General features: G+C 47.0%; 1 protein-coding gene and 1 long non-coding RNA gene across 2 annotated transcripts; one reads left to right on the forward strand and one right to left on the reverse strand.

The window, feature by feature from the left end:
- Positions 1-1,269: 1,269 nt before the first annotated feature.
- LOC118089000 (uncharacterized) lies at positions 1,270-25,719 on the reverse strand. The gene is made up of 4 exons (XR_009557964.1): positions 25,360-25,719; positions 15,135-15,274; positions 13,611-14,091; positions 1,270-1,871 (listed from the first exon to the last, which is right to left on the reverse strand). It is a non-coding gene; the product is annotated as an uncharacterized LOC118089000 (long non-coding RNA).
- Positions 25,720-25,885: 166 nt separating this feature from the next.
- Positions 25,886-35,415, forward strand: SOX18 (SRY-box transcription factor 18). The gene is made up of 2 exons (XM_035122067.2): positions 25,886-26,682; positions 29,634-35,415. The coding sequence occupies exons 1-2, from the start codon at positions 26,181-26,183 to the stop codon at positions 30,509-30,511; spliced, it is 1,380 nt and encodes a 459-aa protein (XP_034977958.1). The 5' UTR covers positions 25,886-26,180; the 3' UTR covers positions 30,512-35,415.
- The last annotated feature ends 36,283 nt before the right edge of the window (positions 35,416-71,698 follow it).

Raw genomic sequence — 71,698 nt, forward strand, 5'->3', positions numbered from 1 at the left:
GAAAAAAGAGAGCCTTGTTTCTCTTTAAGCCGGAAAGACACACTCTATCAAAATGGCCCTGACACACATCCTGCCCCTTGGACGAGTGTTATTTTTAAAGAGGCGACAGACCTGGCGTGATGGCCTCCTCATTGCTCTGTCCATCTTCCAGCCACATTCTCAGACCAGAAACTCCTCAACCGTGTTCCCCAACCTGGTGCCCTCATAAGAAGAGCTTGCTGGCCCATCCAGAGTGTGGCGTTGCCCTTCTTCCCAAGGATGCTGGATTAATCGGACCGGACTGAAAAATGGAGCCAGTGGGGCTCTGTCTTCTGATATATATCACACCCTGTTGCTTAATTTTAACCAAAAAAATTGCAACCATTTATTATTTTGTGATATATATTTCTTCAATACAGTACAGTACTGTTTTCATGTTTCAGGTCTTTATGTTGCTTATGCTCCTTGGAGACGGCCATGTTTATTGCAACATGTGTTTTTATTGGGTTGCAGCTCCACTGAGCACGACCTGTTGGATTGATTTTGTTTGCTGTTGTATTCCACGCACCCACAATATGCCTTACCTTTTCGGCCCGGAATGGGATCCCTCCAAGGCAACTGTCAATCCAAAGAAATGGCTAATCATAAAATAATAGCAGACTGAATTTTGAAAAGCCACAATGGAACATCTGCAGAAAGTGGGGGGGAAAGGGGGTCAACCTGAACGCAGAGCACTAATGCACAGTGAAATTACAAGGTTTTCAGTTGTTGCCAAAGGCCACAGGGAGCTGAGAGGTGGAAAAATTCAGTTTTGTTGGCGTTTTAACAAGAAACTCCCGGATCATAGAATCATGAAGGTGATCACTAGGATAATCTAGTCTAGCTCCCTGCAATGCAGGAATATTTTGCCCAACATGGGACTTGAACCCACAACCCTGAGTCTTGAACCACTGTGCGAACCAAACCACAGCTGTCCTTCAACGTTCACACTGCTGTTCTTCAGGGCATGCCTGTATTAGAGGAAATCATGCATTAGAATGCACCTGTTTGTGAAAATAACATGCAGCAATGCATTACGTTAGGGCAGGCATAGGCAAACTCGGCCCTCCAGATGTTTTGGGACTACAACTCCCATCATCCCTGACCACTGGTCCTGTTAGCTAGGGACGATGGGAGGGCCGAGTTTGCCTGCGCCTGCGTTAGGGGGAAATTGCTTGCAGAAATGTGAGTTTTCTGTCAAAACGGCACACAAGATGGTCGGAGAAATTCACACTACGATGCTGATGAATTTTCATGAGTTTATTTATTTAAAGAATCATATGCCCATGACTGTGAAATTGTGGAGAACGAAAAATGAGAAACCTACATTGGAGAGAGCCAGCGTGGTGTAGTGGTTAAGAGCGGTGGACTCGTAATCTGGTGAACCGGGGTTCGTGTCTCCGCTCCTCCACATGCAGCTGCTGGGTGACCTTGGGCTAGTCACACTTCTCTGAAGTCTCTCAGCCCCACTCACCTCACAGAGTGTTTGTTGTGGGGGAGGAAGGGAAAGGAGAATGTTGGCCGCTTTGAGACTCCTTCAGGTAGTGATAAAGCGGGATATCAAATCCAAACTCCTCTTCTTCTTCTATTGGCAGTTCCGTCCATCCATAATGGAGGGAGCGGCCAACCAAATCCCGAAACAGACGCAGAGGTTCCAAAGCCTAGAGAAGACCCTCTTCCATGTTCTCGCCAATTCTATCTCAGGTGAGGCTGCGGAAGATGGAGTAGCAACTTCCCTGAAGCATCAACTCAAACCAGTAGGTGTATCTGAGAGGAAGCAGACCTTGAGATAAGTGCGGCACACTGCTTTTTTCCCTTTAAGCCAGCATGGGGTGCTCTAGTTGTCCTGAGACCTAGGGAAAGAGACACGCAAAATTCACCTATGATTTCATTCTGCCGTTCCCTCCCCCCCCCCCAAAAAAATCTTCCATCCTTCTTCCACATCCCACATTGCATCAGGCTCTCCAGGTGACATCAAAATAAACTCTGAATACCGTACACAACATTACATTTGCTCACATTTATCCCTTGTTAAATTTGCCCCTCACCCCAGTAGCCATCAGGGCCAGGAATCAGGGATGATGGGAGCTGGAGTCCAGCAACAGCTGGGGGGGCCCGGAGGTTTCCTACCCTTGTGTTAGCAAATGAATGTCTTGGGACAAGGGTCTGGGGAGAACCACAGTGTCACCCTAAACCAGGCATCCCCAAACTGCGGCCCTCCAGATGTTTTTGCCTACAACTCCCATGATCCCTAGCTAACAGGACCAGTAGCCAGGGAAGATGGGAATTGTAGTACAAAACATCTGGAGGGCCGAAGTTTGGGGATGCCTGCCCTAAACTCCATTAATAAGGGATGTGGTTGATTTTTTAAAATGCAATATTAATAAATGTACATAGTCTACATACTGTTACTACTACTATAATGACTAATAATAATAATAATAATAATACAGTAATACTTTTGGTCCAATCTTAGCCATCCTTAGAGCAGACCTATTGAAATGAATGGGACTTCCTGTTCAGCCGAGTGTCTTTTATCTTGGACCCCAGTGGTCTGAAGCAATGGGTCAGTACATTTGGTTGCTAACCAGAAGGTTGGTGGTTCGAGCCCACCCAGGACAGATGTGGGGAGGATTCCGGCATTGCAGGGGGTTGGACTAGATGACCCTCAAGGTGCCTTCCAGCTCTACAATCCTGTGTTTCTATGACTCTCAGTGTGACAAAAGGTGGGTGATGATTCACTACGGCGAGGCAGATTTCCTTCGATGGAAACACCGCAGCTGGTGGGATATAGATTGAAGGGTATCAGAATAAAATATGCTTCTATAAAAGCCCTCATTGTGGCAAATTCCTTGCAATTCAGGGGGTTGGGTGACCCTTGGGGCCCCATCCAACTCTACAGCTCTATGATTCCATAGCCTCTGATCTATCCTGTATCATGAGCATCAACTCCCTACGACGTTAGAGAGAGCATTATTCATCTGCAGAGGGGTTCAGCTAAACTTAAACCTACAGAACATTGTGCTTTTTTGTTTGGTGGGAAGATTCCCCCCACCCCGCTCCCATATGAAGGAGGTTATTGCATTTCAATGGATTTTCCTCCCTAAAGCAAACATCGAAAGAACAAACTGACAAAATATAAACTCGTCCTTCCAGTTTAATATTTCTAATTAATGACTCTGCTGTTCCTGAAAAAGAGAAGCAATATGATCCGGACATACAAAACGTCAGAAAAATCCTTGGTTCCATCACATCCTTATGAGTCAGACAAAACTTAGGAGAAGACAGGGTTGCGGGGAGGCAAAATTAAAGAATTAAGCCCCCTCACCCCAAAAAATGAGTTTGATGAAAGGGATGTAAGAGCCAGCCATCGTGGAATGAAGGTTTTCAGACTGCAGCCATCTGCAGTGAACCAGTGAGGTAATGGTCTGTTATAAGTTATAACACATCAAGGACCTCAAGCACTGGGGAGGAACAGAAAACCTTTCCCAGATGGAGGCATCCCAGATTATTTAGATCACACACATCTGAACAGAGGGGAGAGCTCTCCCATTCTTTCCCCCTGCAATCCTGGCTCCATTCAAACAGTGCTCCAGGCAGATGGATGTCCTCCCTTTTGGCATTATTATTTTTTTGGTCAGGCCGTTGTATTTCCAAGAAAACCAATGACATGGGCACTTCTTCTTTTTTTAATGCATCCATGCATTTTGTGTATTTCATCCAAGTTGCCTGACTCTTTGTTCCATACCCAGTGGTTTGCTTGCTTTTAGCAAAATTTAGAAGGGTTTCTACCTTGGTGGGTTTTGCAAAGAGAGGTTGCAGCAGGAAGAGCGATGGTGACTTTGAGAACAGCAGAAGCAGCTGGGAAGGGAGAAGAGGAGTTTGGGGGATATGTTTTTTAAAAAAATATTTTATAAGTTCTGTCTCCTTGTTTCTCAATTTGATCCCTTTACATGGTTTTGTGTGCTTTGTGGCATTTTATGCATTGTGTCTTGCTGTTATTTTTATTGATGATAGTTTATTAATATTTTATTGTAATTGATGTGTTAACTGTTTAATTATTATTTGCTGATATTTAATCTTACTGGTTACTATTATATTGTAATGGATTATTGAATATTGCTTTATTTGATGAGAGTTATTTACTTAAAAATTATTGTGACTTTCTTGTATTGGATCAGATTGCTATTATGTGTATGATCTTCGCTGTCTATTTTGTTGTCTCTTCAGCTTGTATACGGCCTTGTGCATAGTAAGACAGAAAGGCGGTACACAAATTAAAAGTGAAATGAAATGAAATAATGAAGGTTTACAGTGGCCGTTGGCAGGAACAGTGGTGTAGCATGGGGGCTGTGGCCCCAGGCACATTTTTTTGAGGGGGCTCTATCAGGCACCCCAACAACAGACTCCCTCTTTGAGTTCGGAGCCATGCGGAGGGTAGCCATGTCTTTGGGGCCTGGCTCTGGTGCCCCCAAGGGAGCTGCGGAAGCAGCTTCCTAATGCGATGGACCAGCGCTCCCAGTCAGCCACAGCTAAACTCTCACCCCTCTCCTCTGCTGGGCTCCAGTCCATGAGGCTCTGAGTGTGCTCTTGAAGCAGTGCCCCCCCCCCCAAAAAATACATTATTTTCACTGGTACACGCATTCCTATATGTGATTTAATCATCGTTGCACACATTCCTTGGCTGGAGAACTGTGCTGCAAACTGAAGAGAAGTGCGCATGTCAAAGGAAGGCTGTGTTTCAGGCCACAGATTGTTTCAGAAAGTGCAGATTGCATAGATTCACCTTTCAATGTGAACCGAAGCAAATTGCTTCCACACCCCTTGGTCCCAGCAATAAGAATAGGACAAAGAATGGGTGTGGGGAGGGGAAGAGAGGGTGTGGGAGAGCCCTGTTGCAGGATTACAAGGGTAGAATCATAGAACTGTAGAGTTGAAAGAGGAACGCGGGTGGCGCTGTGGTCTAAACCACTGAGCCTCTTGGGCTTGCTGATCGAAAGGTTGGCAGTTCGAATCTGCACGACGGGGCGAGCTCCTGTTGCATTATCTCAGCTTCTGTAGTTCGAAATCACACCAGCGCAAGTAGATAAATAGGTGCTGTGGCGGCGGGAAGGTAAACGGCTTTTCCATGTGCTCTGGCATTCGTCATGGTATTCCGGTGCGCCAGAAGTGGTTTAGTCCTGCTGGCCACATGACCCAGAAAGCTGTCTGTGGCCAAATGCATACCTTCCAACACAACATGGCCCAAATCCAAGACTCCATCTTCTGGGTCTGAAAACCTGCCTGAGTTGTGTGACCCACATGAGATTGTGCACCCGGAAAAGGTATGGTGCCCAAAAACACACATTGTGGGACACCATGTGAGATCACAGACTGAGATCTCGGCAGGAAATTGCGCAAAAGCAAGGTGTCCCAAATGGCCACCATATTATTGTGTGAAAAAACAAGATGTGCCAGTTTTTCCTGGGGCAGTTGAAGGGTATGAAAAGGCAGTCGCTTGATTGCTTCCTGGAGCAGACTAACATCCCGTGCTACAACTGTTGAAAGAATTGCATTGGCTGACAATTAGCTACCAAGCTAAGTTCAAGGAGCTTGCATCAAGGTACAAAACCCTATTCAGCCTGGGACCAGGCTACCTGAAAGATCATATCACCCCTTATATACTCAGCGGATCACTGTGCTCTGCAAAAGAGGGTCCCGTCTTATTAGGAAACCTGTTCCACATGGCATAGGAGTAGGTCCTTCAGGGTGGGGGCACCTACTGTTTAAATTCCTCCCAATACCCAGGAGACTGGTGCCATCTCTACTGCCTTTTTGGTACCTGTCACAGAACTTGCTTTTTCAACAAGCCTTTCCAGTGGAAATCCTTTTTGCATTCTGCATCTGTATTGGATTTGAAGTTGCTTTCTTACATGCGGAATTGCTTTCAACTGTTTTTGTGCATGGAGTTGCTTTTATTGTGGATGTTTTCACTGCGGAATCGCTTCAAGATATTTTATGGGAAGTGATTCATAAACAGAATGGAATCAAGTGCCACTGTTATGCTAGCCCCTCCATGGCCCTGACTTGGGCTGCCCAATTTTGAATTTCTGCAGTTTCCAGCAACTGGTACTTAGAAGCATTACTGTCTCCAACCATGGAGGCAGAGCATGGCTATCAATGGCTACAAGTCATTATGGACTTTTCCTCCAAGAATTTGTCCAATCCTCTTTGAAAGCCACCGAAGTTGCTGGCCATCACTGCCTCATGTGGGAGTGAGTTCCACAGTTTAACGATGCCCTGAATGAGTGTTCACAAGTTCTATTGCTACGATAGAGTGAGAAAAGCATTGCTCTACCCACTTTTATAAGCTTCTATCGTGTCTCCTCCTCCTCCTCCCTATTCTCAAGGAAGAATCGGTGGTTCTAACTTTTGGAGTTCCAATATTCTAGAAGGCCAAGGACAAGGAGTTGAAGATTGCCTGCATGCTTTCAACAAGGGATGCAAAGAGGTACATTGGAGGCTGCCCACGTTTTGAACACACAGAAGCAGCCAGAGCCTTTGTGGATCAATTCCTGCAGGGCAAAGCTCTCCCAGACCCCCTGGCAACATCTCTGCCTCAGGTTTCCATCTCAAAGGACTTGGTTTCCGCTGGAGGAAGCTTGAAGAGTCATAAAGCGGTGAGGTCAGTGTTAAAATGTCCTGACATTGTGTACGTTTCCTGAATGACCCTCTGACAATGCCGGCCATGAGAGACCCCTCTGCTGCTGCTGCCAGGAAGAGAGCAGAGCACTTCATGGGACAGACTCGGCGGAGGACAAAGGTTACGCTGATGCCACCAAAAATTGTCTACAGAGAGGCTTTGCATCTGGCAAAGAGGTCTAGTGCATCTGGCCCTTTAGCAGAAGTAAGGAAAGCATCCATTGGAAACCAGGGGAAATTAAAACATGGCACTGAAAGGATAACCATGTCAGCAGCAGTGGGGCATGCCTGCACAGAACATCCTGATCTAAGGTGCCACTACCGGGAAGTCCCTGCATCCAGTGGCATGAGAAGTTATTTCTGCAAATAAGCCAGGGATAAAAGGTTTGGTAAAGGTAAAGGTACCCATGACTATCAGGTCCAGTCGCGGACGACTCTGGGGTTGCGGCACTCATCTCGCTTTACTGGCCGAGGGAGCCGGCGTTTGTCCGCAGGCAGCTTCCGGGTCATGTGGCCAGCATGACTAAGCCACTTCTGGCAAACCAGAGCAGCGCACAGAAACGCTGTTTACCTTCCCGCCAAAGCGGTATCTATTTACCTACAGTGGTACCTCAGGCTACAAACGCTTCAGGTTACAAATGCTTCAGGTTACAAACTCTGCTAACCCAGAAATAGTACCTCAGGTTAAGAACTTTGCTTCATGATGAGAACAGAAATCGTGCTCCGGTGGCGCGGCGGCGGCAGCAGGAGGCCCCATTAGCTAAAGTGGTGCTTCAGGTTAAGAACAGTTTCAGGTTAAGAACGGACCTCCGGAATGAATTATATTCTTAACCAGAGGTACCACTGTACTTGCACTTTGATGTTCTTTCGAACTGCTAGGTTGGCAGGAGCTGGGACTGAGCAATGGGAGCTCACCCCATCGCGGGGATTCGAACTGCCGACCTTCTGATCGGCAAGCCCTAGCATCTCCTCTCTGCTGTGCTTCCAGCCAGCCACCCTTCCCTCTCCTCCTGAGCTCCAGCAAACATTCACTTAGCAAGGAAATGCTCTTGAACTTAGAGCTATAATCAAGACAATAAATTGCGTACTGAAGCCAGCTGCTTTCCTCAGCATGGCCAGTTGAGGAGTCCTGTTCATGCCTTTGGCACGCAGGCTGCATTGCGTTGAGGTAATTCCTTAATGCTGAAACCAACAACAACAACCCAAAAGGAAAACATGCTTCTGGGCATCTGGAAATGGTTGCTGGGAGTGTAACACTCTCCTCTGGAAATGATGTGTTGTCACTGCTGTAAATCCTCTCGAGCCTTGCAATAAACAGCAAGAAAACAGGCTGGTTGAAAAGCAGGCTGATGCACACATCCAGGGCTGCCTAATACCTCCCACAGTCACGTAGAAGTGACTCCGTCCAAACCACACACACACCAAACACCCTGGGTCTATTTTTCAAAGAGGTGGTAAATCTGTGTCTGGACTGTACCATTCCAGAATGTGCAGGGGGGGGTGAGGGAGAGGAACAACATGGCCAACAGGTCCTCCATGCAAAAAGATCCCTTCACATGGAAAGCTAGCTTGGGAGAAGGGCTTGAGCCTAGCCTTTGCTTGAGATGCCAGGCATTTCCAGGCTGTCACTATTTTTGAGTTGGATTCAACTGCAAAACTGGCAAATCCAGGATGTGCAACTAAAGTTTATTTTGAGGTCTTGTGCAAAAAAATCAACTCCCACCCCTCCTAGACTTTTTGCAATAAGGAAAGTGATGGGGAAAGGCACATGAGATAACATGTGCTTGGTGCAACATCACCTAATCTTCCCACAAACAAATCAGGATGAGCATTCAATAGAGAACCGGTGCTGTCTAATATCCCCACAAACTTTTTGCAGACAAATCAGGATGAACACTCAATAAGCATGTTGTCTGGGAATCGGGATGCAAGATGCCATCGTTTTCCATTCTGCCCTGCCATATGCAGTACTGTTTCCTTCCACTGCAGTTCGCTTTCTTTACTTTATTTCACAGGATCTATATACATCATAATCATCGATAACTCCTGAACAGTTTCCTTCCTCCCTAACTTTCACTTGTTTACCTCCAAGCTTCTTCCCATGTCCCATCTTCCCTTAGTTTATGTTCTGGTTGTTGAAAAAGGGATGAAAGACTTTCTGTCTCCATCTCCCAATCACATTCCATGCAATAGCTGCATCCCAGGTACAAGGAGACCCAGGAAATGAAATCTTCCTAGTTCTACTGACATTTGTTGGTAGCACTGGGGAAATTGTATTTCCCAGGGCTCCTTGAGCCTGCCGTAGGGGAGTTGGGAAATAGAGTTTACTTTCTGATAAACTCATTTGAACATCCCAGAGCTCAGCCCAGTGAGAAGTTCTCCTGAGCATGCGCTATCAAAGGAAATGCACAGATGCCACAAAGTCCTACTTAAACTACAAGCAATCCTTCATACGAAACCATCTGGTCCTATTTATCATTTTATTTTCAATGACACATAAAGCTTTCCTCTAAAACATGACCTCAAATAGCTCACAATCATTATTTTTGAAACTCATTTATAAAACAACCACCCAGAAAAAAATGGAAGCAAAGTTGCTTATTGGGGGCTCTGTTGCCCTTGTGCTTAAAATATCTTGAACCTTGAGGCCAGAGCAGCCATCTGGCTGGAATGAAGGCTGCCTGGCAGAGGCTGTGTTGTTCTTTATTTCCTTTCTTGCTTGCTTCTTTTCCTTCCTTTCATTCTGTCCGAGAGCCACAGCCCATGGCTTGTGCGCCATTTTCATAAGCTACACAGAAGGCCGCACAACACACAACCCCAGAAAATGTAAACATTAATGCAGTGTCTGGGGCATTTTCAGGGATAGTCGATCAGTTAGTGAGAGAAGGAAGAGATATGTTTATGTTTTTACCCACCCAGAAATCCCCCTCCATGACACTTCTCTGCAAGCCGTTCCTCATCCCAGGCTTACTTCAAGCCTTAGAGCCTGGATCCGCTACATAGAGAGTCTGTGTGGTGGTGTGCTTAAAGTGCCGGACTAGAACCTTTGGTAGGATTGCCCACATGTTCGGATTATCCTGGACGTACCTGGAATACTGCAGTCGGAAGCAGTGTCCGGGCAGAAAGAAGGGGAAATGTCCAGGAAAATCCGGGTGTATGGCAGCCCATGTCGGCAGTGCCATTTTTGCCGTTTTCCAGTGTTTGGAATATGGCAACCCTACCTTAGGAGACCAGGGTTCAAATCCCCCATTTGGTCATGTAGGTCACTAATAGGGCGTGGATAAAACAGAGAGGAAGGGGGCTATGCATGTCACCTGGAGCTCCTTGAAGGAAAGGTGAGACATCCTAGAATCATTGAGTTGTAGAGTTGGAAGGACTCCCTCGGGTCGTCTAGTCCAACCCCCTGCAATGCAGGAATCTCAGCTAAAGCATCCATAACAAATGGCCAGCCAACCTCTGCTGGAAGGAGAGTCCGTCACCTCCGAATGGAGACCGTTCCACTGTCAAACAGCTCTTACTGTCAGAAAGTTTTTCTGTATGTTTTAGTCGGAATCTCTTTTCTTGTATCTATTAATCAGTGTGGTTAATAAAAACAATATTATTTAGACTCTTTTTTTTAAAGGGCCATTCTATATAGTTCATTGCAGGCAGTTCTGCTATGTTTCTCTTTCCAACTTCTTTCTAATCCAAAGAGGCCACAACTGAGCGGAATGACTAACCGGGATCAAAAATAATAATTTATTAGATGTTATTATTTTGCCGTTTCTCAGCCGCCTTGGGAAACAATCTGGAGCTCAGGAGAGATGGAGGAGAAGGGGGCAAGTGTGTGTGTGTGTTTTTGTGTTACAGGTAGGTAGCCGCGTGGGTCTGATGTAGTTGAAACAAAAAATAAAAAAAATTCCTTCCAGTAGCACCTTAGAGACCAACTAAGTTTGTCATAGGTATGAGCTTTCGTGTGTGTGTGTGTATATGTGTGTGTGTGTGTGTGTGTGTGTGTGTGTGTGTGTGTGTGTGAGTGAGAGAGAGAGAGAGAGAGAGAGAGAGAGAGAGAGAGAGAGAGAGAGAGAGAGAGCATACCGCACCATAAAGCATTTTGTGTTTCAAAGAGCGCTAAGCCATGGAGTCTACCTCCTGGGCAGCCGCACTTCCTCTCGCCAAGGCGTGGCCCTGGCTCTCAGAGACACAAGAGTCTATAAAGAGAAACACGGTGTGCGCTCATGGAGTGTTTGTTGGAGGGGGGGTGCAAGAAAGAAAGGCGAAGTGGGATCGGCAACTCCAATAAAAACCTGTGTGTATTATGCAGATTGAGACAGGGAGAGCAAGCAGGCCTCTGGGCGGCCGTCCAGCTTGCCAGACGCCAGCTCTGCTGAGGAGGGTGATGGGAGAGGTCACCCAGATGGCTTTTACAGCGATCTTATCTCTGCCCAGGGATATCCAACATTTCCTCCCTCTGTGCAACGCTGCAAATACAAAGGGTGAGAAGCTCGAGGTCGGAGGCAGCCGGCCCGCTTCCCTGCCCCCCCCCAACGCTTCCATGTGTCCCGTCCTCCTCCACCGCCGCCAGCTTTCGCCGCCCGTCTGCCTTTGCTCGCTCTCGCCCACCTGCCCGTCAGGCCTGTCTTTGTTCACTGGCTTCCCTTTGTCCAAAGCGGACTCCCAGTGTGTGTGGACAGGATCGAGCTCGGCTTGTGTGTCTAGACATTGGGGGTTGGAGTGGAGCGTAGCGGAGCTGTTTTCAGTCCCCAGTGAAAGTTAAAGAGGTTGGCCCGCTGAGCTAATTGTTAAGACACGGGCTGTGTGTTTATATCACGCCCCGAGCTCACTGTCCGAGAAACTTGGAGCGCTTTCGCTCTCTCTCGGGGCGGAAGGCTGCATCGGACGAGGGCGGAGGCCGGTTCGGGTGCCATTCACGTAGCCAGCCCCATTGGGCTAAACAATCAGTGACCTTTTGACCTGCGGCTATTTCGGCTCATTTGGGTGGGCCTGAGATAGTCGCTTAGGGTGGTCAAAGGCCTGAAAATGCTCAAGTTTGCACAAATGCGAGTTTATGTGGCGCAAACACATCACAATTTCATTGAGATCCAGCGCTCAGCGCTTTCACGCCGAGGGAGCCTGCTTTTGGTCTCAGACAGCTTTTCCAGGTCATGTGGCCACTGGGCAGCATGACTAAACCACTTCTGCTGCATGGGCAACCCAGCCAGATTGGCGGAATACAAATAATAAAATTATTATTATTATAAACCGAGGGTATGCACCAGGAAAGGGGAAACGACTTCGGAAATGATGTTGCACCAGGACCCGATGGAAGACAAAGATTCGTAGAACTGTAAAGTTGGAAGGGATCTCAAGGGTCCTCTAGCCCAACCCCCTGCAAACCAGGAATTTTAGCTAAAGCATCCATGGCAGATGTCCATCCAACCTCTGCTTTAAAACCTCCAAGGAAGGATAGTCCACAACCTCCCGAGGGAGACCATCCTACTGGTCTTACTGTCAGAAAGTTCTTCCTGAAGTTTATTTGGAATCTCCTTTCTTGTAAACCAAAACATTGGTTTGAGTCCTACCCTCCAGAGCAGGAGAAAACAAGCTTGTTCCCTCTTCCATGTGACAGCCCTTCAGATATTTGAAGATGGCTATCATATTTTCCCCTGCCCCACTTCCTGTTGTGTACCCTCCAACACTTGGGTCAAATGGAACTGATGTCTTTTCACACCATATAAGCTTGAATTCCCAAACACAAGCATTTTCTGACCTTCGACAGTTGAGCCTGTTTATATTACATATAAACCTGGCGCAAAAAAAAAAAAAGTGTTAAGGTCTCCACCTTGCCTGCATTCAACTTGCACGTTCCAAGCAGCAGCCTTCAAGCAGGCATGGTTGACAGTGTGCCCATTGAATGCCCGTAAGATGCAGTCCCACTGTATGCATGAGAAGCTATCATTAACAGCCTTCAGTTTCTGGAACAGACCCCACCAAAATGGCCAGATTCAAGATCTGACCCTCGAAATTCATTCACTTTAACCAGAACCTGGGAAACCACTCCAAACCCCCAGTGAACCAGAATCCAGCAGCAGCCCTGCAATTGTAGATCTGCGCAATGATAGAAGTCTACATATTGGAGATTTAGGCACTCTGTCATGGTCCGGTCGGCGGGCGTCAGGACCAGAGGCAAGATGGTGGTGAAGAAGCAGGGTCGAGGAGCAAGGCAGAGGCGAAGGTCCACGGGGCACGAAGCAAGGTGAAGGCGAAGCAAGGGTCCAAGGAGCAAGGCGAAGGGTCCAGGAACAAGAAGCAAGGCGAAGGTCCACGGGGCAAGAGCAAGGCGAAGCAAGGGTCCAAGGAGCAAGGAGCAAGGCGGAGGATCCAGGAACAAGAAGCAAGGTGGCAGCAAGGCAAGGGTCCAAGGAGCAGGAGGCCAGATGCAACCAGGCAGGGATAGCGTTGCTGTGGCAAAGAGCTGAAGGGAAATGCTGGGCTTTTATCCCTCCCAGCTCCTGCCACCAGGTGCAGTGAGATCTCAAGTGGCCTCACCTGGGTGACTACTCCTTGCCTCTCCAGCACAAGCTGATGTCTTCACCTGTGTGGCCACGCCTTGCTTCCCCAGCACAAGCTGAGGCAGGCCCCAGTCCTGCAAGGCACTACAGGCCCCAGAGCCTGACTCCTGCCCATACTCCTGACACACTCAATGGAAATAAAGGGAAGAAAACTGGGGACCAATGTGGTACATTATATAATATTAATAATAATTATTATTTATTATTTATACCCCGCCCATCTGGCCGGGGCCCCCCTGCCACTCTGGGCAGCTTCCAACAAACATTAAAATACATCGAATATCACAGATTAAAAACTTCCCTAAACAGGGCTGCCTTTAGGTATTTTCTAAATGTCAGGTAGTTGTTTATCTCTCTGACCTCTCATGGAAGGGTGTTCCACAGGGCGGGTGCCACTACCGAGAAGGCCCTCTGCCTGGTTCCCTGTAGCTTTGCTTCTCGCAGTGAGGGAACCGCCAAAAGGCCCTCGGCGCTGGACCTCAGTGTCCCGGCAGAACAATGGGGGTGGAGACACTTCTTCAGGTATACTGGACTGAGGCCGTTTAGGGCTTTAAGGGTCAACACCAACACTTTGAATTGTGCTCGGAAACGTACTGGGAGCCAATGTAGGTCTTTCAAGACCGGTGTTATGTGGTCTCGGCGGCCGCTCCCAGTCACCAGTCTAGCCGCCGCATTCTGGATTAGTTGTAGTTTCCTGGTCACCTTCAAAGATAGCCCCACGTAGAGCTCATTGCAGTAATCCAAGCGTGAGATAACCAGAGCATGCACCACTCTAGCGAGGCAGTCCGCAGGCAGGTAGGGTCTCAGCCTGCGTACCAGATGGAGCTGATAGACGGCTGCCCTGTACACAGAATTAATGTACTGGTTGGCAAAAAGATGGGAAACTTGCAACCCTCAAAACTTTGTCAGACTCCAGCTTCCATCATCCCCAGCCAGCATAGGCAAGGCCCAAACATAAAATCCCAACTCAGCCACAAAGCTGACATAGTGGCTTTAGGTCAGTCATTATGTCTTAGCCAATATGGTGCCATGTTGGCTGGGGATGATGGGAGTTGTAGTCTGACAGCATCTGGAGAACACCACATGGACTACTCCTATCTTAGTCCAAACTACCCCACAGGGTTGTTGTGCTAGGATAAAATTGGGGATGCAGGGAGAACATTATTTGCTGCTCTGAAAATGCAAGATGTATATGCAATTAACAAAAACTAAAGTAGAGCAGAGATATCTTTGGATCTGAATTTATGCATCACATTCCCAGTGACTGGCAACTGTCCCATCTTCATGTGGTTTGCAACATTCCTCTCTGTGACTCAGATTATTATTTTTGGGGGGAGGGATCTGCCAGATATCTGTGACATTCAGTGGACAGAGCATGATTCAGTCTGCTTTTTTACACTCACTCGTGTTCTGGAGCTGTCTAAGGCATCTCCTTGCTGAAATAGGAGAGGCCCCATCAGTACTGGCATTCGGCCGGCTCTCAAAAATGCTATTTAGACAAGCATTCCCCTGTTCTTTGGACTTGAACCTCCTGTTTTAATTGCTGTTTTAATTGTTGCACTGCATTAATGGGCTTGTTCTATTGTTTATTTTAACATTTCGATTAAATGGTTTTATTGGGTATTTTAATTATATGCATTTCTGGTAACTGCTTTTATTTTCTTAATTAATTATTCTTAATATACTGCAAATAAGCAGTATAGTATGAATAATAATAAGAACAACGACAACAATTTTGCCTTATGTTCAGTATTATGATATAACTCTATAGCCATGTTCTGTGTAAGGTTTATTTTTATGTAAACGGCTTAGAAATGCTAATGATTAAGGGGTATATAAATTCTTTAAATTAATTAAATAAATAAATAAATAGCAGTCTCTTACCGTGGTTCTCTGTGGCAGTCCCAGAGTCTGTGGTCTGCTATTCCTGTCCCAGACCTTGACATCGGCCTCATAGTGTCTCTCTGCAGTCACCTAATCGGTTACCTTCCATGCTCCCATCAAGGCACTGTCTTTTGAGGGGTCTGGCAAAGAGCAAAGTGAAACATAGAAGCTGACCATATGGTAGCATCTCCATGAGAAAAATTCAGCATGGTAGAATGATAAGGTAAAGTCGCTACACATTGAGCTTTTCGCTATTTAAATATGGTGTGATCCTGAGTTTCCTTCATTCCTTCTCCCCATCTTGGAAAGTAACCTGATTTACTTATCCCCTTTCCCTTCACCAGCAGGTCCCAACAACTTAAAATTCAGAATTAAAAACCATTGGAACAGTTTGCAGTCGCAGGAATAGGATGGGCTCTGAAAATACACATCTCAGGGACCAAAGGCCAGAAAAAATAAGTGCATCGTCAGCATTTGCTGAAAACTGTACCATAATGAAGCCAGATGCTCCTCTGTGGGGAGGAAGTTCCACAAAGCTAGCTGCTGGATAGCTCAGTCTGGTAGAGCGTGAGACTCTTAATCTCAGGGCTACAGGTTCAAGCCCCGCCTTGGGCAAAATATTCCTGCATTGCAGGGGGCTGGGCTAAAAGACGCTCGTGGTCCCTTCCAACTCTACAGTTTTATGATTCTAAGAACTTAGGTACTTCCAGAGAAAATATCCTCTCTGGGGCAACCACTACCTGAACTTGGTGAAACCACGAAGAGGGTCCCCAGAAAGATCTGTAGGGAAGGAGTCAGTCTTTCAGGTCTTTCAGTCTTTCACTGAGAGCCAGTGTGGTGTAGTGGTTAAGATGTTTTGGGACTACAACTCCCATCATCCCTGACCACTGGTCCTATTAGCTAGGGATGATGGGAGGGCCGAGTTTGCCTGCGCCTGCGTTAGGGGGAAATTGCTTGCAGAAATGTGAGTTTTCTGTCAAAACTGCACACAAGATGGTAGGAGAAATTCACACTACGATGCTGATGAATTTTCATGAGTTTGTTTATTTATTTATTTAAAGAATCATATGCCCATGACTGTGGAATTGTGGAGAACGAAAAATGAGAAACCTACATTGGAGAGAGCCAGTGTGGTGTAGTGGTTAAGAGCGGTAGACTCGTAATCTGGTGAACTGGGTTCGCTTCCCCACTCCTCCACATGCAGCTGCTGGGTGACCTTGGGCTAGTCACACTTCTTTGAAGTCTCGCAGCCCCACTCACCTCACAGAGTGTTTGTTGTGGGAGAGGAAGGGAAAGGAGATTGTTAGCCGCTTTGAGACTCCTTCGGGTACTGATAAAGCGGGATATCAAATCCAAACTCTTCCTCTTCTTCTTCTTCTTCTTTGGGATTTTCTTTGGCTAGACCAGGGGTAGTCAACCTTTTTATACCTACCGCCCAATAATGCATCGTTCTTGATGGTAAAATTTCCTTACCGCCCACCAGTGCTCGATGGAAGGAGGATTCGGCTTGTGCCGTAGAACCCCCTACCGCCCACCTAGAATCCTGAAACGCCCACTAGTGGGTGGTAGGGACCAGGTTTGACAACCCCTGGGCTAGACCTACCCAAGTGGGCATAGTTGTCTTCCATCGTCCTTTTGGGGCAGAATTTTTCTGCCTATCCACATCGGCAACCGTTTTTTTTATTGCTTTCCACATCTCACAAAGAAAAGCGCAGCTACAACTTTTACTGGAGCAGCACAACTGCATAAGTTCATGATGATCAATGTGTGGCACTCCCACCCCCAGAGTGAACCCGGGGGGGGGTCTTTTCCTGTCCCATTTTCTAAATTTGCAAAAAGACATCCTGCTTTTATCGGCATAGACCTTCAGCTGCGATTAAACGAGTGGAATGAGACAGATATAAACATTCCCATGAAATGGCCTTTGCATGCCGCCATGCCTCATCTGCAAGGTTTCCCTCTCAAATCTACATCTTTCTATATTTATACCACCTTGTCCTTTGGTCAGCAAAAAACACTTCCATGGCGTGGAAAGGAAATAAGGAGCCGATAGGAGATTAGAGCTCTCTGCTCTTCAGGGATGAATCGCCACCTAGAGGCACGAAAATTGACTACCAGTTCTTGGAGACCTGACTCAACGCTGACGGATGACTTCTAGTGTTTTTCCCTACATTGTTGTTTAGTCATTCAGTTGTGTCCAACTCTTCGTGACCCTATGGACCAGAGCACGCCAGGCACTCCTGTCTTCCACTGCCTCCCGCAGTTTGGTCAGACTCATGTTGGTAGCTTCGAGAACACTGTCCAACCATCTCGTCCTTTGTCGTCCCCTTCTCCTAGTGCCCTCCATCTTTCCCAACATCAGGGTCTTTTCCAGGGAGTCTTCTCACGAGGTGGCCAAAGTATTGGAGCCTCAGCTTCAGGATCTGTCCTTCCAGTGAGCACTCAGGGCTGATTTCCTTCAGAATGGATAGGTTTGATCTTCTTGCAGTCTATGGGACTCTCAAGAGTCTCCTCCAGCACCATAATTCAAAAGCATCCATTCATTGGAGATCAGCCTTCTTTATGGTCCAGCTCTCACTTCCATACATCACTACTGGGAAAACCATAGCTTTAACTATACGGACCTTTGTCGGCATACAGAGAATGAATGAATCAGCAAATTAATAGTTACAGGTAGGTAGCCATTGTTGGTCTGCTGTAGTCGAAACAAAATTTTAAAAAGGAGGAAGACCTTTCATTGCCTACAGACAGCCACCCAATCTTAAACAACTCCTCACCCACAATAATACAACAACCAGACTTAAAATGGACACTGGTACCAGAGCCTGCAATAAACCCAGATGCCAACTTTGCTGCCACATACACCTGGACAACACCATTACTGGCCCCAACAACATCAAACATACCATCTTCTAACATTGTTTATGCCATCAAATGCCAACAGTGCCCTTCAGCTCTCTATATTGGACAAACAGGCCAAACCCTACGCCAAAGGATAAATGGACATAAATCTGACATCAGGAATCACAAGACAGAGAAACCAGTAGGAGAACACTTCAATCTTCCAGGACATTCTATACAAGATCTCAAAGTAGCTGTCATATTACAAAAGAATTTCAGAATTGGACTGGAAAGAGAAGTTGCTTAATTGCAAATTATTACTAAACTTAAAACCATGGAGAGACCTGGTCTGAATAAAGACATTGAATTCTTATCTCATTATACATGATAAAGCCATCTCACCCCTTGCTTTTTCCTGTAAGACCAATTGCAGTCGTTAACAGTCATTAACAGTCGTCAACAGGTTTACCACACCTATCAGCCAATCACCCATTCCCACCCCCCTTCTGAGTAATACCCCTCCCCCTCCCTCTCACTTTATATAAGTGTCTGGTGACTTCTGTTTCAGTGTATCTGAAGAAGTGTGCATGCACACGAAAACTCATACCAATAACAAACTTAGTTGGTCTCTAAGGTGCTACTGGAAGGAAGCGAATTAATATTTATTGTGCCTACAATTTATTAAGCTGCATTCTATACAGTGCTGTGGCTTACAATCAGAAATACACTGTGCAAAAGGAAACAGAGATGAGGAGGGGAGAGGAAAACAAGTAAACACACACACAAACCCAAGCACACATCTAAATGCAATCATTTTAATTATTGTAGCCCTGTGCCTATTTTTGCTGCAAAAGATGCCCATCTGAAATGGCATCTTTTGCTCTCCTGCTCTCCCTTCTTGAGCCAAAATTGAGCTGCACAGAGGCTTGTTCTCTTTAAAGCAGGACAGCTTTGACCCACCCAGCTCAGAACTGCCTACAATGACTGGCAGCTGCTGTCTGGGGTTTCAGACAGGACATTTCCAGCCCTACCTGGAAATGCTGGAGATTGAACCTGCGACCTTCTGCATGCAAAGCAGATGCTCTGCCACTCAACCACAAGAGGCCCCTTTTCCAACAGTGACACTTGAAGTCATAGAAACAGGCACAGGGCCTTCTCAGTGGTGGCACCCATCAGATTTCAGGGAAATAAACAACTATCTGATTTTTAGAAGACATTTGAAGGCAACCCTGTTTGGGGAAGTTTTTAATGTTTGATGTTTTATTCTGTTTTTAATCTGTTGGGAGTCACCCAGAGTTGCTGGGGAAACCTAGCCAGATGGGTGGGGTATAAATATATTACTACTACTACTACTACTACTAGGGACCTAGGTGGCACTGTGGTTAAACCACTGAGCCTAGGGCTTGCTGATCAGAAGGTCGGCGGTTCGAATCCCTGCGACGGGGTGAGCTCCCGTTGCTTGGTCCCAGCTCCTGCCAACCTAGCAGTTTGAAAGCACGTCAAAGTGCAAGTAGATAAATAGGAACCGCTACAGCGGGAAGGTAAACGCCGTTTCCATGTGCTGCTCTGGTTCTCCAGAAGCAGCTTTGTCATGCTGGCCTCATGACCTGGAAGCTATACGCCGGCTCCCTCGGCCAATAATGCGAGGTGAGCGCGCAACCCCAGAGTCGGTCATGACTGGACCTAATGGTCAGGGGTCCCTTTACCTTTACTACTACTACTACTACTGAATGATAGAATTGTAAGGTTTGGAAGGTTCCCGAGGGTCATCTAATCCAACCCCTCCCCCACAATGCAGGAATTACAGCTAAAGAATCCATGACAGATGGACATCCAACCTCTGCTTTAGAAGGTCCTTTTAAGCAGCAGTACTAAGGACTAAACCACCAACCTCGTTTATGCAAACGTGCATACATCTCCCTACCGTCCAGATAGGATCTGAAGCAGGAGAGAGAGAGAGAGCGCATCGTGTGCGCACTAACCAACATTTAGAACTCCCAAGACAGCAGAGAAATGCAGCTCAAAGCGCCCGCTGTTTTCGTCTGGAGGAAGAGTAAACCAGAGAGAAGGACTATTGTTTTGTTTAGGGTTAAATGCAGATCGGATTTTCCAAAATCAGTTCCAGACATAACACACACTCGCGCTCCCCAAACCATAGCGTGCAATCTCTCACCGCCAGTCTCTTGCACAACCCAGTTGCCCCCATTCCAGCCAATGCAAAGTTTCAGATTTCAAGCTGGGATCTGGGGTGTGTTTGCAGACATTGGTGTGTGGGGGGGAGCTATTTTTTTGAAGGAACTGGAGAAGAGAACCTTTGCTTGCGAAAGGCATCCTTTGGCTGCCTCTCCGAAGGGAAACTCCGAGGCAATGCAGATTTAACCCGTTCCCTTGCAGTCTGGAGGTGAACCGCAGCAATGGCTGCAATAACACCCCGCTCTTCAAAGATCCCAGATGCGTTTGCTTCGACACCACTCCCTTGCTATCAGCTAGGGTGGCCTCCGAGTACACACTCAAAAACATCCCTTGCTGAACTGCCATACATTGTTATAATGGCAACTACTTGCCACACCTGATTAGTTTCATGCTCTTTTGGGTAGACCTGTTTATCTGATCAGGCCATTTCCACAGGGCAAAAGAGATCTGAAATTTGCAAGTCTTTAAGAACCCAAGCAGTGACAGGCTAGATCAGATCAGCCCAGCCTTCGGCATCCTGTTTTGAAGAGTTGGGAACCTGCAACTAGAGCATGAAAGCGGCAACAAAAACTCCCGTTCTTTGCTCCCCTGGAGCCGCAGTTCAGAGTTTTGCTGCTTCTGAAATTGGGGCTCTATTTAGCTAGAATTTATTTAGCTCCATGACTTTGGCTCCCTTTAAAAGCCATCTAAATTCTGTAAAACCATATCACAATCTATGCTACACACTCTTATCACAGGGAGCACCCCTACCCCGCCCAAAGCTGATTATTTTTTTTCTGCCTTTTGCAAGAGCAATTGTGTTTGGAAAGTTTAAGCAGCAGCACATTACTTGATTTTTCAACTACATCAGGGGATTTTGTTTCGCTTTTAATCCTAGGCAGGTAGGAAGGGGGGATTGTGAGGAGGGACACACTGAATCTTTGATCCATAAGGACTAGAATCACAGAACCATAAAACTATAGAGTTGGAAAGGATCACAAGGGTCATCTAGTCCAGCCCCCGGCAATGCAGGGATTTTTTTGCCCAGTGTAGGGCTTGAATCCACAACTGTGAGATTAAGAGTCTCTAGCTCTACCGACTAAGCTACCAGAAGCTTTTAAAAAAATAAAATAAAGCTTTGTAGTTTGAATTCTGTGCACTTCCTGCCTTCCAATGGAAACACAACACAGCTTGGCCCCATGGCTGTGGGTACCCATGGCTGTGGGTGCCATGCAATGTGCATGGCCCTAGCACCATAATCTGTGGGTGCCTGGCTCCTTCATGGGGAATTTTGTGGGTGCTCAGGCACCCAGTCCCCAGAGAGTTGGCACCTTTGGTCAGAGAAAACGTGGTGGATTGAGGAGGCAGCAAGAGCTATTGGACTACACAAATGGCATCTCTCCTGTCATTTGGCAGTGAGGGAAAGGCATTCCGCACATGCCCACATGCGCATTGTTATGATCAAGGCTGCAACCTTTAATTGATTGCTTGGTTAAGCAGTTTTCAGATTTATTTCTGAAATAATAATAATAATAATAATAATAATTTATTATTTATACCCCGCCCATCTGGCTGGGTTTCCCCAGCCACTCTGGGCGGCTTCCAACAGAAAAATAAAACACAATAATCTATTAAACATTAAAAGCCTCCCTGAACAGGGCTGCCTTCAGATGTCTTCTAAAAGTATGGTAGTTGTTTTCCTCTTTGACATCTGTTGGGAGGGCGTTCCACAGGGCAGGCGCCACCACCGAGAAGGCCCTCTGCCTAGTTCCCTGAAACTTGGCTTCTTGCAATGAGGAAACCACCAGAAGGCCCTCCGTGCTGGACCTCAGTGTCCGGGCAGAATGATGGAGACGCTCCTTCAGGTATACTGGACCGAGGCCATTTAGGGCTTTAAAGGTCAGCACCAACACTTTGAATTGTGCTCGGAAACGTACTGGGAGCCAATGAAACTGAAAACTGCTTAACCATTTTCAACTGAAAATCCATTCCCCCCAAAGCAGGAAGCATGGTTTTGTTTCGTTTCATTTAAAAAAGATTCTTTTTAATGTAAACTTTCAAAAATTGCAGGTGGCAAGCACTTTTGCAGAAAAGGCATCATTCCCCCCCCCTCACTCTGACACAGGGGGTGATGCCTCTACCGAAGGCAGCTCCAGCTGCAACATAAACCTGGGCCATTTAAAACCAAGAACAGCGACACCTTTTTCTGTCAATGCAATTTTAGGCAAATGTATCCAGTCGATTAAGCAACTGGCTTTAATTTCTTTATCTGGGCCCAGAGCCCTGATCAAACATGGCTGCATGATGGGATCATGACACTTTGCTGTTTATAGTCGTGTCCGACTCTTCATGACCCCATGGCCCAGAGCACACCAGACACTCCTGTCTTGCACTGCCTCCCGTAGTTTGGTCAAACTCATGTTGGTAGCTTTGAGAACACTGTCCAACCATCTCGTCCTCTGTTGTCCCCTTCTCCTTGTGCCTTCCATCTTTCCCAACATCAGGGTCTTTTCCAGGGAGTCTTCTCTTCTCATGAGGTGGCCAAAGTATTGGCGCCTCAGCTTCAGGATCTGTCCTTCCAGTGAGCACTCAGGGCTGATTTCCTTAAGAATGGATAGGTTTGAACTTCTTGCAGTCCATGGGACTCTCAAGAGTCTCCTCCAGCACCATAATTCAAAAGCATCAATTCTTCGGCGATCAGCCTTCTTTATGGTCCAGCTCTCACTTCCATACATCACTACTGGGAAAACCATAGCTTTAACTATACGGACCTTTGTAGGCAAGGTGATGTCTCTGCTTTTCAATATGCTGTCTAGGTTTTTCATTGCTTTTCTCCCAAGAAGCAGGCGTCTTTTAATTTCGTGACTGCTATCACCATCTGCAGTGATCAAGGAGCCCAAGAAAGTAAAATCTCTCACTGCCTCCATTTCTTCCCTTTCTATTTGCCAGGAGGTGATGGGACCAGTGGCCATGATCTTGGTTTTTTTGATGTTGAGCTTCAGGCCATATTTTGCGCTCTCCTCTTTCACCCTCATTAAAAGGTTCTTTAATTCCTCCTCGCTTTCTGCCATCAAGGTTGTGTCATCTGCATATCTGAGGTTGTTGATATTTCTTCTGGCAATCTTAATTCCAGTTTGGGATTCATCTAGTCCAGCCTTTCGCATGATGAATTCTGCATATAAGTTAAATAAGCAGGGAGACAATATACAACCTTGTCGTACTCCTTTCCCAATTTTGAACCAATCAGTTGTTCCATATCCAGTTCTAACTGTAGCTTCTTGTCCCACATACAGATTTCTCAAGAGACAGATGAGGTGATCAGGCACTCCCATTTCTTTAAGAACTTGCCATAGTTTGCTGTGGTCGACACAGTCAAAGGCTTTTGCATAGTCAATGAAGCAGAAGTAGACGTTTTTCTGGAACTCTCTAGCTTTCTCCATGATCCAGCGCATGTTTGCAATTTGGTCTCTGGTTCCTCTGCCCCTTCGAAATCCAGCTTGCACTTCTGGGAGTTCTTGGTCCACATACTGCCTAAGCCTGACACTTTAGCTTCTTCCTTTTCGATCTCTGGGTGTCAGCAGCCATCCTGCACTCCCTTCTTGCAGCCACAACCTGATGCACGTTTATTCCAAAGTGGGTCCTGTGTAATCCAGTGGGACTTGCTCCCAGGCAAGCGTGCATTCCAAGGGTTCCCATACAGATGAGCGCAAGTGCCACCAGCACCCCCCAAGATCAACGGGGCTTTTGGCCCTGACCTCAAGTGGAGGCAGGCAGCTTCCTGCAGCACACTTCAACTGATAAGGATATCCTGGCTTCTTTTTCTCTGTCCTGAAACAGCAATCAATTTCCAGAACAAGGTGCCCAGAGGTCCCCAGAAGTCTGGAAAAGGGCCATAGCTCTGTGGCAGAACACCGGCTGGGCTGGCAGGAGGTCCCATGTCCAGACACACACACACCCTGTCATCCCGGTTTCTGATTTGATCCCAGAAAGTCCCACTTTGCCTTAGGATGTCCCTATTTTCATTGGAGAAATGTTGGAGGCTATGGAGTTATCCGACCCCTGAGCCGCCCGAAGGCAATTTTGTACAGGGAAGGGCTTGCACATCTCTGAGCATTCCTGCAATCTGGTGTAAACTGAGGTCGGAATCATTTGACTGAAAGGCGGGATATAAATCAACAAATTCAATAAATAAATAAATAAATAATGTGGGGGGTTGGGGGTATTGGGTTGTTTTTATTTTGATAATAGATTTTGTGGTTTTATATTTTGATTTTGCTAGGTGAACCACCCTGAGATCTTTGGGTATAGGGTGGTATATAAATTCAATCAATCAATCAATAAACCAATCAATTCCAGGTAGAGCGTCACCCAACAGCTCCGGAAATTGACAGCACAGTCCTGAGCATCTCCAGGAAAGGGAAGGGGGAGCAGCCCCCTCCCAAAAAGATTGTGAGATTCCCAGTTTTCATTTTTTTAAAAAGTGTTTTTAGCATTTGTAGTACCCGAGACACCAGATAGATTGTTTGGGTACTATTCTTCTCACTTTGGGGCGTGGGCCTAAACTAGCTTGCTGTCTTCTCTTCCCGTTTTATTTTGACACCTATGAACACAATCATAAACCAAGTCCCACTCTGACTTAGTAGGCGCATTAAGACCCATTTATCCCCTTGTAAAGGTGCACTGAATTGTAGCTTAAGCGTCCTTGCATGTACAATACAATGACTATCCATCAGCACTTAACGCGATTCGCTTTACAGCCGAGGTTTGGAACATCAGGCCACACCCCCTCCCGAGGCCACACCTCCCACCAGCCCCACCCCCTCCTAAGCCAGCATTCGCCCTTGATCTGTGACACTGCCTCTCCCTTGTCTGGATGGAGGGGTGTGTCTGTGTACAAACGAGCCTACCATACACAGGTAACATTTATATTCGTGGACACACCCACTTTTGCCTCTGGCTCCGCCCACCACTCGCATGTGGCCCCCTCCAGAAGGAAATGCGGCCCTCGGGCCGGAAAGAAAAGATTCTGCAGCCCTGCTTTCCAACCTAGCGGACGTGCCCCGAAGAGCTTACAATCTAACTTTCCTTCCAGCAAGGAACCCCGTATGCGCGCACTGAATCCCCCTGAAAAGACAGCACTTTTCAAACCATTTCCAGACCCCCCCTTTCAAAGAGGGGTCTCGGCTCCTCCACCTCCTTCCCCCCCACCTACCTGCACTGAGAATCACCCCCACCCAAGCGAGTCTTCCTTCCCGCAAAGGGACCTCTCCCGACGCTCTCTTGCAGCGTTTCCCTCGACCACGAGCACCTAGGAGCTAATTTTATTTGTCTGTGGCTTTTCTTCTTTTCCAAAGGGTGTGTGTCCAGAAAGGGATTATACACGAAAAAAGAGGGGGGAGGGAGATGTTAGGAAATCAAAACAAGGCTAAACAAACCACCACCCCCTCTCTCCACCCCCCGGCCAGCGGCACCCAAAAAAATCCCTGTCGCCCACTTCGCGGGGGGACATTTGCGTCTGGCTAGCTCGGAGGCGGCGCTGCTGCGCGCTTGAGGTTTGCGCAAACGGAATTGCCTCCCCGCGACTTAATCCGACAGGAGAGAGAGGAAAAGGGGGGGAGCAATATCCCCGATTTCCTTTGCCGGGAGGGGTGAGCGCAGAATGAAACTGCGCGTCCATCGCCCTCCTCCGTCGGGGGTGTTCCTCCTAGAGGGCCCGTCTAACCCCTCCTCCTTTCCCGTGCCCTCCCTCGGATGGGGAGCGCAGCCTTTATAATGTGGCCCCTCCGACGGGAGCATCCTTTCCAGCGCGTGCTTCTTGTCCTCCTTTTTTTGGAGGGGGCGAACCAAGCCAGCCCTTAGCTCGGGCCGAATCCTGCCTTCTTCTCTGGTTCCTTTGCGCATTTCGACCCGGTGATTCCTTTGCTCGCGTTTTCTTCTTTCCTTGGAGAAGGGAACCCGATTCTCTTCTTGTTGTCTTGTTTTTTTTCTCTTTTTCTGCTCGCCTTGTGATCCCAAAAGGTCCGTCTAGCTGGAATGAATATATCTGAGCCTAGTTTCTGTAGAGAGGAGATACCCCAAGCCAGAGGCGACTTTTCATGGGGAGCCGTCGCGGGAGCAGCAGCTGCGCCACCGCCGCCTCCGCCTCCGCCGCCTCCACCTCCTCCCGCTGCTGCTGCCTCTGATCCCGGGCGCGCCTTCGCGCAGCACAGCCGGGCCGCGGAGCCCGCCGTCTCCAGCCGGACCCCCAGCCCGGAGCCGGCCTTCGGATTTCGCCCAGGCGCAGCGGCGCCCATCGGGGGAGGCGACCCCGGCGGCGCGCTCTTGGGCACCTCGGCTGCGTCGAGCCGTTCTCCCAGCCCCGACGCCGGCTATGGCTACGGCGCCGTCTCGGGCCGTCCGTCCGACGGCAAGAGCGCCGAGGATTCCCGCATCCGGCGCCCCATGAACGCCTTCATGGTGTGGGCCAAGGACGAGAGGAAGCGGCTGGCCCAGCAGAATCCGGACCTGCACAACGCGGTGCTGAGCAAGATGCTGGGTAAGCGGTGTGTGTGTGTGTGAGTGCTGTGGGACTCATTGCCACCAGATGTGGGGATGATGATGACCACCAGGAGCTAAGGTGGCTTTGAACAGGTTCATAGGGAAGCGAAAACCTTTTCAAGCATGGGCTAGCCGGGATTTGTTTTAGCGGGGCAGGCTTTATGTTAGGGGGGGACGGGACAGAACCTCAGTTAGTTAAGTATTTTTGTTGATTTTTATTGATTTAGGGGGGCAGCCTTCCCCCCTTAGTCACGCCCATGCTTGAAATACTTCTCCCTCCCTCTGAGAGCACACCTGGGGTTTGCAGAAATGGGGGCCCTCCAGAAAAGACCCTGTGGAGACCAAGTATGTTCAGTAGCAATGGGATGCTGAGGGTTTTGTGGTGGGGGAGGGGTTAACAACGAGTGGGATCTAATACTTATCCCATGTATTAGCTATACCTGAGAAATGGAGCTTGCATGTTCCAAGGCAGTTTACCTCGGAGTAAGATTGGAGGCTGGGGGGCAAACAGGAACGGAGGTGGCCGCTGCCTTTTTGTTCTGCTGGCGGGCTCTGTGGGGGCATCTGTCTGAACAGTGCAGTTCTTACAAGGGTCGGGAAGGAGTTTGGGAGAGGGGAGAGAAGCAGCCATGAGGAAGGAAGCTCTCTCTCTCTTTAAATTTATTTTGAGGCAGCTCCTCTCTCTTATAGAGCAACCTTTCTCATCAGCCCCTCTCTGCAGGTCATTCGCAGTACAATCCTGCACATGTATACCCAGAAGTAAATTGCAGTGTGGCTCGTTCCCAGATAAAGGGGTATAGGATTGTGACTTTAATCCAGATAATTTACCCGTCCGTTGCACCTACAGCAGGGGAGCTCTAGGGCAGATCACTTCTCTCTTGCACTATTACTGCACACACTTGCAAATGTTTCTCACAAAGCTGAGAAAGCAGACAAAGAAAGTCATTTTTAAATCAAATGATTTTTTTAATTCAAATGTGCATTCCGGCCAAGCGTGCGGATTTAAAACTGAACTGCAGGGAAACGCATTGGGTGTTATTCTACGAAATGTTGCTCTTCGTCCCCTCTTCTCCTGAAAGGATACAGTTCAAAGACTAGAAGAACATTTTCCCCCTTGCACCCACCTTTTACTAATTTCACTTCTTCGGGATAAAAAGATCCGCAGTCAGTGAGTAATAAGAGACCCTGAAAGATGAACACATTTATAAGCTTTTCGGCTTCTGCCGCTTCATGTGATGATGCAGGGCATTTCATCTTCAATTGGGAGGTGTGTATGGGGAGGGATGCAGGGACACACACATAAACAGGGGGTGGGAGGAAGATTGCACATAGAAGGGACCCCAAGACCCCGAGATACAGAAGGTAACTGTTGGTCTATCACATTTCTGTCACAAACCCAAATTTATACAACATAGGAAGCTGCCATATCCTGAATCATTGGTCCATCTAGCTCAGTACTGTCTACACTGACTGGCAGCAGCTTTCTCTCCAGGACTTTTTTTTTGGGGGGGGAGGGGTCTCTCCCAGCCCTATCTGGAAATGCCAGGGATTGAACCTGGGGCATTCTGCATGCAAGGCAGATGCTCTATCATTGAGCTATGCCCCCCCTTATTGCAAGGTAAGAGTAAACTGATTCATTCACAACAACAAACCACAAGCTTCTTGTGCTAATTTTATTGAAGGATAGGCTATTAGGAGGAATAGAGAGTGCAGCATTAATGTGTCAGCATGCATTTGTTTGACTTGGTTGAAATAAAATATCTAGAGGGACGCAAAAGTGCTGTAGGGTTCGTTGAGGGAAGAGTTTGTGACATCACAAGCACTGGGCAATCAGCACTATGCGCTGCAGCTTCTATTGCAGAAACCCAGAACTGGTTTCTTCTGAGCTCAGCCCCAGGCAGGGAGTTCTGCATCTGTATTGAGTGCAGTACAAAGCTAAACAGCAGTCACTACATCTGCAGTAAAACCATGGTCAAATAAAATGTGGGGATTAGATCTTAGACTTCCCTTTGCAATTGACCGCTAGCCCATCCATTTCTTCCTTCCTAATCTTCCTAGCCTCCAGGGCATAGAGACCCACCTTATAAGTCTTTATGCACCCTTACTTTTTTGTAGTGTGAATCTTGATTAAGTCCAAATTCAGTAGTATCAAATTTGCAACAAATAGAATAGAAAGGGGTTAAGTAACTTGTTCCATTTGTGCAAGGATGTATGCTTTTACAATGGAACTTCCTCCCTCAAATTTGTTTTGGGGGTTCTCCCAATCCACTGGGGCAGATTTGGAGAGGACACAGGATGTGTGCTGAGGGGACAAGATAGGGGAGTTCTGTTGCACAAGCAGAAATCCTCGCACTAACAGAGTAAGCACATTGGATACCGCCCAGACAAAATGCCATTTCCCCTTGTCCTTGGAAGCTGTCAAGGAAAAAAGAACTCATTAGTTCTCTTATTCCCCTACCCTTTCCTGAGCACCTATCTAGAAACGAGAGACACAGGCTCCTAAATAAGAATTTCATATATATACCTTAGCTACCCACCCCCTTGCAAAGTGTCCAGGGTCCTCTATCCATACATGCCATGTATGGATGTTAATTACTATGGGACGGAATGTGGGAGAGAGCCATTTTTAAACTGAAAGCCTATTGTTCAGCAATGTGGATATCACATTTGCATTTCAGAGTAGACAAGAGAAATACAAAAACCACTTGCAAGGAAGCTGATTGGACCTGTATGTTTTAAAAACAACAACAGCATCCTACTTCCCAACATGAGATACGTTAATGAAAGTACTGCCTATTGCTTAACGGCCTTTGTATGCTGCAATTATTACGTGAGCAATAGTTTGGGCTTCTGAAGCAGGTGAAGGACTTGATCTGCTGGAGCCCTTAATTCTGCCCCGTTTCTGCTGTACCTTCACGCCTGTGTTTTTCCTTTTCGGACCCCCTCCAGGCCAGTCGTGGAAAGCGCTCAGCGCCAGCGACAAGCGCCCCTTTGTGGAAGAGGCAGAGAGACTGAGGATTCAGCACCTGCAGGACCACCCTAACTACAAGTACCGCCCCAGGAGGAAGAAGCAAGCCAAGAAAATCAAGAGGATGGAGCCCAACATCCTCCTGCACAATCTCTCCCAGCCTTGTGGCGACGGCTTTGCCATGAACCACCGGGCTGGCGGCGCCATCGGGCACCCGGGCCATGCCCAGCCTCCTCCGCTCAACCACTTCAGAGAACTCCGCTCGGTGAGCTCTGATATGGAGAACTACGGCTTGCCGACCCCTGAGATGTCCCCTCTGGACGTCTTGGAGCAGACAGAGCCTGCCTTTTTCCCTCCGCACATGCAGGACGACTGCAGCGTGATGTCCTTCCGAGGCTACCACCACCACCCTCCTCCTCCTCCACCTCCCCAGATGGAGTTTACCCCGGAGAAAAACCTGGGGAGGAACATGCCCATGGGCTACCCACAGAACCCACCTCACCTGGCTGATGCCATGAGGACTCCCCACCCACCTGGTATGTACTACAACCAAATATGCGCCGGAGCCGCCAACGGGCTTTCAGCCCACCTGGGCCAGCTCTCCCCGCCGCCCGAATCTCACCACCTAGACGGCGTGGAGCACTTGAACCCCAACGAGCTCTGGACAGAAGTGGACCGCAACGAGTTTGACCAGTATTTGAATATGAGCAGGACTCGTCCCGATCCTTCGGGGTTTGCCTACCATGTCTCTGTGTCCAAAGTGACTCCTCGAAACCTCTCCTGCGAGGAGAGCAGCTTGATATCGGCCTTGTCCGATGCCAGTAGCGCTGTCTATTACAGCACCTGTATCACTGGGTAGGAGTGTGCCTATGTGTTCAGCAAGGGGAGAGAGGTTCAAGGCTGAGCCCGGTTTAACCATCATTTCCCTTCCCCCAGGGAACCCTGGGAACATGGAAGGGGGAACCATGGGATCTTGTACCTGAATTCCGTCTCCTAACCACAATTCCCAGGATCCTTTGAGCGAAGCTGTGCCAGTTAAACCGGTATGAATTTGACGGAAGCTCAAAACCTACATGTAACCCTTAGGAAAGGCATGATGCGCAGGTGCTAACCTCTTTTTTTTTGTTTGCTCCAAATGAGAGCAGCTTGGTTCCCCATCCCTGCGGGGCACATTGTCCTTCTAACAAATTTATTCTTACCTGCTGAGAGACAGCCCAGCTCAGCTATTGTGCCTGTCCTTGGAGAGACAAGTGCCAATCTGCCGAGGAGTGAGCAAAAAACATCTGCAGGAACTTTGAAACTGTTGCTGCGGAGAATTACTGCAGAGAAACTATTTGCCCTTCTACTCTTGCATCCCAAGCAGGGCTTGGGAACCTCACCCCTGAAGCTTGTGGAGTTTTCTGCATTTAAGGGCCTCTTCACACTTAAAACAGATTTTTATTTTTAGTGTCCACTGAAAGTCATTCAACATAAACCCATGTGTGTCACTGTCAGGATTTTCATTCTCTCCCGTGCTGCAGAGCATGTGTGACTACTAGTCCCATGCCCATGTCACAAATGTGTTTGCAGAGCAGACATGTGTGCATCGCACTCATCCGGGAGAAAGGGACTGGATGTGGCTGGCTCGACTTTGCTCTTGTCTAATGTGTGAAAGAGCCCTTAGATCCCCTGCCTTGCACATTTTTAGCTGAAGCACTGGGTTGGGGGGCAAAAACATGGGACCCTGCCCCCTTCCTTGTTCAGCGTAATGTGCAAATCATCTCAGAATCCCTCTGCAAGACGCAACATTCATCTAGCTGAGATAACGGTGCCCACTTATATCCCCACAAGTGCCTTCCTATGCATCAGCCTTCCAAACCCTCTCCCCTTGCCTGTGAACATTGCAATATTTAGATTATCTCATTAAATGCATTGCTTTGTTTTTTTGTTTAAAATAATGCTGAACCACTGATATACTGTATCGCTATGTAGCACAACGAGATAGACTGTTGCAAAGCAGAAGGAAACTGAATTCATAGGGTGCCGAAATGTGTGAGGGCGGACAGTTTTTCTGGACCTTTTATGCCCCAGAGGTAATTATAGTGGCTGCAGCTTTTCTTCGCGCCTGCAGCATTGTAACATGACAAGCCACAAGATGCTGAAATCCTTTCCCTCTGGATTGTTGGAAAAAGTTCAGGAGTCTGGTTCTCCGGTGCATTTGATCTCTTCCAGTGTTTAAGATGTCTGTACTGTAAGTCTGCGTAACTGGGGAAGCAGGGTGGGGAGGCAGTGGCTCTCGACATCTGGGGGGTTTTTTTAGCAGTGAAGCTAGCTGCCTGACCCAGAGCTCAATTGCAAGCTGTCCGATTTGAAGCATCACCCGAGTCCTAGAACATGCTGGGGTCTGGTGGCGAGTGTGCCATCTGCAACCCAACAGAGCGCATTGTCATACCTCTGCGTTGCACCCCGAGGGCACCATCGTGGGCTAAAGCTATATTCATGCCTAAAACAGGTTGGACTGAATTGGCTTGTGCAGGAGGGGAAGCACTGACTGCAGTGCGGTTTGAGACATTCCATAAAAGGGGTTGGGCATCAAGGCAGGGAAGTAGCAAAAATTGTGACGAGGGAGGGTTTTAAGACTGGTTAAAGTGGTATGAAGTGTGATGAAGGGAAAGGGTTGAAAAAGCCGTAAAAATAGAATAAAATTGGCAGGTGGTCCTTTGAGGCTGGCATAACTTTACCCAGATTGTGCCCGTTCACTTCAAAGCCAGCCCACTGATTTCAGCAGCTTCCAAGTGATTTAGAAATCCATTCTCGAGTTAATTTCCCCCGGATGCCTTTTCATTCTAAGCATCCCTATCAGAAAGCTCACCGAACCTGCTTTGACTCGACTTCCCTGTGAACCTCTATGTAAATCCCATTGAAGCAGCTCTGCTAAGCTTTGCCCATGTAAAGCCATGCAATTTGTGATCACACTGATGGAAGCATTGGGGGGGGGAGGTGCATTTGAAGCTGCCATGTGAGATCCGAGCCACTGGCCCACTGTTTTCTCCTCTGACCGGTGGTCGTAATTCAAAGGCTCAGGGCAAGAATCTTTTCCCACTCCTCCGGGATCCTGTGAGCTGGTGGCACCCAGGACTGAAACTGGGACCACCGTCGTGCAAAGCAGATGTTCTGCCACTGGCCTAAGGCTCTTCCCAAAATGTAGGCAGCTGCTTCAGACCAAAGTCAGACTACTGGCCCATCTCACTCAGTATTGTCCATGTTGACTGGGTTTCAGAGGGGAAGCCTCTCCCTGCTCTGCCTGGGAATGCAGACAATTACACCTGGGACCTTTTTGCATACAAGCAGTTGCTTTGCTGCTGAGCCACAGCAGCCCCTGTTTTCAGGATGGAGGTGTAACTTCCAGCCTTCCACTTTCCCCAAGCTCTACTGCACCATGCCTTGAGAACCAGCATTTTCAGAGTTAGGTTATTAAGGCCAGAGGAGAAGCGAGTCAGGGCTCTATCTACACTGACCTATGCTCCGCATTCCCAGGCAGAGGTCCACACTTTCCAGGTCTGCGTCCAGCAGCTTTTTATTGATATTATTTTTGCTTTCCCTGCAAAAACCCGCTCTTTATCACTGAATCAGAGCAAATGGCAATTTGCAGAAAACCCGAATTGCCATTTGCTCCTAATCAGCAGTACGGATCCAATTTTCTTGGGGAAAGCAGATGGAAGAAAGAAAGAAAGAAAGAAAGAAAGAAAGAAAGAAAGAAAGAAAGAAAGAAAGAAAGAAAGAAAGAAAGAAAAGCCCTCTGAAATTGACTGGGAAAGTGCAACCCTATGCGTAGAAAGTATTGGGGGGGGTGAGTAAGGATGAGCCCTAATAAGGTGTTCAAAACAGGGAGTGATTCTTTTGCAATGATTGTTATGGGAGAGAGACTAGTTTAGGGGTGCCAAACAGGCACATTTTTCACTGTATCAAGATTATTATCTTTCATTTGAACCATAGGACTATATTTTTACTAAGTCTTTTATATATCTATCTCTCTATCTATAAATAATATTTAATTTGTTCAGGCATTTTATACTACCGAATCTCTTTTCTGTCTCTTTTGGTAATAAATCGAAGGGTATCTGTGTCACGGAAAGCATTTATGTAGCAACTGAATTAAAACAAATATAAAGAACAGAGGAGAGAGGAGCAGTTTTAAGTCATAAAATCGTGTGCAACAATTTTCTGGAATTTTGGGGGGAGCATTTTCGATCGGTGTAGAGACCAAGGAGACTCGATCCCACGGTTGGGGGGGGGGGTCTGTATAAAACCCCGTTGAAATGAATTGGCAGCTACACAAGAACCCTGCTAGAGTTTGTGCAGAAGACCGTCCCAAATAATGTTGCTGGCTGGTTAATTGTTAAGACATATTTTCCTAATGCCTTGGCTCTCATGTGCTTGCTATGTGAACACATGTTTCTCCCCCTAATAAATGTTGTCCCCAACCATTTCCAGATTTCTCTGGCAGTCGATTCCTGTTTAGACTGCACATTGGTTTCAAGGGACCACCTCCCACTAAGCACTGGGCAAGGGTTGGTTGTCTGTGAGAGGAAAGGCCTTCTTTATAGGAAAGATAGGAGAGAGTGGGTTTGATCCAGGCTCAGTTGCCAATGCAATCCAGTGTACGTGCCTATTTTTCCAATGTTGTGTAAGCTGCCGATGTGTTTGGTCGGACGTACCATCTGTTCTCATATTTGGGGGGAGGGGGGATAACCCTCAGTCCTCTAATAAAACGACGTGATATCCTTTTCTTGACATGTCTGTGTGTGGTTTTTTGGGGATTTCGTTAACACAACTGCGCACAATCTGCGCTAAGGGGCTCTGCATTTGCACGCCGGAGCCTGCAGAAATTGGAAATGATATTAAAGCCCGCTTAGATCTGTTGATCTCGCTGTGCTAATGTGGCTCCTCGCATGTGTTCTGATGCTTTGTTTACAGCCTGACACATAAGACGGTGACGTCAAATGGCTTGGGTCGGAGCCAATTGGTTTCCCACCCACCCTCTTCCCTGTCCTAAACATTATTGTGATTGTTTGCAGCGCGAGCTTAAGATCTCATCACATCATCTTTTGTTATGTTGCTAATTCACTGAAGGACGCAAGTCCCCCGTTTCAAGCACATTGTTTCTCTGGCACAGAGATGTCTTTGAGCATTATTATTATTATTATTTGCACCAGGAATGTCTTTCAGTTTCCTGCTCATCATCACTGCTAATGCTGTATATGGAGAAGAAAGCTCTTTTTGATACATCAGTTGTACATTCTTGGTTCATGCGGTGCTTTCATCCACTGCCCAAAGACAGGAAATTCAAGGAACAGTGCTTGCTGTTGCTCATGAAAACACTCTGGGGAATGGGCAATTAAGTTCCGATCAATAGAACTTAATTCCATAGCAATGCAAACTTAATTTCACTTTGATGTTGCAAGATGTTTCCCAAGACAGCTCTCTGTCGCCCAATGGGCAGTTTGCCTGGCATCTTTCTTTTGGCACTTTCATTGGGCAAAGCAGTTAGCCATTTTTACCTTGTGAATTTTTCACAATGGCCTTATTAGTTATTACCAATCCTCTCTGTTCTCTCCCTCCGTATTTCTGCTGTGTTTTTGTACACAATGTATGCTAAAACTTTGGTTCCAAAACAGCCCTTGAAGTAGATTTTCTTTCTTTCTTCTTTTGCCCAAAATATTTCCACTCCTTCTTTGTCATATTTTAACCCCATCCAATTAATCAAGCTACACATTGGCTTTTTTATATATAAATTTTTAAAAAGCGCCCGTGAATGTGCTTAGACTATATCTAGAAAGGAAAATGTCAGTCCATTGCAGAAAAATGCTAATGACATCTGTTCATTGAATGATGACGATGATTTAAAACAGATTTTTTCTTCGCCAAGGAAGGTTTTTATTTTATTTTTTATGAGTCCCTTTTCTTTCTCTTTCTCTCTTATTGTTGCTGTTGGCAAAAAGATGTTGAGTGGCCCGGGGGGGGGGTGGGTCTTTAAACCAACCATACTCACTTTAGAGAAGTTTTGAAAGGAAAACTCCATTGGTGTAAAGGATTGGGGGTTTTCAACACTTGCAAAGCACACTTTAGTTTTAAAATACTGATTTGGAGGCACGGTTCCAGTTAAAATGAAGGGTGACAAATTTCGTTTCCATTTGCAGCCCGTTAACAAGGCCGAGGGAGGTAAAGAAACGGCAGGGAAAAGTGACATCACCAACAAAACAGGAGGTCTGGCCCTCTGCCATGGTTGGGGCATCCAATTGGAGCCAGGATGGTTGGCGTTTGCTCACCCCACCACCCCCAACTTTGTAAAGAAAGAGGAAACATCCTGTATATATCCCTGCAAATGACTATGTCAGGAAATGGCCTTATAAAGGCCGAATGACATTATAGTCCCCAGAAACAAATCTGGAAGGAAGGAGGTGGATTTTGGGACCGGGAGGGGGGGAAAAACCAGCTCTTGACTTCTCTTGCAGGTTATTGCTATGCGATCACTTCCTGAGATACAAAGGAGAAGGAAGAAGAAGAAGAAGAAGAAGAAGAAGAAGAAGAAGAAGAAGAAGAAGAAGAAGAAGAAGAAGAAGAAGAAGAAGAAGAAGAAGAAGAGGAGGAGGAGGAGAGAATAAGAGTTTGGATTTGATATCCCGCTTTATCACTACCCGAAGGAGTCTCAAAGCGGCTAACATTCTCCTTTCCCTTCCTCCCCCACAACAAACACTCTGTGAGATGAGTGGGGCTGAGAGACTTCAGAGACGTGTGACAAGCCCAAGGTCGCCCAGCAGCTGCATGTGGAGGAGCGGAGACACAAACCCGGTCCCCCAGATTAGGAGTCTACCCCTCTTAACCCCTACACCACACATGTCAATTCTTTCCCCGTCTCGGCCACCAACAGGAAAGGTGATCGTCCCGAAGCGATCGCTGAGGTAATCATGCCGCTAGTCACTTTGGGCAACTAGAATTCCCAGCCCCGTTAGGTGGGTACCTCAGAGAAAGAGAAGCTCCTGGGCTCTCTGCGGGGAAGTCTCACCCTGGAACCAGATGCCCCGCCCTCTCCAATACGTATTACAGTTGCCTGTGGCTCCTTGCCACTGCCGAGGCCTCCTTGAGCCTTGCTCTCATCTATGTCAAGTTGCCAGCTTCCCAGAGGGAAAGGAAGTTGATTACTGGCATGCCTCCATTGGCATGTAATTACATCTAAAAATCAAGAGTGGGACGCCAAACTCCTGTACAGCCTAATGGACTTCTTGGCGGTTTGTCAAGTCCTGCATATATTTTTTTCTCTTGGACCAGCTGCAGAACTGAGCAACCTGGCTTTATCCTGGCTCTGTTCCTACCCATCTGGCTGGCACCATGCAGTATATATGTGTTTTTTGCTGTATATGTAGAGAGAGAGAGAGAGAGAGAGCACCACTAAGTGAGATCATGTAGTGATATGGAGAACAAAGTGTCATCAATATAAGGCAGATGTGTTGGTCCGTGTTTCCGAACTCCAAGATCCAACACCTCTACTGGAAGCAACCAAAATGTTGCAAAATAGCATACAAGTTTTTCAGATCTCCAGAACGCTTCGTGAGTTGAGATGTCTTCTGGTGAAGAGTTTTGGAGCTCTCTAGATGGCTCAGAATTCAGTCTAGAAGCTCTAGATCAGGGGTCGGCAACCTAAGGCCCTTGGACCCCCGCCGCCTGCTCGGTCGGCTCCTGTGCGCCGAGCAGAGCAGGGACCGCCTCCTGCAGCCAGTGGGAAGCTGCGCACGTCTTCTCCGCGCCGGAAATAGCGTTTGCGCATGCGTGCACCCACACACAAACTCTGGCCCACCACAGCGTCTGTGGGACTACGAACCGGCCCAAGCCACAGAAACTTTGCCGGCCCCTGCTCTAGATGGCTGAAGACTCAGAAACCTAAAAGACCTTCTGCTCCCTTATAGACCTGCCCGGACTTGGAGCGTGACTTCTCATGACTAGGGATGGGCAACTCATACCATTTTGGTCCTCACTGTTTCCAGTGTTAAGTTTGGATCTTAACATCAGTTTGCATTTTATTATAAATTGCCCTTTAAAGATCCTTTTATTGTATTTTAATGCCGATCCTTGCTCTGGAAACCGTGACCAATGAAGAGCAGGTTGTAAATGATTTCAAACACATACATAAAACTCGAAAAGCTTTTGCATCGTGATTTCGAAACTTTGGGGTTGGCTCTGATAAAGTGAGTACTGTAAATGACACCAGTGGCTTTTGGAGAAGGGCAGTCCTGATTCACAGAGCCAATCTCATCTAAATCCACTCACTTGGACAGCTGTAAGAAGATTAGATAAATCCACGGAGGATGAAGCTATCATTGGCTGCTGAACATGCTGGCTATATTGTCCCTCCAGGCTCTGAAGCATATGCCACTAAACTACCAGCTTCCTGAATCTATCCTCATATCTGGATTTTGGTTCTTGCAGGAAAAAAAGAACACACAAGTTATGGGTCTCTAAGGGGCAATGCAATTCCGATCATTTCTATTCAGTATAGTGGGATTTTATTTCATACAGCATAGCTTCGAAATTACAAGTATCTCTCCCCACGTCACCTACAGAAATTTAATAGAATCGTAGGATTGTAGATTTGGAATGTACCCCCAAGGGTCATCTAGTCCAACCCCCTGCAATGCAGGAATCTTTTGCCCAACGTGGGGCTCTAACCCATGACCCTAAGATTAAGAATCTCATGCTTTACCAACTGGGTTTTGCATGCCCTGCCTTCAATTGGACATGTTATTGAATTATTGTTTACTTATCTCAGTGGTTCCATAGTTATTTTAAAACTGATAGAAATTAAAATTTTAAAAACCTGCTAGCTTCCTGAAGCCATCTAGTTGATAAATGCTTTGCAGGAGGCTGGACTAAATGACCCTTGGGGTCCCTTCTGTCATAAATTCTTAGGGTGCGCTGCACACTTAGCAGACATATACTCCACAGAAAATCAACCCTTCGCCCTTCAAGATTTGGGAAATATTCCCTGAGAAAATTGCACATTATTTTAGCACACAGAACAATCCCGAAAGCCACCTTGGATTTTCTAAATATTTCCTCTGCAGAAGGAGATACAGTATCTTGGAGAAACCTTTCCCGTAACTCTTTTCACTTACAAATCCTTCAAATCCTGTCTTAAGGGTATATTTGTGTATGAATAGGGTGGGTCTGGGACCTATATCCAAGAACTAAAGTATTTACCATCTCAAATGAATGGCCAGACTGCCCAGTTAATGCAATCAGTAAAACACTATCAGGCATCTTGGCAGACAGGAGAGAAGTCACACTCAAAGTTCTGATGTAGACCACCTCTTGTGATGTATAGATAATGTTTTTAGGGTGATCTTTGGGTAAGAGGTTAAAGGTAAAGGTAAAGAGACCCCTGACCATTAGGTCCAGTCGTGACCAACTCTGGGGTTGCGGCGCTCATCTCGCTTACAGCTTCTGGGTCATGTGGCCAGCATGACTAAGCTGCTTCTGGCGAACCAGAGCAGCACATGGAAACGGCATTTACCTTACTGCCGGAGTGGTACCTATTTATCTACTTGCACTTTGGCGTGCTTTCGAACTGCTGGGTTGTCAGGAGCTGGGACCGAGCAACGGGAGCTCACCCTGTCGCGGGGATTTGAACCGCCGACCTTCTGATCGGCAAGCCCTAGGCTCTGTGGTTTAACCCGCAGTGCCACCCGCGGCAATGTCAAAAGCCTTTAAAGGGGCCTTGCACATCTTTGTTCTGGGTCTCTCTTACCTCCTTGCAACAAAAAAATAAAGACCTGCCTTGCTTTTCACAGGATCCTGCTTCCATCCATTCTTCTCTGACCGATCATGGACACAGGGGACTCATGTTCTCCATACAGTCTCTCGCCACTGATATACTGATGAGAAAAGGCCCCACTCTCTGTTTTTGCCTTTACGTCTCTTGTCTCAAGTTAGCAATCCCGCCACCAGATCTTGGGTTGCATACATTTGACCTGTGGATCAAATTCTGAGAGTCTCTTATCTTGAGCCCAAATCAGATGCTGCTCTTCTAAGGTCAAGGCGCATGAAGGCAATTGTTACCCTAGACAATGTCTCCCTAGACAAGATACAGAGTTCTGCTGTTGTGGAATAGTGTTTTCAAAAAACTGAAAGTTTTGCAGAAATAGGCATTGCCTCTGTGGCATCCGTCACTCATGCTCTCAGGAATTTCTCCTATCATCTTGCAATAGAACGTACAAGATCTGCTGTTTACGAATTGTTACATTGGATTTTGTAGTCTTTTTTATTTATTTAAAGGATTTATTGGAACATCAAGAACAAGAACAAGAAGCTGGATTTTGTAGTCTTGATGCTATATGGACTACAAAGTCCATGATGCAGCGTGTGACTATCAGCAAATTACAAAGGCATGGGAAAGTCTGTGAATCCATCCCTTAAGAATACAAAACCCATGATGCAGTGTGTGGCTGTGAGCAAAATGCAAAGCTGCAGAAACCACGGTTTTGTGAGTCCATAAAAGCACATTATGTACTCTGCGTGAAATACATCTGTATGAAAACAACTGAGGCAGGAAAAGGGCAACAAGAAAATGGTCACACTGCTCCAGCCACAGAAAATATAGCAGTCCACAAATGGGTTTCCGTGGAAATCCCTTGCTTTGGATGGAAGAGATGGCTTGGAGAATTGAATTCCTTCTGTGGTTTCCAGTACTGGAAATGAAATAATGACTGTAAAAAGCATTACAGTTGCTTAGAGTGTGGTGCTGATAAAACCAAGGTTGCAGGTTTGATCTCCATAAGGGACGGCTGCATTACAGGGGGTTGGACTAGATGACTTGTGGGGTCCCTTCCAACTCTATGACTGTGAAATTTGGGGGGGGGGGGGTAAAGAAGAACGGCCAAAACAGCTCACACAGAGGCATGTTTTAGACAAGACTGAAGTAAGCCTTTGAGACCCCCCTCCTTCCCCGTTCTTATGACCCTGGGTCCTTTTATAGTTTCTTGGCAATGACTCACTTTTGTAGTTAATCTCTTGTTGGGGGGGGGGACTCTCTCTTTGTGAACCATTTCTGCAGCCTTGCATTACTGCTCGTAACATGTGCTTCTGCGCTTTTAATGGGCACTTGAGGTTTAGGACGCCAACAGCCCCTGCTAAAATACTTAGCAGAGATATCAAACTCGGGGACCTTCAGCTCTCGCAAGCGAAGCGATTAACTGGTCTTTGCATACCACCAGCCCTCACGATGCACATGAAAAGCAGAGGATCCAGGCTAAGTGGCAGAGACCATCCATAGTGGGAAAAGGATGTCACAGTTGCCTAGCGGTCGGCAACCTAAGGCCCGTGGCCTGGAAGCGGCCCTTGGAGGCCGTTTAACCAGCCCACGAGCCACCCCTGAACCGACCCGCCTACGGCCCCGGAATTCACTTCTGCTCATGCCCAGATGCCGGAAATTGCGTCTGCGCATTTCCTCAGTGCCAGAAATCGCTTCTGTGCATGCCCAGACATCGGAAATTGCTTCTGCGCAGGTGTGGTTTTCGGCATCTGGGCATGTGCAGAAGCGATTTCCGGCACTGTGAACATGTGCAGATGCGATTTCCGGCATTGCACTGAGCTGCCCTGGCTCATGGAGGATCTCCGCGGGAGTGATCCGGCCCATGCCCGGTAAGCCTTGCCAACCCCTGCAGTTGCCCATCAAAGCTCTGTGGGATTGACTGAAAGCAGAGCCTTGGGACAAGAATTGCAAGGTGGTACACAAGATTCCCCCCCCCCTCCTCATTTAATCCCCACAATAACCCTGCGAGGTGGAGGTTAAACCGAGAGGCAGTGACTGGCCCAAGGTCACACAGTGAATTTTGTGGCCGAGTGGAGATTCGAACCCTGACCTCCCAGGCCCTAGTCTGACACTCTAACCACTGTGCCACGCTGGCTCTCTGTGGGGAAAACTCCCCTCTTTCGACAAACCTTCTGGGTGGAATTTTTCTCTTTTTTTGCAATTTTTTTTATTAGTTTTCCAAATTTTAAACAAATTAACAACAAATTCATTCAAATTCAACACCAATGTAAAACTTGACTTTCAACCCCCCCCCCCAAAGTTGCTTCTTTTCCTTCCCTCCTTTGCTGCTCACAATAAAATACTTTTTCTTGGTTTGTAATTGTTTTCCATCCATTCCTATTTCCATCAACTGCACATGTTCGGTGCCTGTTTAGACATTTATTTACCAATTTCCCCAGTTAATCATATAGGATTAATATTCCTTTATTGATCCATTAATCATAATTTTAAATTGTATTTCGTTCTGGGTGGACTTTTTCACTCCAATCTGTATCTGCACTGGTATATACACACCTGTTTTTCATGTGCAATGGTTTTCAATCGCTTCAATATATGCATTTGTTTTAACGGTTTTTATATAAGTTTTTAATGCATTGTAAAATCACTTTGAGATGCTTGTTCTTGTTAAGTCGTGTCCGACTCTTCGTGACCCCATGGACCAGAGCACGCCTGGCGCTCCTGTCTTCCACTGCCTCCCGTAGTTTGGTCAAACTCATGTTCGTAGCTTCGAGAACACTGTCCAACCATCTCATCCTCTGTCGTCCCCTTCTCCTTGTACCCTCCATCTTTCCCAACATCAGGGTCTTTTCCAGGGAGTCTTCTCTTCATGCAGCCTCATCTTTAGTATTGGAGCCTCAGCTTCAGGATCTGTCCTTCCAGTGAGCACTCAGGGCTGATTTCCTTAAGAATGGATAGGTTTGATCTTCTTGCAGTCCATGGGACTCTCAAGAGTCTCCTCCAGCACCATAATTCAAAAGCATCAACCAGTCCTACACTGGCCAAACACCCAAATCCAGTGGCAGCCATTCTTGTGTTGCTTAATGGGAAGCAATTCATAAATGAAATAAATGACCATATTGCAGAAATAGGCACTGCATTTTGACCCATCACATAGTGGAAGGCACCTCTCCTTTACTTCTCACCTTGGGCCATGAACTTAAGCAAACAGAAAACGCCTGTTTTGAACAGAGCTGAACGCAGAAGCGTTTCCTGCAACTATTCCTTTTGTCGGGGGGTGGGGCCCAATTCAAAGTGCTGGTTTTGACCTTTAAAGCCTTAAACAGTTTAGGACCACAATACCTCAAGGACTGCCTCTTTCTAAATGAACTTACCTGGACCCTGAGATCATCCTCTGAGGCCCCTCCTTTGTTTGTCTTCTCCTTGAAAGGTCCGGAGGGTGGCAACACGAGAATGGGCCTTCTCTGCAGTGGCTCCCCATCTGTGGAATGCTCTCCCCAGGAAAGTTCGCCCGGCGCCTTCATTATAAGCCTTTAGGCGCCAGGCAAAAATGTTCCTTTTCAACCAGGCCTTGGGCTGATCCGATTACATCCTATGCCCTTTTAAAATGTGTTTTTTCGGGGGGAGGGGGCTATTGGGCTGTTTTTTTATTTTTATTCAGCATCTTGTGGTTTTATATCTTGATTTTATTCTGTGAACCGCCCTGAGACCCCCAGGTATAGGGTGGTATATTCAATCAATCAATCAATCACCCTCCAGATGTTGTTGAACTGCAGCTGCCATCAGGCTCAGTCAGAATGGCCAATGGCCATGGCTGCGAATTGGGGGGGGGCATTCAATTTAACTTACCGGTACATTCAAAGGCAAATCTATCAAATCCACGCTTTCTGAAACAATATGCCAACTGAAACACAGCTATCCTTTGAAATTTGCACTCATTCGAATTTAGCGATGCAGTTCTCCAACCAAAATATATTTTATATTGGGGAAAAGTGTGCATAAAAATGAATATCTTAGTGACGAAAAGCATACAAAAGACATATTTGGGGAAATTGCTTGCAAAATTGTGTGTATTATTAGTCAGAAGTGAATACCAAAATGTGTTTATTAAGCGAAATGAGCGCTAAAACCCGGGTGAATTTTCATGAGTAGGAATCATAGAATTGTAGAGTTGGAAGGGACCCCAAGGGTCATCTAGTCCAACTCCCTGCAACTTCCAAAAAAAGGTCACAAATTGTTGCAGAAATGTGAAGCGCTGAATTCAAGATTGGAAAGAGAGAACCAGATTGGCTGAGAGGCTGGGAACCAGAATTGCGTCCATCCTAAATCAGGGACTATGGGATTTGTAGTCCGGTAAGAGGGACCCAGGTGGCGCTGTGGGTTAAACCACAGAGTCTAGGGCTTGCTGATCAGAAGGTCAGCGGTTCGAATCCCTGCAACGGGGTGAGCTCCCGTTGCTCGGTACCAGCTCCTGCCCACCTAGCAGTTCGAAAGCACATCAAAGTGCAAGTAGATAAATAGGAACCGCTACAGCGGGAAGGTAAACGGTGTTTCCGTGCGCTGCTCTGGTTCGCCAGAAGCAGCTTTGTCATGCTGGCCACATGACCCGGAAGCTGTCTGCGGACAAACGTCGGATCCCTCGGCCTATAGAGCGAGATGAGCACCGCAACCCCAGAGTCGGACACGACTGGACCTGATGGTCAGGGGCCCCTTTACCTTTACCTTTAAGAGCTGAAGAGTCACAAATATTCCTCTGTAGGTCACCTCTGTTCAAATAACTCCGGCAGGCTTTTGAAACAGGGATCTGAGCAATATAGGAAAGCCTGCTGTTTGTCCATCCGGCCCCATATTGTCTAATCTGGCTGGCAATGGCTCTCTGGAGTGCCTGGGAGGGGGGAAAAGAGGTTTTTCCCATCACCTGCTACCTGACCCTTTTAACGAGAGATGTCGGGAACTGAACCTGGGACCTTCGACACACACAAAGCCTCGCCCTCTGCCACTGATCTATAGTCCCCCCCACCCCATAGATGGAGTCTTAACACTGTGCAAGATGGATCTCGCACGCCACACGTTGCTACGGGTTCCATTAACATGGGATCAGAGGTATGGGAGGAACGAAACATTCCAGAGACCTTTTATCGTGCCCTCCACAATCACAGCCCTAATCGGTTTGATTTGCCCCTAGAGACGGAGTTAGTTCCCTTTTGGGTTTGCTTAACCTATAAAGGATGCCATGTCAGGATGGAGGTTTAACACTTCCTGTTTTCCTCGAGGACAGGATGTTCTGCTGCAGCGATGGCTTTTGTGTGGAGGCTGCTGTTCCCAGTTGCTAAAATAATTTCATTTCCCTCCCCCCCCATGTGTCTCATGTAATGATCTCATGCTTTGTACTAGGGATGAGGGGGACCTCCCCCTTCCCCACCCCCTCTTTGGGTAATATCTCTCCCTTTTCTTAGGTATGGCTGGATCTTTCCATTTTGGTTTCTCTCTGTTTCTCATCTTCCCAGTTATCCACATTCCAGCATCCGTTTGCAATTTTGTTTTCCAATTGCCGCTTTCCCCTAATAGACACACACACACACCATGCAATTCTGCCTAACATACATGTTTGCCAACCATTTCCCCCCCCAATGCAACACATTTTTGTATTGTGTTTTCACCAACACTTGCATCATACGCAGACCTTCCCTGAACTTACACATTTTGGGTCAGAGAGCTATGTCGCAAAATTTGGAGCAGCACTACTTTTTTTTTAAAAAAATATTTTTTATTAAGCATTTTATAACAGAAAAAAACACATAATATCAAAAAACACAGTAGCCCTGTGGAGCAGCACTACTTTTGAAGGCTAGCTGTGTTTTAGCTCATGTGTCATTTCAGGAAGTGTACATGAAAGGGATCCAAATTTCTCTCTTGTGACTACTTTCCACGGAAGAAATATCAAAAGCTCAATAAATTCATGTTTCGGAAACACCAAGCACTCTTCTTATTCCCAGATCATTGATCTGTCTATGGACTAGGAATTGATCTCTCATTTTCCCAGGGTTAAATTCGGTTTTCCATGTTTTGCAGCGATTTGCTGTTTGTTTTTTTAAAAAAATCTTTGTGAAAACTCACCAGGATTTTGGTGCAAATTTCTCCGAATAAACCCATTTTTACATGCAGTTTTAACTAACTTACACATTTTTGCTAGCATTTCCCCCTAATGCAATGCATTTTTCACTCATCTCTCCATTTTTATGCACACTGAACAGATGCATTTTTGCGCATGTTACTTGGCCGGAGACCTGCATTGCGAAATTTGAAGAAATGTAAATTCTGAAACCGACCTCTGTTTTGGTTCTCATATTGTTTTGGAAGGTGCAAATTGGATAGGTTCTCTGTTAAATGTGAAGGGAATTAAACTGCTCCCCCATCCCTAAGTCCTTAGAGAGAGAACCTTCTCTAGATGGCTTGATCTGTCAGAATCAGTGGCAGAATCAGTGTCTCAAATTTCAGCAGCACCGCCGCTTGACACCAAAATTTAATGCCTCCCCACACCTCTCACTTCCCATTCTGCATCATAGTTGTGGCACCTCTAAGGCTCAAAGGCTCTGCACCCAGTGTGATCGAACTGGTCACCCCCCTAAATCCACTTCTGGTCTGAATCGGCAGGTTAATAGTTTAGTTTAATGGTTTATTATTTATACCCCACCCACCTGGCTGGGTTTCCCCAGCCACTCTGGGCGGCTCCCAACAGAATATTAAAAACATGGTAAAACAGCAAACATTAAAAACTTCCCCAAACAGGGTTGCCTTCAGATGTCTTCTAAAAGTGGTTTATTTCCTTGACATCTGATGGGAGGCTGTTCCACAGGGTGGGCGCCACCACCGAGAAGGCCCTCTGCCTGGTTCCCTGAAAACTTGCTTCTCGCAGGGAGGGAACCGCCAGAAGGCCCTCAGCGCTGGATCTCAGTGTCCGGGATGGACAATGGGGGTGGAGACGTTCCTTCAGGTACAGTGGACCAATGCTGTTTAGGGCTTTAAAGGTCAGCACCAACACTTTGAACTGAGCTCAGAAACGTCCTGGGTTCCTGCCTATCAAAGCAAGACTTCTCCCACTGATGAGATGGCAGCTGGAAAGAGAGGGGCGTCCCTTCTGGAAACAGATGAGGGAGGGAGAAAGCAGGCAGGCAGGTGCAGAGGAGGGACTGTTAAGCGGGGAAACCCATTTTATGACAGTGCCTGAGATTCTGGGAACAGTCCTGCCTTTTTGGGTATTAGTATTGTTATTGTTTTCTGTAATAACTCTTGAGTGGTGATCAGGTGCAAAGAGGGGGCGGGTGGAAAGGGATGGGGCAGAATAGTTTGCGGGCGATTTAACTGCTATTATGGTCCTACCTGCAGCTGTTATGGGGCAGAATCTCTCCCGGTTTTATGACTTGAGTACTCTGAAGCGGAGCACCTGATGGGCTAATGCAGGCAGTATGACTGAATCCAGCTCTTAACAGGTCGTTACTGCGGAAAGATGGAGAAGGTATTTGACAGGTACCTAAAAAAAAAAAAGCACAGATCCATCCTGTCAGCTGTTTTAGGGAACGGCTAAGGTGCAGGCTTAAAAAGAGTGGAGGGATGGAAATCTATTTGGCTGAAAGGGCATCTGGTTCTTTTCAGAACTTCCTTGTTGACAACCCAGAAAGGCTTGGCAAGAGCATCCGAAAAGGTGAGCTATCTTTTATCCGTAAACGATGACCACATCTGCCTGGCTTCATCTCTTGATGCCCGCTTTCATAGCCCCTCAGACACTGCGCTTTTCACCCAATGGGCTGCCACATTGGCTTAGCAAAACCCCGGCAAGCCCTGCTTTCGGCAGAGGTCAGCTTCACGATGGAGTTAGGGCAGCCGATTCCAGCAGGGCTTGCTGTCAACCTTGCTTGCCAAGGAGCAACCAGGAGTGTGTTTCAGGATTCCCGGTTGTCCCTTTGCTACCGTTTCTTGGCTTCAGGTGTGGAGCAGGTCAGTGTCATCTGGGTGAAATGGCCCTGTTGACAGGAGCGAGTCAGCAGTAGATCACTCTGAGCAAGTCGGAGTTAACTCTTTATTGGCAAAGACAAGATCAGCACAGGAGTGTCACGCCTAATGAGAACAGCTACACTTCTTCAGCAGGTCTTGCCTGCATGAAGCAGTTGCTGAGACAGAAGATCTCTGCCTTCCCTCAGCTGCCCAAGTCCCTTCCTTGCCCAGGATTTCCCCCAACAAATCTGAGACTGTGCCTGTGTGACACTAATGTCTCCTACGCCCTCTTCATACCTCTCCTGGTTCTGAGAGACCCATTCCTCTTCGCCAGCCTGACTCACCTGCCTCTTGGCCTCCCTCCTCTTCTGCTTTCACTTCTGATTCTGCACTTCTCTCTGTCACAGGCTCTCCCAGCTCACTAAGCCCTGTTGCCTCTTCATCTTCTGACACCTCCTCTTCCCAGTCTTCTCCCTCTGACCATTCATCATCGTCCCAGCACCAAACCCCAGGCTCTGAGTCTTCTTCTCTTGGTGGTTCCCCAGCTGGTTCTTCCCACCATTCCTCTGCGTCCAGCCAGTCCATGACACCTGTGGATCAAATCAGGCCCCCTGCTGAGCCTCATTTGGCCCTTGGGCCAGAGATTCCCTGATGTTGGTCTATACCAACAATGGGGAACCCTTTTCAGCCCAAGGACTGCATTCCTCATGGGGAACTTTCTTGGGGCTGCATACTAGCCAGGGCGGGGCAGAGGAGGGAAATGGGTGGGGCCAAAGGCAAAGGTGGGCAGGGCTATGGATGAGACTCTGAACTTTGTAGAACATGCCACATTCTGCTCATGCAAAAGCTAGAGCTTACACACACACACACACACACACACACACACACACACACACAACCTTTCTGTCCCTCTTCTATTCAGGCAACTAAGAGACACAATCCTCGTTCAAGGAGGCATCATAGCCAAGCAGAAGCACTTGAGAAAGGTCTGGAGCAGGGCCAGGGAGGGGGTGAAAGGGTATGGCTAATGGCATGGGAAGGGGGTGTGGCCAAGGGAGAATCCCAAGGGCCGGGTTGAGAGGCACAGAGGGGCCACATTTGGCTCACACCCCTGACATGCCCATTCCGGTCTATCCAGCTCTCCAGGATTTTGGACAGGAGTTTTTCCCAGTCCTTCCTGGACTTGGACTGAACAGTGATTGGACCCAACATCTTCTGCCCACAAGCCATGTCCTCAGGCACTGAGCTATGGTCCTTCCACCCTTCTCTCATGCTGCTTTCGGTCTGTTATCATGGGGGGGGGGAGCCAAATAAGAAGATCGAAGAAAAGAAACCCCTTCTCTCAATTAACTCCAGAAGCCCTCTCCCACCCTGGTTCCTATCTAATTTCAGTTGGTGGGGAGTATATATTTACAGTAGATAAATAAATGAGCAAGTTACATGAACTTGGATATGCAGGAAATATTTTTAAAATTTAAGGAACCGCAGAAAGAGGGGGAAGGAAATCAAATTTTGGAAATGTAAAACTAAAGAAATGTATAAATATTTTTAAAACTATTTTTAAAAGATGGGGAGAGAGAGGGAAGTGGTGTTTCTTCTGGATCCCAAATGAGGGCAATTTTATAACAGTTGTCTCTAGCCACCCACCCATGTGTCACTTGTGCTCATGCCCAAATGACAGCCGTGCAGCTTTCAATGCAAAGGGACCCGGTTGAAAAACCTCCATAGACCTCTTCCTACCCTGTTTCTCATATTTTAAGACATACCCATAAAATAAGCCATAGCAGGATTTTTAAGCATTCAAGGAATATAAGCCATACCCCGAAAATAAGACATAGTGATAGGCGCAGCAGCAATGCCGGACGCGGCAGGAGGAGGAGGAAAAAAATAAGACATCCCTTGAAAATAAGCCATAGTGTGTTTTTTTGAGGAAAAAATAAATATAAGACATGTCTTATAATATGAGAAACACGGTACATTCAGCAACATCTGAAATGTGTTATTATACAATTGGAACCTGCCAGCCCTCTTTCTGAATGCCCTTAGCTTTTGGTAGCAGAGTCGCGACTCTCAACCCTTCGAATAAAGCTCACCAAAAACCAACAGGCTAGGCTACTATTATAAGCGCTTGTGCACCAACACTGGATGCCGATGAAGACATTAAAGAAAATTTTTACTCTCAGCTGGATACCGTCCTATCAGAGATGCCTAAGGAAGATAAAATTATCCTCCTGGGTGATTTTAATGCAAGAGTTGGGCGAGATTTCGATCTGTGGCCTGGGACTATTGGGAAAAGAAGGAATTGGCAACAGCAACCAGAACGGAATCTTACTTTTGACGATATGTGCAGTGCACAATCTCGTTATTACCAACACACTCTTTCGACAGAAAAATCAATAAAAAACTTCATGGAGGCATCCTCGGTCAAACCACTGGCACCTCTTAGACTATGTTATTGTCCGTGCTAAAGATCGCCATGATGTGCTCCTTACCAGAGCTATGACGAGCGCCGATGACTGCTGGACAGATCCCCGACTAATACGCTCCACGATGGTTATCAAGATTATACCTCAACGCAGGCTTCAAGGAAGGAAACCAAGGCGCAAAATGAACACTCAAGCCCTTCAAGATCCCATTATGGTAAGCAGGATTGCTTCCAAACAACAACTCTGCTTTCAGAATTCCCTGATAGCATCGAGGAACACTGGAGCAAGCTTAAAAAAATCACACACACACACACACACACACACACACACACACACACACACCGGTATATAATATTTATATAAATTTTATTTTTGGTATTATTATCATTCTGAAATTTTCATAGTCATGTAATAGAAGTTATATCTAATTATGATGTAAGTATGAAGGATGTAAAGATTTATTTATGAAAAAAATGAATTAAAAACTGGAAAAGGGGGGGAACTTACCTCATTCGCAGTTTCAAAAACAATACATGAATCGAAACGTGGCCACCCTTCAAAATTCACACTTATCCAAATTTTGCATTCCTGTTCCCCAGCCAGGAAGAGGAGTGTCCAAAAATGCTTATACTAGGGTAAAAAGTCTGGATAAAAAATGCATGTATTGGGGGGAGGGGATACAAAAATGCATTATATCAGGTAAAAGAGGTTTGCATATATTTGCAAATTTGGAAAAACTGCATTCAAAAATGTGAAAAATGCATATATTATGAGAAATCCATTTTAAAAAAAGCTAGTGAATATTTAAAGCAAACTCATATAAAAATGTGGAGAACTGGAGAAGGGTTGGGGAAATGAGACAATGAGAGAAACTGAAATTTACCGATCAATCCACGCCTAGTTCAGGCACCTTAGTTGTGGAAATGCCATGTCGTTTGCTCTTTCTGTAGGCACAAATAAGTGCTGGTCTCTCCACCTTTTATCTGGTGGATTCTTGGAAAGGAGAGAGCTTTCATTAGTCCACTGCAAGCAGAAGACCCCCTTCTCCTCCCTGTCCTCCGTCAATTATAGGCCCATTACTCTGGCATCTGGCAGGGAAGGTTTTCCATGAAATGCACACTCCGTTATTGATGGGGACCTCCCAGCTACTTCGCTGGGTCTGAAAATAAAATGCATGCACGCACATCCATGCGTGCACATGGGCCGAATTCCTTGAGGAGCTGTGGTGATTTTAATGGGGTCTGCTGAGACTGAGGGTGCCTGCCTGCCTACCTCTCCAGACGGCCAGGGAAGTTTCATTGCCCCTGCGCAATGCCTGTGGGTGAAAGCAGAGTGGTATGAGCCGAGGCTGCAAAAAGCTTCGCCTTGCCAATGGCACCTGGTTCAACCTATCTTGCCAGCTTAGGGTTCACAAACTGCACCGTGGCATCAAAAAAGTATCATTCAAAGTTTTACTTGCAGAACTCTTTAAAAAAACTGAACATAAGCATCAAAGATACATCCAAAGTTGTCATGCAATGTCCTGGGCTGTCCAGTAGAAGCTCAGCATCTTGTTGTTGTTGTTGTTTAGTCGTTTAGTTGTGTCCGACTCTTCGTGACCCCATGGACCATAGCACGCCAGGCACTCCTGTCTTCCACTGCCTCCTGCAGTTTGGTCAAACTCATGTTCGTAGCTTCGAGAACACTGTCCAACCATCTCGTCCTCTGTCTCCCCCTTCTCCTAGTGCCCTCAATCTTTCCCAAAATCGGGGTCTTTTCCAAGGATTCTTCTCTACTCATGAGGTGGCCAAAGTATTGGAGCCTCAGCTTCATGATCTGTCCTTCCAGTGAGCACTCAGGGCTGATTTCCTTAAGAATGGATAGGTTTGATCTTCTTGCAGTCCATGGGACTCTCAAGAGTCTCCTCCAGCACCATAATTCAAAAGCATCAATTCTTTGGCGATCAGCCTTCTTTATGGTCCAGCTCTCACTTCCATACATCACTACTGGGAAAGCCATAGCTTTAACTATACGGACCTTTGTAGGCAAGGTGATGTCTCTGCTTTTTAAGATGCTGTCTAGGTTTGTCATTGCTTTTCTCCCAAGAAGCAGGCGTTTTTTAATTTTGTGACTGCTGTCACCATCTGCAGTCTTATACAATTTCCCACCTGATCTAAGGTTACAACAGTTGAGAGTAACAGAAAACAATAATCAGGTAATCATCAACCCATTTAGGAGCTTAGAGTCCCTTAGAAAACGCCTGTGAAAACCCCCCATTGTTAGAAGTACACATTTTGCCATTTTGCATTTTAAACCGTCATTAATACACATGCATTTTCCATTTCTGTGTCAATTAGATCTGTTATACTTAACAGCCACTGTGAGAACAGAATGCTGGACTAGATGAGACATAGGCCTGATCCAGCAGGCCTCTTCTTCTGTAAAACCCCTATCCTCACCTCAGGAACCCTCATGCCAATTTCTTGGCAACAATATCTTGAGAGGCAACTGAACCCATAGAGAACAGACGGACAGGCAAACCACTTTCCAAATTATATAGATGAGTGTCACTCAAAACCATCAAAAATAAATAATATTTATTTTGACAGAATTACAAGCCTGGTAGATGAAGGGAACGCTGTGGGTGTAGCCTATCTTGATTTCAGCAAGGCCTTTGACAAGGTGCCCCATGAAATTCTTGTAAAGAAGCTGGTAAAATGCGGGCTAGACAATACTACCATTCAGTGGATTTGTAACTGGCTTACTGACCGAACCCAAAAGGTGCTCATCAATGGCTCCTCCTCATCCTGGAGAGTAGTGACTAGTGGGGTGCCACAGGGTTCTGTCTTGGGCCCAGTCTTATTCAACATCTTTATCAATGACTTGGATGATGGGCTTGAGGGCATCCTGAGCAAGTTTGCAGATGACACCAAATTGGGAGGGGTGGCTAATACCCCAGAGGACAGGATCACACTTCAAAATGACCTTAACAGATTAGACAACTGGGCCAAAGCAAACAAGATGAATTTTAACAAGGAGAAATGTAAAGTACAGTACTACACTTGGGTAAAAAAAACCACGAAAGGCACAAATACAGGATGGGAGACACCTGGATTGAGAGCAGTACATGTGAAAAAGATCTAGGAGTCTTGGTAGACCACAAACTTGACATGAGTCAGCAGTGTGATGCAGCAGCTAAAATAGCCAATGCAATTCTGGGCTGCATCAATAGGAGTATAGCATCTAGATCAAGGGAAGTAGTAGTACCACTGTATTCTGCTCTGGTCAGACCTCACCTGGAGTACTGTGTCCAGTTCTGGGCACCACAGTTCAAGAAGGATACTGACAAGCTGGAACGTGTCCAGAAGAGGGCAACCAAAATGGTCAAAGGCCTGGAAACAATGCCTTATGAGGAACGGCTTAGGGAGCTGGGTATGTTTAACCTGGAGAAGAGAAGATTAAGGGGTTATATGATAGCCATGTTCAAAATATATTAAAGGATGTCATATAGAGGAGGGAGAAAGATTGTTTTCTGCTGCTCCAGAGAAGCGGACACGGAGCAACGGATTCAAACTACAAGAAAGAAGATTCCACCTAAACATTAGGAAGAACTTCCTGACAGTAAGAGCTGTTCGGCAGTGGAATTTGCTACTAAGGAGTGTGGTGGAGTCTCCTTCTTTGGAGGTCTTTAAGCAGAGGCTTGACAGCCATCTGTCAAGAATACTTTGATGGTGTTTCCTGCTTCGCAGGGGGTTGGACTGGATGGCCCTTGTGGTTACTTCCAACTCTATGATTCTAATTTTATTTTAAAGAAGGAATAGTAGCATGCAAATATTAAATCAAATCAAGTCCCCCTGGTATTTTGCATTGTGCTTTTGAGGGTCAATGTCTCCATTCCCTCCAACATTTCTCCGATGAAAATAGGGATGTCCTATCCATAATAATAATCATAATAATATTCTTATTTAAACCCCACCCATCTGACTGGGTTGCCGCAGCCACTCTGGGCAGCTTCCAACATATATAAAAACATAATAAAAACTTTTTTTAAAAAAAACTTCCCTATACAGCGCTGCTTTCAGAGGTTGCACAGTTTCTTATCTCCTTGACTCAGAGGTCACATAATTCCATACCCTCCAACATTTCTCCGATGAAAATAGGGACGTCCTAAGGAAAAGCAGGACATTCTGGGATCAAATCAGAAATCAGAATGGCTTCCATAAATCCGGGACTGTCCCTGGAAAAGAGGGGTTATTGGAGGGTCTGTGTCTCTCCCCTTGCCCTAGGCAAATCGCTCCTGGTGGTGATCGTGACAGGATGTGGGATTTGGCTGGGGCAACACGACCTTCTCTTCCTTGAGCGCTGTGGGGGTAAACCCTGGCAAAGGTTTGTGTTCCTGCTGGAGCCGAAACCTTGCCGACTGCCTGAAACCCATCAAGGAAAGCTGGTCGAGGCTACAATGGGACCATTCTGGGAAGAGATCCAGGCAACAGTTTTGAGGAACGTGGCTTAAAAAAAATAATACCCCCCCTCTCTTTCTCACTTTGGCTGCTGTCCACTGGCCAATCCTCCCATATGGAACACATGTACATTTTCCACCCGTTGTTTGTGTGTGCGCTTTTGCGCTTTCAAAATATCCCCCTTTCATTAAATTAAAAAAGAAAACCAATTTTGTTCTATGAGGACGTAGGAGATACCCGTCGCGGAGGCGTCTCAGCCTTCGGAGAGGAGGGTTCGGTCCTTGGCATTCAAGGTGCTCGAATGTATGTTATGCGGCAAATAAATGTGAACTGTTTTGACATATCTGGTGGTCCCGGCTTCACTCGTCGCAAATGTTTGTCCACGTTACACAATAACCGCACAGCTCGAGAGTCTTGGCAAGCGTGAGCCGGGGGGGGGGGGGAGAGTGATAGGAACTTGGCGGTCCTGGGCCAAGACCCATGTGTGTAGACAGAAAAGGGTGTGATCCAAGGCTGGGAGAACAAGGAAATGATGACACATGTGCCAGAAGTTGAGGCTCTCACAGTTGGGCCTCTGCTATTATTAATCATTTCAATAGCACCATCGACGCACAGAGCAATTAAAAACAAATATTCATTACCCCGTTTAGCCGAGCAAACAGCTGTGCAGTACAGGCCCACAGGAGACGTGGCCTGGCATCTGTTCAGTTGCCAGACATGGGGTCCACTCTGAGAATCATAGAATTGTAGAGTTGGAAGGGACCCCCAAGGGTCATCTAGTCCAGCCCCTGCAACGCTGGAATCTCAGCTAAAGCATCCATGACAGATGCCATCCAACCTCTGCTTAAAGCCTTCAAGGAAGGAGATTCTGCAACCTCCCCAGGGAGTCCTTTCCACTGCTGAACAGCTCTTACTGTCAAAAAGTTCTTCCTGGTGTTTAGTCGGAATCTCCTTTCTTGTAATTTGAAGCCATTGGTTCGAGCAGGGGGAAACAAGCTTGCTCCATCTTCCATGTGACAGCCTTTTAGATATTTGAAGATAGCTATCATATCTTCTCTCAGTCTCCTCTTCTCCAGATGAAACATACCCAACTCCTTCAACCCTTCCTCATAAGGCTTGGTTTCCAGACCTTTGATCATCTTGGTTGCCGTCCTCTGCAGATTGTCAACATCCTTCTTAAAATGTGGTGCCCAGAATTGGACACAGTATTCCTGGTGTGGTCTGGCCAACGCAGGTTAGAGTGGGACTATTCTTTCCCTTGATCTGGACTCCAGACTTCTGTTGATGCAGCCTAGAATAGCATCAGCTTCTTCTTTTTTGCTGCTGTTGCTGCTGAGATTGGGGCTGGCTGGACAACCCATACTAATTCCATGCAGCCGTCCGGACGTTTCCGCCCCACTTTTGTTCTCTGGACTGCCCCATTGCAAACTGTTTCCTCTACCATTTTGTGTGGATGTGTGTTTGTGTGAAAGTAAGGGGGTGAGGGGAGAGAAGGGGACGCATCTGCCGTACGGTGAGTCTAGGGGTGAGCTGTGGGTGACAGGAGTGGGGGGGGGAAGAATGGGGTGCAAAGGCGGGGAAGCTAAAATGGACAGAGGGATGAAAGGAGTGGGAAGAAGAAGCGCTTTGAAAGGGGTCCCTTCCAACCTTTGTTAATGGGAGGGGGAATGGATGGGAAGATGGCAAGGGGGTGGGGGCACTGAGAGAGACTGGGCACAACGTATGCCATCTTGCAAGGCTGCAAACTCTGCCCCCCACCAGATCAGGCTCTGCCCAATGGCTTTCCCTACGGGGAAATGATCCTTCGCGGAAAGAAGGCTCCTCACTGCTGCTCTAAACGGGTTGTCCTGCAAGGATAGGTTGCCTGATTATTTTGCAAGGAGATTAGACACCAGATGACTATTTAATAAGCATCCATTTGTTAGGAGTATGGGCAGGAGTCAGGCTCTGGGGCCTGTAGGACTGGAGCCTGCCTCAGCTTGTGCTGGAGAAGCAAGGAGTGGCCACTCAGGTGAGGCCACTTGATACCTCACTGCACCTGGTGGCAGGAGCTGGGAGGGATAAAAGCTCAGCATTTCCCTTCAGCTCTTTGCCACAGCAACGCTATCCCTGCCTGGTTGCCTCTGGCCTCTTGTTCCTTGGACCCTTGCCTTGCCAACGCCTTGATCCTCGACCCTTGGACCCTTGCCTTGCCGACGCCTTGCTCCTTGGACCCTTGCCTTGCTGACGCCTTGATCCTCGACCCTTGGACCTTTGCCTTGCCGACACCTTGCTCCTTGACTCCCAGACCTTTGCTTCTGCCTTGCTCCTTGACCCTGCGACTGCCTGCTGCTGGACCCTCAGCCCTGCACCTGTTCCTGCTTCTACATCACCATCTTGCCTCTGGTCCTGACGTCCTCAGCCAGGGCTTCAACCGCCCGCCGACCGGACCGTGACACCATTCTGATTTGTTTGTGCGGAGATCATAGATTTGGAGAGTTTCAAGGGTCCCCAAGGGCCATTTTGTTCCAATCCCCTTCAATGCAGGAATCTCAACTAAAGCGTCCATGACAGATGGCCCTCCAACCTCTGCTTAAAAACCTCCAAGGAAGGAGAGCCCACCACCTCCGGAGGGAGTTACATGCTGTTCCCTCAAAGCCAATGTCAGCTTGCACTTTCCAGCACATTTTCCTGTCACTTTCCTTACCGCAAGCAGCCTGATTTTGCGGGGGGGGGGCAGGTTTGCTGTGCAAGACCCCCCCAATCGAATACATCAACAGCGTTTGTGTCCAGATTTTCACTTTTTGAAATATGGCAACCCTAATCTGTGAAAATGTGGTGGAGGGAACTGCTATTATGACGACTATTTCACTATTAGGCTATCTGTCAGTATGCTATGCACCTTCCTGTCAATCATTTTTTGATCCCATGCTCTCCCCATAATTATGCTAACTACAAAAAGTCCCCTGAACAAATGAATTTGTTGCTCAGCCTAGGGCACTTTGACCCACTGTGCACACCTAGATTTCAGGTATGCACTGGACTCATCGAATCTTAGAGTAGGAAGGGACCCTGAGGGTCATCTAGCCCAACCCCCTGCGAATGCAGGAATCTCAGCTAAAGCATCCATGACAGATGGCCACCCAACCTCTGCTTAAAAACCTCCAAGGAAGGAGAGTCCACAGCCTCCCAAGAGGGATCCTCCCCCCACCTCAAAATCCAGACAGTCTGGAGAAACCCCCTGGACACCGATCACTGTGCAATAACAGAATAGGTATTTATGTGCAGGGGACCAGGCCATTCGCCCTTGTCCTTTTAAACCAGTGGTGGCCAAACTCGGCCCTCCAGCTGTTTTGGGACTACATTTTGCATCATCCCTGACCACTGGTCCTGTTAGCTAGGGATGATGGGAGTTGTAGTCCCAAAACAGCTGGAGGGCCGAGTTTGGCCACCCCTGTTTTAAACCCTCGCTTCAAGTCCCTAGTCCTGCTGGTTGCACGAGGGGGAGCATCTTCCAGAAGTGTACCCTTCTGGAATAATAATACCCCAAGGACTTTGTCCTCCATGCTCCAGCATCCCTTCTCAGGCCACTGAGACATGTGGGGTGGCAAATGCGAGAAGATCAAGTTTGCCACGGGGAGGGCCATACGTCAAAGCTTGCCAGCTTCAAAGCCGGAGACGGGGGGAGGCATCTTTTGGACCCCCCTGGATGCAGCTCGCTCAGTCTCTCCACGGCTCTGATGAGCTGCAGGCATTCTTAATAAAGACACGAAGGGAATGCAACCTCGCCACACTCATTCATTACCATTATTACAATGATGAAACATTTATGTGGAACCCATCGTATTCCAAGCCCTGCTCCTATGAAAGCATCCAGCATGTGTTTCAGAGTTCTACGGGAGTGACGTCGCTCGGCTCCACTCCACAGGACAGGGTGGTTTAGAAACAGATCAGTGTGAGGGGGGGTCTGCAACAAAATGTTGCAGCGTATTATCCCTCCTTTTCTGGATTCCAACCAGCCATTTTTTTCCAAGCAGGGTATTCCACTGTGATCCTCGTTCCTCCATTTTTCTGTTCCTACTGTCACTCTGTTTTGCACGGCTACCAAGGATGCACACCGAGTTGTCTTTTTTGGAGGTGGGGTTGTCCCCTTGGTTTTTATTCTGTTTTGTACTTAACACAAACTCCGGAGTCCGCCTCTTGGCCAGGCTGCCGAAACTTCCCTCTTGATTCCCGGTGCCCATGTTTTGGCTACAAGCCCCGGCGTCACTCACCAGCTGAGTTTGCTATGGGGAGGAGTGGCGCCTTGTTCCACATCTGAAAGTCTCACGGGGCTGCCCACATCCTCTGCAACCACTTCACTGAGCTGAATTTGAAAGCCATTGTTGGGGGACTTAAAAGGGGTGTGTGGTGGGGGAGGCCGTATCCTGCCTTTGCTCCAGAGATGGGAAGGTCTCTCCCAAACGACTGGTACCCACTGGAACTACAAAGTGTGTGGGGGGGGGTGGACCGTGGGGGGGGGGGAAGCCTTCCTCCCCTTGCTTTCCACAATGGGGTGAAGCAACTTAAAGAACCTTTTGCTTGTGACTAGGACTTGGGTTCAAATCCCCACTCAGCCACGAAGCTCAAACTGGGCAACCTTGGGCCAGTCACTGCCTCTCCGCTTAACCTACCTCACAGGGTTGCTTGGGAGATTAAATGAGGAAGGGAAGCAAACCGTGTAGGCCACCTTGAGGTCCTTGGAGAAAAAGGTGCGGAAGGAAGACAATCTTTGCTGGGGGCCGTGAAAGGAACCACCGAGGCTCATAAAGTGGGCTGCCACTTTTATATCTCTATCTCTATCCAAGTCTACATTTGGCATTCATCTGTCTCAGGCAGGGTCCGATTTAAGTTGGATGGGGCCCTAAGCTACTGAAGGTAATGGGGCCCTTTATATGTCCAGCTGTCCTTTGTCAACAACAAATTGCCACTGTTTTTTGTGTTGAATATATGCTATATGGTAATTTATGGACCTAATAGGTCCATACACAACACAAAACACTGTTCGTGTATATAGGTTTTATTTTATTTTTGTTTTTTAAAAATATTTTTAATTAAAGTTTTCTTGAATTACAAAGGTGTATGCAGTGCCACTCATATTTTAACATTTGTTTTTTATCTTACACAGTGGTACCTCGACATCTGAATGACTCGACTTCCGAAGGTTTCGACTTCCGAAGTCAACAACCCCAGAAGTCTTTTCGCCGCGCACGCATTCTGCACCTGCGCAGAAGTAGCGCGCGCGGACCGCACGGTCCGAGCATAAATCGTGCTTCGCGCATGCGCAAAACAGGCGCTTTGACAACCGAAGACTTCGACTTATGAAGAGCGCCGCGGAACAGATCGCCTTCGTAAGTCGAGGCACCACTGTATTTTGGAAATGTACACCCAGGTGTGTTTTTTTCCTTTAATTTTTTTTGGGGGGGCGCCAAGAGAGTGGGGCCCTAAGCTATGGTTTGTTTAGCTTATACGTAAATCCACCACTGGTCTCAGGAGACAATGGGTGAGTGTGCCTTGTGGGTTGAGGTCCAGCTGTTGGAAGGTTACCTGCTGTGGCTGTAGAGTCCAATACAGGAGAGACATGTTTTGTTGCAGCTGGGGCAGAGGAAGGCGTCCAGTTGTGTTGCTGCAGATGCACCATGGCGTTTCTTCTCTCTGTGCTCCTCCTCCTCTGGTCACTGCTATGGATGCACCACCTGACTGTCCATCTCCCAGCACTGCAGTCACCTGCCAGGGATCCCCACATGGCAGGGTTGATGTTGCCAGCCTTCGTGTCACATCTGCAGATATCTTCGTAATGCAGAGCTGGTCTGCCAACGGGCCTGGTGCTTGAAGCTAGCTCCCCACAGAGCACATCCTAGGGGATCCTGCCATCTTCCATCCTGTGGACATGACCAACCAGCACAGACATCGCTGAGACAGGAGTGCGAACATGCTGGGAATGTGGGCTTGGGAGAGCACATCTTTGTTTGGAATTATGGGGTGCCCACAGGGCTGTTTTAAGCATATGCGGCGCCGGGGTGCAAATATCTCCCTCCCCCCCAGGTTGCCCAGTCCCAGGTGCGCAGGAGGGCGGAGCCGGCCGGCCACCTCAGTGCTTCACTGGCTCGGTCGCCCAACTCGCGGTGCAGAGCCACCCGCAGCAGAAGAGCCTGCCATGGTGCTCCGACCGATGGACAGGCTCTTCCCCGCACTCAACTCTTGGGCCCCAGACTCTCGGCCTGGTGCCCCTGAGAGCCCGGTGCCCGGGCGCTCTGCACCCCTAGCGCCTATAGGTAAGATGGCCCTGGCTGCCCAAAATTGTCATGGCGCAGCACGTGTGGAAGGAAATGAGGCATCGCTCCTGGCAGTTGTAAGATGCCCATGACTCACTTCCATAAAGCTCAACACCAAAGACTGGTAGACCTTCGTCTTGACATTGGTCATTAGCATCACGATCTGCCCTACCCTTTTGGAGAGGCGAACCACTGCCATATCCAGCTTGCCAGTATGTTTCTCCAGCTCAACATTGATGGATACATGTTTATGGTAACCTGGGTAAGACAAAGTAATTGACCACCTCAAGCAGGTGATCACCATTGCTGATGCTGGCGATGTCCTGATCCAAGATGTTGGTTTTCGCCAGGCTGATGGGCATGTGTGTATATTTATAGAATGAATGAACTCCTTCAGAAGGTAGAGGCCCCTCTTCATTGTAGACTTTTAAGCAGAGGTTGGGTGGTCACCTGTCAAGGATTCCTTAGCTGAGATTCCAGCATTGCAGGAGGTTGAGCTAGAGGACCCTTAGGGTCCCTTCCAACTCTACGATTCTGTGATTCTATGACCTGAACGGCCTGATCCAGCTTCTTAATGTTCTTAAGTGGCTACCTGCCCTGGTTAGGAAACAATAATTTAACATAACTTTGCAATGACGGTTTCTCTCCCAGAGCAAAGAGCAACTTCTGGCAGTGGGTGTGTGATTTTTTTCACCCCACGGTGCAAGGAGAAGTTCAATCCCACATTCTCCCCTATCCCTTGTGGTCCCGATCCTGACTGCCCTCATCCCCACCCGTGGCTGCTGTCAAAAGAGCAAAATAAAGTAGCCCTACCAAACCACACCGATCTGGTAATTGCAGTCATGCATTTAACATGAAATGGCTCTATCTTTCGGAAGATGAAATGGGCAGCCTCTGGGAGCGGGCGTGCTACCAATCCTGCCCCCTTAGAAATCCCAGAAATTTACAAGTGCGGTGCTTGCCATTTGTTGTTGTTGTTTAGTAGTTTAGTCGTGTCCAACTCTTCGTGACCCCATGGACCAAAGCACGCCAGGCACTCCTGTCTTGCACTGCCTCCCGCAGTTTGGTCAAACTCATGTTCATAGCTTCGAGAACACTGTCCAACCATCTCATCCTCATCATAGCTTTAACTATACGGACCTTTGTTGGCAAGGTGACGTCTCTGCTTTTTAAGATGCTGTCTAGTGTTTGTCATTGCTTTTCTCCCAAGAAGCAGGTGTCTTTTAATTTCATGACTGCTGTGATCATGGAACCCAAGAAAGTAAAATCTCTTACTGCCTCCATTTCTTCCCCTTCTATTTGCCAGGAGGTGATGGGACCAGTGGCCATGATCTTGGTTTTTTTGATGTTGAGCTTCAGACTATATTTTGCGCTCTCCTCTTTCACCCTCATTGCCATTTACCCTTTAATAAAGCAAAGCAGAGAAGGAGTCGATGGAAGGCTCCGGCTATAAAACCCACTACCACATGGCCCTCCTAAGTGAAACCTTGAAGACTGGGTATATGATTTAGAGGGGGAGTTTGCCTGCTCTCCCATTATTAATCTGCAGCATTTCTGCAATCCGCTCCCCCACCCCCCCATCCCAAAATCCTTGCTATTTCTTTAGCTGCAATGGGAACCCAAGATCTCTGGTATCCTGGCACAGGGAAGAGAGAGACAGAGTGTAACCATTCCAGATTGCAAAGGGGGCCTCGGAGGCCCCCGTCCATCTTTCTCCTAGCTTGGCTGTTCCTCCACCCCCACCCCCACCCCCATCAAAAAAAAATGTAAAGCAGACCTAGCAGGATCCAAAAGATGGACGGAAATATGGTGTTTGGGCTATGTTCTCTCCCCGCCCGCCCCCCCTCCTTCTGAACATTCAGAACCGATTAAGTGTGGTGGGGGTATAACAAAGCAGCTGGTTTTAATATCATGCTCTTCTAGTTGTATTTTTTATATATATTATTCCTTCTCTTGAGCCCTTTAAGTGACATGGTTACATGTATTTGATTAAAAAGCTGTAATTCAGCAAGTGCGTTCCCTCGTACTGTACGGAACGCCTTAAAGACGCAGGGTTCCTTTGCGGCGGCCTGCCACAGTTTGCGTGATGCGGTCGCGCAGCTTCGAGGGAGGCCGAGGGCCCATCTGATGGGGACCTCAGGGGTCATGTGGCTCAACCCCGATGCGGGATGGAACGCCAGCCTCCGCTGATGCAACTGGGAATTCTCTACCCAAGCTGGGGCAGAGAATTTGGGAGGAATATTTCACCTAGGTGCTAACTTGGGAAAAAATGGGGGGGGGGAGGCGGGTAAGTCCCTCCCCGCATAATTGATCACATGATGCTGTGCACGAACACCATTTGAATGGCAATTCCCATTAGATTTGGGGAGGCCCGGTCTCCTCAAATATTTTATGTTTGATCCCATAAGCCCCTAGGAGTTGGCGCCTATGTCTCCAGCAGTGTCTCAAGGGTGGGGCTTACCGTTGGCAATGGCAGCAGAACAGATTGTTTCATTTCCCCCCCCCCCCCATGGCTTTTTTAAAAATTAAAAAAACAAACAGAATAAAACGCTGTTGCAATGTTGCAATGGCAACTGTGTTGGCAGATCAGCCGCCATTTTGCCATCTCCTCCTCCTCCTCCTCCTCCTCCAACAGGCCCCCAAACCTGGCACAGTTCTTGGGCCTGTTACGTATCTCATTTCACACTTCCCCTACAACATCCCAGAGCGATTTAACAATAAAAATGTCCACAATGTTTACTATTGATTTAATGTATTCATAGCGCCCCCCCCCCTGCCCCAAGCTGGGTTCAAGGCAGGCTTGGAGCATTTAAAAACAGCCTCATAAAATACAAAGTAATAAAAGCAATAGTTAAAATACCATTTAAAACCAGCTTCAAAATCCTGTTTGCCCTGACAGCAGCCTAGTAAACAGGAAATTCCACAATATGGGGGCCACCACAGAAAAGGCTCTCTCTTGTATCACTACCAACCAAACCTCCGATGTTTATGGGGCGAGGAAAGGTGCTCACCTGAGGATCTTTATTCTGGGTTCACTGTTTCTGTGGGGGTCTTTACTTCCCAGATTTTCCATGGGCACAGCTCCACATCCACTGCATGTAGTTATTTATGTCATAAAATTTACATACCACTGGATTGTAAAAAGAAAGAAAAGAAACCCTCAAAGCAGTTTGCAAAAAAGATTTTGAAAAATAAAATCAAGGGGGAAATGCAACAGTACTGTAAATCACATACTTTAAAAAAAGATTTAAATTGCCTCAACTTTCTAAGCATCATCTTAGGTAGGCTTGTCTGATCAAACATGTTTTTAGCAAGCACTGAAATGAGTACAATGATAGGGTTGCCATATGTCCTCTTTTTCCAGGACATGCCCTCTGTTTTAGGGTTAACATTTCTGTCCAGGTGGATTTTTAAAATTTGGCAAAAAGTCCGGTGTGTGTGTGTGTTGTGGTTTTGTTTTTTGTTTTTTCCCTAGCACACGAGGCCCAGATCTAAGGCACCCAGCTAAACTAGTCTGCAGCAGAGAATCACAACAGAGCAGCATCTTAAACTAGCTACACGCTGCATAAATCCCTTCTCTTGTGGCTGAACTAAAAAGACGCTGGCTCAGCTACAAGATCTTGGAGAAGGAGCCTGGGAGGGCAAGAGTTAACATCCCCCTCCCTTAAGGAGAGTCCATATGTACATGTTAAACAGTTTAATAAATTGTTCTGTGCACAATTATGTTCACAAAGATATGAACAGGAGACCAAATACTTTCATGAGGCAAGCGAGGGAGCAATATGAATGATGATGATGATGATGATGATGATTATTATTATTATTATATTGTTATTTATTATTATTTTGTTGTAAGTTAAGAACATTGCTACTATGCTACTAACAATATGTCACAGCTTCTATAGCCTACACAGAGTTGGGGTACAGTGGAACCTCGGTTTACGAACACAATTGGTTCCAGAAGTCTGTTCATAAACCGAAGTGTTCATAAACCGAAGCGAACTTTCCCATTGAAGTTGATTAATCCATTCTAGACGAGGAAAAACACCCCCTAAGGGAGCAGGGCCTTCGCTCCGATGCCTTTGCGGAGGCCGGGGAGTGTTTCCACGACTGGGCTGCAGCCGCGAAAGTGCTCCGCGGCCTCTGGGAGGCATCGGAACCAAGTCCCGGCTCCGATGCCTTCCGGAGGCCGGAACTTCGTTCCGATGCCTTCGCGGAGGCAGGGGAGAACTTTCGCGGCTGCAGCCCAGTCGCGGAAATGCTCCCCGGCCTCCGGAAGGCATCGGAGCCGGGCCTTCGTTCTAATGCCTCCCAGAGGCCGGGGAGCACTTTCGCGGCTGTAGCCCAGTCGCTGAAATGCTCCCCGGCCTCTGGGAGGCATCGGAACGAAGGCCCAGCCTCCCCGAAGGTATCGGACGCTCCGATGACTTCGGGGAGGTTTGGCCTTTGCTCCGATGTCTTTGGGGAGGCCGGGCCTTCGTTCCGGGCCTCCAGGAGGCATCGGAGTGAAGGCCCGGCCTCCCCGAAGGCATCGGACGCTCAGTAGGCCTTGGGCACCTCGGTTTACTAACTTCTGGGTTAGGATAGTTCGTAAACCGAAAGTTCGTAAACCGAGGTGTTCGTAAACCGAGGTACCACTGTATTTAAAATGAGAGTCATCATAGCAATTCGTAGTTAAAAGCAGAAATCGGCAAATCTGTCCTCTTTCTTGCTATTCAAAATATGGCAACCCTAAGAAGGCCCCGTGTGATATCAATAGGCAGGGAGTTCCAAAGTGCCACATTAAATGATCAAGTTCCTACCAATGTGGAACTGGTATTAAGTGGGAACTGCATAAGGCTGCATAAAGTGGAGGAGATCCCACCACTCACTGTTGGCTCTCAACCAGTAGTATCCTGACTCATACATGCAGAGCTGTGAATTGCAAACAGAGCATAGTTATATCGGGAGCCAGTGAAACTTACCCCTGTTGCAAATTCTGCCCAGGAGCCTCTTGGAGGGGGGCTACAGCTCAGTGTGGGCCTGAGTTTTCAGGATTGGGCCACAAGGCCAAGCTGAATGAAGGTATGGAACAGATGTTTCTCCTTCCCCCATCACACACTCTCACCTCTCCCTTTAGAACGACTCTTTTTGGGGATTTTACGCTGACTTAATTCCTCCTTATGAACCCCGGGCTGACGGACTTGTGTCAGTTTAGCCCTAGCTCAGCCAGGAAAATCCAAGCTCTCTCATCACCCCTGATTTTGAGTTTGGGTTTCACTGTAAGGAAGCCTTCATTCTTGAAAATTCCCATGCCCTCCATCTTTTCTCAGATGAAGATAGCGATGTCACATCCCATAATGATAATTTTACTATTTATACCCCACACATCTTACTGGGTTGCCCCAGCCACTATGGGCAGCTTCCAAAACATAATAAAACATTAAACATTAAAAAAAAAACTTTCCCTATACAGGATTGCCTTGAGACAGCTTGGGGGTCGGATAACTCCATACCCTCAGAGAAAGAAGTTTCTTTTTTATCATACCATCATGTGGTGGTCTTGTAGTACAGTGGTACCTCAGGTTACGTACTCAATTTGTTCGCAACCCAAGCGTCCATTTTGCGCATGCGCGAAAGTGCAATATTGTGCTTCTGCGCATGCGCAGACCACACACGCGGCGAAAAGCAGAGAAAAAGACTTCCAGGTTTGTGGAGTACGCAACCTGAAGCATACGTAACCCGAGATATGACTGTAAGGTTAAAGCTTACTGGGAAATGATACATAATGAATTGAAAAAGATGTTTCAAATAATGTTTGTATATAAAAAAAACCAGAAGCTTTCCTTTAGGGAATTATAGGGACAGAACTACCCAAACTCTATATAAATTTATTCATGTACACGACTACAATGGCAAGAATGCTATTTGCCCCAAAATGGAAAGAAGAAGAAGTCACAGTGAAAGAAGAATGGATACAAAACTTATGGAATATGCAGAAATGGCAAAACTTGCCTGAAAAGTAAGAAATGAAGATAACAAACTTTTTATAAAAGAATGGAAATGGTTTATTGAATATTTACAAATAAACTGTAAACAGATAAGAACATTGGCAGGATTTGTCAATAGCCTGCAGTTTTATAAGAGTACATGTTTATTGTAGATGAATAAATGAGTAAATTGTTAATTTGGAATACAGTGGTACCTTGGTTTATGAACACAATTGGTTCTGGAAGTCTGTTCATAAACTGAAGCGAACTTTCCCATTGAAAGTAATGGAAAGTGGATTAATCTGTTCCAGACGGTCCACGGAGTACTCAACCTGAAGTGTACTTAACCCGAAGCATGGGTGTAATTGGTTCCGGAAGTCTGTTCATAAACTGAAGCGTTCACAAACTGAAGCGAACTTTCCCATTGGAAGTAATGGAAAGTGAAATAATCCGTTCAGATGGGTCTGCGGCATTCGTAAACCGAAAATTTGTAAACTGAGGTCTTCATAAACCGAGGTTCCACTGTATGCAGAAAACATTTTTAAAAAATCAAATTTAAGGGACCACAGAAAGAGGGGGTCCCTATAGACAATGTGAAGGGATTAAGGAATTTTGTATTTTTATTTTTGTTTGTTTTTTTCTTTTTCTTTTTGTAATGTTTTTTTTGTGTGTCTTTTTTCTGTGCTTTTTTCTTTTTTGTACTTTGGAAAATTTTAATAAAAAATATTATAAAAAAAGAAAGAGGGGGAAGGAAGTCGAGTTTTGGAATGTTAAAATGATTGTAAAACTATTGAAATGTATACAACTGAAAATCACAAATAAAAATAAACAACTCCATACCCTCTAAGATTTCTCCAATGAAAATAGGGACGTCCTAAGTAAAAACAGGACATTCAGGGATCAACTCAGAAACCGGGACGGCTTCTCTAATTCCAGGGACGTTTCTGGAAAATAGAAACAATTGGTGGGTCTGAATTTCTTGTACTGTAGTGTATTAAAAAAGCTAATTTCAGTCCATTGCTTCCATGACCCCCTTCCTCATAGGAGCCACCTCTTAGGGGCTGAGGTCCCTTTAGTCCCCTCAATAAAATAGTTGAGGTTCCCCCCCCCCCCGCAGCTGATGGGCATTGCCATTCGAGTGGTGTTTATGCGCCGCAACTTGTGATTGATTATTCAGGGCAGGGCTTACTTGCCCCCCATTTTTTTTTCAAGTTGGCACCCCTGTACCCCACCCCACAATGATTCTGAAAGGTTCAAAAAGGCATAAGGGGAGACAGTTCTCTCGCAGCTGGGATTGCGATCCGTGTCAAGCGCATGTTGTGTATGATCCAAATTGTCCCCTCATGGGGGAGAAACCCAGGCAGGAGAGCCTTCTGTTCATTGTCCCGAAGCCATTTGGTAATTAACTAGTTTCCCACCCACAACACAAGGAGAAGATGCTCATGTTCTGCTGGGGGGGGGAGAGAGCCTGCAGAACAGATGAGGAATCGCCCAGGCAGACAAAAATAAAATAAAATAAAATAAAATTGAGCAACCCCACAAGCACTGGAGCTGCGACCTCATTTGCACCAGACCACATGCTAACTGAACCGCATCAAGAAACCGTCACTGGGAATGCTGAGCCTAGCAGGAAAATTTGCAAACTCCCCTTTGTACTCCTGACTCCGTTGGGGATCATTTTATAATCTCATTTATAATCTGGAACGAGCTCCTAAATTCTGAGAATATCAGCATCTCAGTTGAATTGCTTTATATTTTTTAAAAAGCTTCAAGTTTGGGAACCATATTACCTCAAGGACCGCCCCTCTCCATATGAACCGGCCCAGACCCTGTGGACATCCTCAGAGGCCCTCCTTTGTGTGCCTCCTCCACGTGAGGTCCAGAGGGTGGCAACATGAGAACAGGGCCTTTTCAGCTGTGGCTCCGTTTGTGGAATGCTTTCCCCAGGGAGGCTTGCCTGGCACCTTCGTTACATATCTTTAGGCGCCAGGCAAAAACATTCTTCTTCAGCCAGGTCTATGGCTGATTGTCATTCTTTGGCCTTTTAAATGCGTTTGTAGGAATGGGGTGGGAATTGGGTTTGTTTTGTTCATGTTCTTGCTTTTATTGTGTGTTTTGTGTTTTCTTTTTGCATATTCATGCATGAGATCTTTGGATGACGTGCAGTATAGAAACAAATAAACATTGAGGAGGAAAAGCTGAAAACTGGGGCAATTTGGTACTCAATTTACACTGATCTAGTGATTCACTTCTTACACTTCTATAAATACTCATTTATCACTCTTTTGGAAGAACTGGTGTCATGGAGGGATTACTCATAATCCTCCTTTTTAAAAGAAAACAGAGGGGGGAACCTTTGTACTTTCCAGCACTGATTCAAGACCGTTTCTTCTCTTTTCTCTTCTCGTTCCCTCTCTCCAGCATCTGAGCCATAGGCGACCAAGAGGCGCCCCCTGTTCTGCTAACAGGCAGGCACAGAAACCCATCTCCCTCCCTCTCAGCTGCTCCTTGGCTTGTTTTTGAAGAGCTCCTCTGTGCCGAGACTTTGGCTAGCTCCAGGGATCACCTGCAGTTCATTTGATTTATGAACGGAGAATTTCTTTATTATTATTTTTTTGCAAAAGTAAAAAGAGAAAAAAAAAGAGGGTCTTTGTTTTCTTTTTATTGTTGTTTCAGTTGCTGCCTCTGCTTCCTTCCCGGCTTTGAACACCTCCGGCCCGGCTGAAAATGATGAGAATCGCTGGGGATAAACACTCACACTCCATCATGGAATCTTAGCACACCAGGGAGGAGGTGCCGAAAGGGGCAAGCGGAGCTGGCATCTGCCCTCTCTCCTCTCTTGCACAAACATCTGCTCCATCGCTGCTGCCGCTGCTGCAATTGCCACCATTTCCCCCTCCCGTTGCCTAGTGTTTAATTTCCTAAAACAAGACTTCCAGGGGCAGTTGGGCTCCCTAAACTCCAAACCCGCACAGATGTTACTGGACTGCAATTCCCATCATCCCTAACCATTGGTCTTGCTGGCCAGGGCTGATGGGAATTGGAGCCCAATAGCATAAGAAGAGTCCGCTGGATCAGAGACTGTTAAGCATAATTGTTTAATTGCACACTGAGATGGAGAAATGTTTGTATGTATATTGCTAAGGGTTTAACATTGGGAAATTCCATTGAAGCATATTGAAGCTCTCTGAGCTTCTGGCTGGGTAATTAACTGTTGATGTTCTCTGCTCTTTCACGTGAGTGTTTAACCTTAAGTCACACAACTAAGGTAGTCCGTGGCAAATCTTCATTTTGAAGGGAGTTAGTCTGTTGTTCTCCAGGCGACCTTGGGAGAACGATGTGATAATGATGCCACTCCAGGAGAGCAAAGCCTTAGGATGCATACAGGCTATGGGGGAGACAGAGCTTTGATTTTTGCTCTGATCGCAATTATGCTATACAGTATATTTATGAAGAAGAACCTAGGCTTGAATATGTCTATTGAATTGTTGGTTGTTTTGGTATCTGTTTTGAAGAAATTCTGGTTGAAAGGATGAATGAAAGGATGTCATATGGAGGAGGGAGAAAGATTGTTTTCTGCTGCTCCAGAGAAGCGGACACGGGGCAATGGATTCAAACTTCAAGAAAGAAGATTCCACCTAAACATTAGGAAGATCTTCCTGACAGTAAGAGCTGTTTGGCAGTGGAACTTGCTGCCAAGGAGTGTGGTGGAGTCTCCTTCTTTGGAGGTCTTTAAGCAGAGGCTTGACAGGCATATGTCAAGAATGCTTTGATGGTGTTTCCTGCTTGGCAGGGGGTTGGACTGGATGGCCCTTGTGGTCTCTTCCAACTCTATGATTCTATGGTTAGTGAAGCTTTGAATAATATTTATAGGCCTGGACCATTTCTTTTCCAAAAGGATCCAGTGTTTGTGCACCCAATTGCTTTGTGCCGCACAATGTTCATATCTACAGCACTACCCCAGAGCTATGACCCTTCGCCAGTGAGTCACCCGGCGACCTTCAAGGCCAAGTGGGCTGCCTTTGTAACCGTTTCATTTTATTGCAAGGAGGTTCTAGGTTTTTTGTGCTTTGTTTACCTTAGTAAGCTGCCTTGGCGAGAGAGTCGCCCTGAAAGATGTCAAAGAATTTTTTTAAAAAATAGGTAAAATAAATACGAATGGTGGGACACCTAAAAACAGACAAGCGAATGGACATCTTGCCTGCAGAGAGAAAGCTAGGAGATCAGGGAGAAAAGCTGCAGCCCGGCCCTTGGCCTGGTACTGGCTTTCTACTTTCAAAGAGTTCAAACTTCTGAAATGCCAAAATTTTCAGCTTTGAAGGGTGGAGAGCAACACTCGCAACTGCTCCACCAGCCTTCCTGCTTCCAGCTTCTCCATTGTTATTTCCCCCTGAAACTTTCCTAGTGCCGTTATGGAAGGAAGGGGAAATAACAGCCACAACCGCCCCTGGCTATTAGTAATGCTGGCTGGCGCTGCTGGGAGTTGCAGCACAACTGGAGGGCACCAGGTTGGCGAGGGCTGAGCTGGCAGTTTGGCTCAGGGTAGCTCCGTCACCTTCATCTGCTGAAAACCCTTCTGTCGTCGAAGGTTTTCAAGCAAGGGTGGTCAGTTCCATGATTTCTGCACCATTCCTTTGCTGCGGAAACCAATGTTGGCCAGACAGGAAACAGGACGTGACTGTAGCAACCGGCATGGAAAGGAGAATATTTTGCTGGAACGGGCGGGGAAAGTCTGGGCCTGCAATGAGTAATGGGGGAGAAGAGAACAAAAGTCTGGGGTGTCTGTCGAGAGCCGCACATGCAAAATAAATCTGCGGCTCTTCCCAATAAGCTCTTTCCCAACGGTTGTGGGATGTTGGCTATAGGGTGACTGAACAGCCATGACCTGTTTGCCAGTAAATGCAAAGATCTGAGGGAAGCAGCCTAGACTTGATTCTGCACATAACAAGGACCTCTTCTGCATTCGCCCAGTGGGCAAAGGAGCCTGGGGAGGTGAACGGCATGCAGTGGGATAGAGTCTGGATTTGATATCCCACTTTATCACTACCCGAAGGAGTATCAGAGCAGCTAACAATCTCCTTTCCCTTCCTCCCCCCAAACAAACACTCTGTGAGGTGAGTGGGGC

This window comes from Zootoca vivipara, chromosome 7 (assembly GCF_963506605.1).
Source record: "Zootoca vivipara chromosome 7, rZooViv1.1, whole genome shotgun sequence".
Classification (NCBI taxonomy): Eukaryota; Metazoa; Chordata; class Lepidosauria; order Squamata; family Lacertidae; genus Zootoca; species Zootoca vivipara.

Excerpts from the sequence above, each read along its gene's own strand:
- SOX18 (XM_035122067.2), top strand. The coding sequence starts at position 26,181 with ATGAATATATCTGAGCCTAGTTTCTGTAGAGAGGAGATACCCCAAGCC. Across the intron at positions 26,683-29,633 it reads GGTGCTGAGCAAGATGCTGG|GCCAGTCGTGGAAAGCGCTC; the intron begins GTAAGCGGTGTG and ends GACCCCCTCCAG.